Here is a 72,089-nt window from a genome sequence, read left to right as displayed (position 1 = left end):
TGGTCGTTTAAACATTTCTCGTCGTGTGTTGTACGTCGCGGACACGGCCCGTTATAAATTTGCTGTTACCAGAATGGCAATGATCAAGTCGTAATGTATTACTTAAGACTCTGTGTAATGTCATAGTAGTGTAGTACTATGGTAGTAAAGTCTTTTTGATGACTAGTACAACGTTCCGCTGGCGGGATTGTGCATATTATGGGGCTACGACAAGTTAGGCACACACACACACACACACACACACTGATGAAGTCACCTGCGCAACTTTGGTATCGAGGGCTACCGCATGACGTCACCGCGCCGCGAGATTTTGTTAAGCGCCATATTGGAAGACCAAGTACACATCTATGCAAGTACATACATTCATAAAACAAACTACACCTGAAATGTAGCCAGGGCCGGTTCTGCCCTAATCTGGACCCGGGTGCAACATCGCGCAACCCCCCCCCCCCAAAAAAAACAGTCTAAATCAGGACAACCATCACATAACTATAAACATTTTATATCAACTATTTTAACTAAATGGGCTATAATAAATAAGCCTGCAGGCAGCCACGGCGGGCTGCCTCAGAAAAGTAACCATTCAATGACACAACTGAAAGCCTGCAGCCACGGCGGGCTGCCTTAAAAAGTAACCATTTGTCCTACCTTAAAACTCGTTTTGCATTTTCTGCCTCCTTTTTTGTATTTTCGACCCTCCGTTTATTTTCTTTCCTTTTCTGAAAACCCGATTTGTGTCCAGACATTTTGTTCTGCTACCAACGAACTAACTCATCAGGTCTCGTCTCTCGAGCCCGCGATGATTCCCGTGGGAAGGGCAACAATTGATACATTTTTACAAACAGCCAATAGGGAGGTTGCAACGTTCAGGCTCTCCTTTGCTCACAGACACTCAGTAATGCACTTACTCTCTGTCTCCTGGCAGAAAGCTCCTTGGTTTGCTTGTGTCTCAATCACAGCTGGTATTCTGTAGAAAGACTTCTTTTCACCTTTCCCATCAGCTTTGTTGGAACACCCTAACACAGCATAAAAGTTTACCATTGTAGGTTTATGATGACTCAAGTGCCTCGTGGGTTTAAATTCCGCACGCTGCCATTATTTCCCCCTAATCACGAGTTTGTTGGTCTTCCAATATGGCGCAGGGTTTGTTTACTTCCGGTTTCCGGTGACGTCAGTGAAAAGGGTCTATTGGGCTTCCCCATCCAAAATGTTCACACACACACACACACACACACGCCCGTCTTGTTTTTTTTTTTTCGGGGTTTTTTTGGGGGGGGACCTTTTTTTTTTCACGCCCGCGCTCGTGCCGCCCCCCCGCGATGCCGCCCCGGGCGGCTGCCCAGTCGGCCCGCCCCCAGGACCGCCCCTGACTGTCAAGTCAGCAGTCTTTCCCATGATTGTGGTTGCGTGTACTGAACTAGACCGAGAGATACACAGTATTTATACTGTTTACTCAAACTCGAAATGAAATACTCTCATATTTTGAGATTTTTTTTGCACTGTAAGCCATAATTATCAAAATTAAAATTGAAAAATGCTTGAAACATTTTAGTTTATATGTGTCATGAGTCTAGAATACCTTTAAAATTTTCACTTTCTTAAATTACTGATGGAAAATATTGAACTTTTTCATGACATTCTAATTGTTTGTGGTGCACTAGTACATGCTCAATTTGAATTTGATGCCAGCAACATGTTTCCAAAAAAAGTTGGAATGGAGGCATGTTTACTGCTATGTTGCATCACCTCTACTTTTAACAACACTCTGTAAATGTTTGGGAACTGAGGAGACTAATTGCTATAGTTTTGAAAGAGAAATATTGTCCCGTTCTTGCCGGATATACAATCCGCTTCACTTCGCCTCAGTTCATTGTATGTTCACAGACGATGGTTTTCTGAAGTGTTCCTGAGCCTATGCAGTGATTTCCACTCAAGAAACATGTCTGTTTTTAACACAGTGTTGCCTGAGGGCCCAAAGATCCAGTGTTGGTTTTCAGCCTTGTCCCTTCAGTACAGAAACGTCTGCAGATTCTCTGAATCTTTAATGATATTATGTACTGTAGATGATGTGATGACAAAATTCTTTGCAATTTTACATTGAGGAATATTATTCTGAAATTGTTGCACTGTTTACCCACACAGTCTTTCACAGAGCAGTGGACCCCTCCCCATCTTTACTTCTGAGAGACTCCGCCTCTCTGGGATGCTCTTTAAGTACCCAGTCATGTTACTGCCCTGTTGCCAATTAACCAAATTAGCCTTTTTTTTAATGCATCACACAACTTTTCTCGTCTTTTGTTGCCCTGGTCCTCATTTTTTAATGTGCTGCTGCCACTAAATTCCAAATCAGCATATATTTTTTAAACAATTTCTCTTTCAAAATTTGATATGCCTTTGTCTTATTTTCATTGAAATATAGAGTTTCAAATATTGATTTGCAAATCATCACATTCTGTTTTTAATGACATTTTACACATCGTCCCAACTTTTTTTTGGAAACAGGGCTGCATTAAAGATACTGATAATTTCCTTTCTTTGAAATTTTCTTTCTGTTTATTTCCAGTTTTAAATTAAAAAATAAATCTCAGCTTTTCAATCTGGTCTGGATCCCACTGTATGGGTCATCCCTGTTACTTGTGCACCTTTTCCAGCCAGCCTTTTCAGCAATAACCTTCTGTGGCTTACCCTCATTGTGGAGGGTGTTGATGATTGTCTTCCTGACAACCAGGGGCGATTCTAGCATCTGATCTTTGGGGGTGCTTAGCCCCCAGAGCTGACAGAGGCACCTGGCTTGAACAACAGTGTTTCCACGTTTATTCCGCATTTAGACAGACTTAACTAGACAAGAAGACTAGACTAGCAATTCTGCAATGTTTTAACAGAAGCTGACCCAATAAACTATGATATCTACACATTTACAACCACTGACACAAACATTTACGTTATATTTTTAACAAGACCTACTACTGCATTTGTAATGTTGGAGCTATTCATTTTTGAACAGTGGTAATTGTTAATTAATGTGTTGTTGTGTATTGTGTAATAATAGTGTGTATTATTATGATTTTACATTAGTAAACGCTATGTTACATTAAATAAAATTGACTAACACACGGTGGTCTAGCACCGTAGCACTTGTACAGCTCTGCACAAAAGTATCTCGATATGGATGATAAATGTCGTTTTTATCATTCTGTTCATAGACCAGGGAACATCAATATTGCATTATGCATATTATTGTGTTGTGTTTAACAATTGTAACTCCAGTCCGTACCTTCACATCTCGCTATGCCAGTAATACTCAGGTGCTACTTCGAGTTCCTCATCGGCGTGGAATCCAGTTAAAAAGAACACCATGTCATAGCAATCACTCGCGCGGACAGGCAACCCAATCAGAGGGGACACAGGGAGGAGAGGTATTTTACTGCTCATAGACTATCACGTAACAGGTGAATTCAAGAACACACACACGCCCGCGCACACATTCATTGCGCAGTGCGCAAGGGCACTTATTTCTGAAAATTACGTCCAAAAGCAGTGTTTTTGAGGGTGCTGAGCTAGGGGGTGCTCAGCTCGTTTTGGGGGGTGCTTGAGCACCCCCAAAAATAGGCTAAACACGCCCCTGCTGACAACTGTCAAGTCTGCAGTCTTCCACATGATTGTGGTTGCATGTACTGAACTAGACCAAGACATAAATGGTATTTATACTGTTTTACTTAAATTCGAAATTAAATATTCTCATATTTTGAGATTTTTTTGAGCTGTTGGCCATAATTATCAAAACTAAAATAGGAAAATACTTGAAACATTTGTTTATGTATAAGGAGTCTAGAATATATTAAAATTTCACTTTGTTAAATAACTGATGGAAAATATTGAACTTTTTCATGATATTCTAATTGTTTAAGATGCACGAGTATATTATTATATCTCTACACACAATACCTTTCCAGAAATGTCAGAAAGGCTGTTATAATATTGAGATGCACTAAGCATTTAAGGGTTTCTGACTTTACTTCGTAAATGACACAGTATATAGATAGCCATTATTTAAATAATGACTGGAAGTGTCTAAGTGCTCATTAACTAGAAACCTCTGGCAATTAAAATAATGTCATTTCCAATTACAAAAGCAATAAACTGGAAATGTTGCTCATAGCTTATCTCAAATTCAGTGCAGGTACAGAATAGTCAGAGACAGTGTGGAACTGTGTACACTGCGGAAGTGTGTAGGCTGGAAGACAGAAGGCGGATATCAAGGAGAATCTTTCCTTCACAAGGATTCCTAGCACGTCTGTAAGACTAGCAGTGAGGGTTAGTCGATGATGATGCCAGCAGAGCTCCCATAGCAGTCAGTTTAGCACTTACTCATCTCCGTTGCCATAGCAAGATGTCCTGCACATTGATGGAAACAAAGAGAAATAGAGAAAGAAAAAAAATGCATTTACTGTAGAAGGAAAATGTGTTGGAAGAAATCATTCGGAGTTCTCTTTCAATTATCCACGCATAGATATCCTATAGCCTACTGTTTTTTGTTTTGTTTGTTTTTGTCTATGAGGTTATTATTATTATTATTATTATTATTATTATTTGATCTCCCTGCTATTATGAGATTGTAACATATTTTTATAATATACCGTGTGCCGGGCGGCACAGTGGTGTAGTGGTTAGCGCTGTTGCCTCACAGCAAGAAAGTCCAGGTTCGAGCCCCGTGGCCGGCGAGGGCCCTTCTGTGCGGAGTTTGCATGTTCTCCCCCGTGTCTGCGTGGGTTTCCTCCGGGTGCTCCGGTTTCCCCCACAGTCCAAAGACATGCAGGTTAGGTTAACTGGTGACTCTAAATTGACCGTAGGCGTGAGTGTGAATGGTTGTCTGTGTCTATGTGTCAGCCCTGTGATGACCTGGCGACTTGTCCAGGGTGTACCCCGCCTCTCGCCCATAGTCAGCTGGGATAGGCTCCAGCTTGCCTGCGACCCTGTAGGACACATAAGCGGCTACAAATAATGGATGGATGATTAACTGTATTATGAACAAATCTTCACACACAGTGTAGACATGGTATGCAATGGAGATTAGGCAGCTGACTACTGTATATCTCTTTCATTTTATTTCTTATGAATAAAATAGTAAGTTTGTTGCATTTTATTTTGTATTTGGGTGAAGTAGCTAATTGGTGTTGAAGTGGGGATATACAGTATAGTGAATGTCCACAAAGTGAGCCAGTACGGTACCTTGAACCACTGCACATGAAGTCAGTCCCTGAAGAGCTCTCCAGAGGCAAACTCACATTTCTGAGCACATGTAATATTGGTGTACAGATTTGAAAATCACATTATGATTGTGGATTGTGAATGTCAGCTGCTTTTGCACCACCACTCCACCTACAAGGCTAGAACAATTGGCTTGAATCCAACCAACCAAACAGTTTTAATTAGTGCTGTCAAGCGATTAAAATATTTAATCGCGATTAATGTCGCGACTGTCATAGTTAACTCGCGATCTCATCTCATTATCTGTAGCCGCTTTATCCTTCTACAGGGTCGCAGGCAAGCTGGAGCCTATCCCAGCTGACTACGGGCGAAAGGCGGGGTACACCCTGGACAAGTCGCCAGGTCATCACAGGGCTGACACATAGACAGAGACAACCATTCACACTCACACCTACGGTCAATTTAGAGTCACCAGTTAACCTAACCTGCATGTCTTTGGACTGTGGGGGAAACCGGAGCACCCGGAGGAAACCCACGCGGACACGGGGAGAACATGCAAACTCCACACAGAAAGGCCCTCGCCGGCCCCGGGGCTCAAACCCAGGACCTTCTTGCTGTGAGGCGACAGCGCTAACCACTACACTACCGTGCCGCCCTAACTCGCGATTAATTGCAATTTAATCACACATTTTTGTCACATGAAAAACCATTGCAATTCTCTTATCAGCATAAAAAAGTGAATGGGCTTGCTCACCGTATGAACTACGGGGGTACACGGGGGATCCGAGATCCCCTGAAACAGACATGAGATCCCTTGAAAACATGATTTGGGAAATGTTGGGGGGTCTCTAAAATATTGGCAAAATGATGTTTATTGACATAGCAATCGTGTGTAACGGGAAGCATTTGCATATCCGAAGTGAGCGCGCGATGGAGAGCTGCGCTCTGAGACAAGCGCAAGCACCCCCTCCCCCCCCAAGGGAAAATAAGGGACCCCCCCCGAAAATATCGGCATAGTTCGAACACTGGTTGTACCAATGTTTTTTTTTTTTTATTGCAGAGCATAACACGTCTTGTCACCACTGCAAAGTGGGGCTGGAGCTGCCGATGGGAAAACGAAACTTAAGCCAAGCACCGTGGCTCTTCGGGGGAGGGCAGAGGACTCTGGCTGTGCGGGGCGTGGCATCATGTCACAGAGCGTTAATCTCGCGATAAAAAAATTATCGCCGTTAAAATTGAGTCAAGTTAACGCGTTAATAACGCGACATTTTTGACAGCACTAGTTTTAATCAATGGCATTAACCAGCAAAGTACACTTGAAAATAGAGCCATTCTGTATATGTTTTGTTACTCAAAATTAAATAAGTAAACTGTAAATAAAAACAGAATTAAATAATTTTCAAATCATGGAAACCCTATATTTCATTGAAAATAGTACAAAGACAACATATCAAATGTTGAAACAGAAATTTTATTGTTTTTTGGAAAATATATGGTAATTTTGAAATTGATGTCAGCAACACATTTCAGAAAAGTTGGGACAGGGGTATGTTTAGTACTGTGATGCATCACCTCTACTTTTAACAACACTCTATAAACGTTTGGGAACTGAGAAGATCAATTGCTATAGTTTTGAATGAGAAATGTCTCATTCTTGCCTGATATACATTTTCAGTTCCTCAACAGTTCAGGGTCTCCTTTATCATATTTTGCACTTCATAATGTGCCAAATGTTTTAAAATGGGAGACAGGTCTGAACTGTAGGCAGGCCAGTTTAGCACCCAGACTCTCTTACTACAGAGCCATGCAGTTTTAATATGTGCAGAAAGAGGTTTGGCATTGTCTTGCTGAAAGAAGGAAGGCCTTCCTTGAAAAATATTTTGTCTGGATGGCAGTATATTGCTCTGAAACATTTATATATTATTCAGCATTAATGATGCCTTCCCAGGTGTACAAGATACCCATGTCATGTGCACTAATGCACCCTCATACCATCACGGATGCTGGCTTTTGAACTGTGCACTGATAAACTGGATGGTCCATCTTGTTTTTAGCCTCGAGGATGTGGTGTCCATGAATTCGACAAAGAATTTCTACTTTTGATTCGTCAGACCTTGGGACAATTTTCCACTTCGCCTCAGTCCATCATAAAAGAGCTTGGGCTCAAAAATGGTGGCCTGTTTCTGGATATTGTTTATATCTGTTTTTAACTTGCATTTGTGGATGCAGTAATGAACTGTTTTCACAGACGATGGTTTTCTGAAGTGTCCTGAGCCCATACAGTGATTTACACCACAGACATGTGTTTGCTTTTAATGCAGTGTCGCCTGAGGGCCTGAAGCTTACAGGCATCCAATATCAGTTTTCAGCCTTGTCTCTTGCATACAGAGATTTCTCCAGATTCACTGAATCTTTTAATGATATTATGTACCATAGATGATGTGATCCCCAAATTCTTTGCAATTTTACATTGAAGAACGTTATTCTTAAATTGTTGCGCTGTTTGCCCACGCAGTCTTTCACAGAGCGTTGAACCCCTCCCCATCTTTACTTCTGAGAGACTCCGCCTCTCTGGGATGCTCTTTTTATACCCAATCATGTTACTGACCGGTTGCTAATTAACCAACTAAGTGTTTTTTTGTTTGTTTGTTTGTTTGTTTTTTAGCTCATCCGGCCACAGGTCGTCATCTGTGTGCGATCACGTGTCGTCTGTTGTCATCATCCATCCACAATTTATAAAAATCATTACTCCTCCTACAGGATTGATCAAATTTTCGGTCAAACTCACGTACAATGTTCCCCACGTGGGTGTGCATAAAAGTTGTCAAGATGGTGGCAACACCTGCCATATTTATGATTTTATAGGTGTCTGAAATTTCAAACTCGCACACATCAACTGTGGCCGGTATAAGCTACAGCCTCATTGAGGCTTTTATTTTTTTCCTAGCATTACACAACTTTTTCAGTCTTTTCTTGCCCCTGTCCCAACTTTTCTGAAACATGTTGCTGACATCTAATTCAACATGAGCATATTTTTCAGAAACCAATAAATTTCTCAGTTTCAACAATTAATATGTTGTCTTTGTACTATTTTCAGTGAAATATAGGGCTTCCATGATTTGCAAAATTTCACATTCTGTTTTTATTCATGTTTTATACAGTGTCCAAACTTTTTTGGAATTGCAGTTGTACATTACCAGTGAAAAGTTTGGACACACATACTCATTCATTGGGTTTGTTTCTGTGTTCTGACTATATTCTACATTGTAAGACATGAGAACAACAGTGGTGCTTGAAAGTTTGTGAGCCCTTTAGAATTTTCTTTATTTCTGCATAAATATGACCTAAAACATCATCAAATTTTCACACAAGTCCTAAAAGTAGATAAAGAGAACCCAGTTAAACAAATGAGACACAAATATTATACTTGGTCATTTGTTTATTGAGAAAAATGATCCAATATTATTTATCTGTGAGTGGCAAAAGTATGTGAACCTCTAGGATTAGCAGTTAATTTGAAGGTGAAATTAGAGTCAGGTGTTTTCAATCAATGGGATGACAATCAGGTGTGAGTGGGCACCCTGTTTTATTTAAAGAACAGGGATCTATCAAAGTCTGATCTTCACAACACATGTTTGTGGAAGTGTATTATGGCACAAACAAAGGAGATTTCTGAGGACCTCAGAAAAAGCATTGTTGATGCTCATCAGGCTGGAAAAGGGTACAAAACCATCTCTAAAGAGTTTGGACTCCACCAATCCACAGTCAGACAGATTGTGCAGAAATGGAGGAAATTCAAGACCATTGTTACCTTCCCCAGGAGTGGTTGACCAACAAAGATCACTCAAAGAGCAAGGCGTATAATAGTCAGCGAGGTCACAAAGGACCCCAGGGTAACTTCTAAGCAACTGAAGGCCTCTCTCACATTGGCTAATGTTAATGTTCATGAGTCCACCATCAGGAGAACACTGAACAACAATGATGTGTATGGCAGGGTTGCAAGCAGAAAGCCACTCCTCTCCAAAAAGAACATTGCTGCTCGTCTGCAGTTTGCTAAAGATCACATGGACAAGCCAGAAAGCTATTAGAAAAATGTTTTATGGATGGATGAGACCAAAATAGAACTTTTTTGGGTTAAATGAGGAACATTATGTTTGGAGAAAGGAAAACACTGCATTCCAGCATAAGAACATTATCCCATCTGTGAAAAATGGTGGTGGTAGTATCATGGTTTGGGCCTGATTTGCTGCATCTGGGCCAGGATGGCTTGCCATCATTGATGGAACAATGAATTCTGAATTATACCAGTGAATTCTAAAGGAAAATGTCAAGACATCTGTCCATGAACTGAATCTTAAGAGAAGGTGGGTCATGCAGCAAGCCAATGACCCTAAGCACACAAGTCATTCTACCAAAAAATGGTTAAAGAAGAATAAAGTTAATGTTTTGGAATGGCCAAGTCAAAGTCCTGACCTTAATCCAATCAAAATGTTGTGGAAGGACCTGCAGCGAGCAGTTCATGTGAGGATATCCACCAACATCCCAGAGCTGAAGTTGTTCTGTATGGAGGAATGGGCTAAAACTCCTCCAAGCCAGTGTTCAGAACTGATCAACAGTTACTGGAAATGTTTAGTTGTAGTTATTGCTGCACAAGGGGGTCACACCATATACTGAAAGCAAAGGTTCACATACTTTTGCCACTCACAGGTATGTAATATTGGATCATTTTCCTCAATAAATAAATGACCAAGTTGTGGCAGTGGGGGCATGGTCAAGCATCGGTCTGTGACCAGAGGGTGGAGTCAGGGAAGGTGAGTGGCAGAATCACTACACCTGAGGTTGATTAATGTGTGTCTTCCCCAGTGACCGCGCCCTATTTAAGGAGAGAGCGAGAGCAGACGGGAGCTCTCTCCTCAACCAGACAACTTGTGTGTGTGTGTGCGCGCGCGTGGCTGGGAGAGTTGATTTAGACTGAAAAGTGCTAAATAAACGAGTTTTGGGACTTGAATTCTGGCCTGTCGTCTTTCTGTGCTCCTCCCACTCTTACGAACTGCCACAGTGGTGCCGAAACCGACACAGGAAAAGAACAGCCCCATGGAGTCCTCCCCCTTCGCAGACCTGGTCCACACCCTCGCCACAGCCCAGCAGAGCCAGCACCAGGTGCTAATCACCCTCTGGAAGGAGCAAGAGCACCGGTTCGAGGCCCTGGTGTTGGCACAACAGGAAGCTCGACAGGCATTCCGGCACCTCCTTGCGTCAGCGGGGTCCACCACCTCCACCACCGTGGGCCCTTCTCCCCTCACCCTAACTAAGATGGGCCCGTATGATGACCCCAAGGCCTCCCTCACGCTCTTCGGGCAGGCAGCAGAGGCCTCGGGCTGGCCGGTGGAACAGTGCGTGGCGCGCCTCCTCCCCCTGCTAACAGGCGAGGTGCAGCTGGCCGCGCTACAGCTCCCCGCTAACCACCGGCTAGCCTACACGGACCTTCGCATGGCTGTCCTCCAGCGGGTGGGGCGCACCCCCAAACAGCAGCGACAGCGCTTCCGCGCTCTTCGTCTGGAGGAAGTCGGCCGGCCGTTCGCATTTGGCCAGCAGCTCCGGGATGTCTGCTGGCGGTGGTTGAGGGCCGACAACCGCGATGCCGAGGGAATCATCAATCAGGTGGTGCTGGAGCAGTTCATTGCCCGCCTACCCGAGTGGACTGTGGAGTGGGTCCAGTGCCACCGCCCGGCGTTGCTGGATCAGGCCATTGAGTTGGCGGAGGACCATTTGGCGTCTGTTCCGATGGCAGGACAGCGGACATCCTCTTCTTCCCTCTCCTCTCTCTCTCTCTCTCTCCCTCTCCCCTCCTGTGTCTTGTCCTCGCCCCATTCCCCCACCGCAGAGGCAGGGACTGGCCCCACCCCAGCTGGCCCGTCACACCCGCAGTGCCCTCCCATTTTTCCCTTCTGTGTCTGTCTCTTCCCCCTCCCAGGTGAGTGACCCCCAGAGCGCCAGTGCAGAGAGGAAGCCCGGGCTGGTTTGCTGGCGCTGCGGGGAGTCGGGCCACCTCCAACAGCAGTGCTCGGTAATGGAAGTGAGCATGGTGGTTCAGATCCCCAATGCGCCAGGAGCCACCCTCGATCGGGCCGGAGCGTATCGCATACCGGTGAGTATCCAAGGGGATACATATCAGGTGTTGGTGAACTCTGGCTGTAATCAGACCTCAATTCACCAAAGCCTGGTGCAAGATGAGGCACTGGGGGGAGCACAGGGGGTGAAGGTGTTGTGTGTGCACGGGGATGTTCACAGCTACCCTTTAGTGTCGGTCCACATTTTTTTCAGAGGGGAAAAATTTAGAGTAAAGGCGGTGGTTAATCCTCGCCTCACCCACTCAATAATTTTGGGGATGGATTGGCTGGGATTCGGGGAGTTAATGAGCCATTTAGTGAAGAGTGGGTCCTGCCGTAGTTCAGCAGGGGGAGGTCCCGGTGTCACATTGGCGGGAGCAGCTGTCACAAAGCCGTCTACGTCATCTCCGCGTCAGAGTGAGGAGCCACAGGCTCCTCCTCCCTCTCTCGGGGAATCCCTCGCGGATTTTCCATTAGAGCAATCACAAGACGAGACTCTGCGACATGCGTTTGACCAAGTGAGAGTAATCGACGGTCAAACGCTCCAGCCAAACGCCACCCCGTCCTTCCCCTATTTTTCTATTATGAAGGATAGGTTATACCGAGTGACGCAAGACACTCAGACTAAAGAGCAAGTCACACAGCTTTTGATTCCAAAGAGCCGCTCGGAATTGCTATTCCAGGTGGCTCACTTTAATCCCATGGCTGGACATGTAGGGCAGGATACAACACTAGCCCGTCTAATGGCCCGGTTCTATTGGCCAGGGATTCGCGGCGATGTCTGTAGGTGGTGTATGGCATGCCGCGAATGCCAGTTAGTAAATCCAGCGGCCATTCCAAAAGCGCCTTTGCGCCCTCTCCCATTAATCGAGACCCCGTTCGAAAGAATTGGGATGGATCTCGTCGGGCCATTAGATCGGTCAACATGAGGGTACTGCTTTATTTTAGTTCTGGTGGACTATGCAACGGGATACCCGGAAGCAGTGCCTCTTCACAATATCTCAGTACACAGTATTGCGGAAGCGATCTTCCGCATCATCTCCCAAGTTGAAATCCCGAAAGAAATTCTGACTGACCAAGGCATCTCGTTTATGTCACATACACTGAATGAACTGTATGGGTTATTAGGTATTAAGCCGATCCGCACCAGCGTGTATCACCCACAAATGGACGGTTTAGTTGAACGGTTCAATCGCACCCTCAAAAATATAATTATAAAATTTGTAAGTGAGGACACACGTAATTGGGATAAATGGCTCGAACCCTTGTTATTTGCAGTGCAAGAGGTCCCCCAAGCCTCCACGGGGTTCTCCCCGTTCGAATTGTTATATGGGCGTGTTACACCTGTTGGCTCAAGGCAAGTGCAACATAAAGGGAGACCACACCAAGTAGTATGTTCAATATATCGATATTTATTTAAATAATGAAAGAATATCAGTAATATGTAAAATAAAAGTGTAATGTGTTATGGTCTGTGTGCAAATGAATTTAGCCAAACCAAAATGAAGGAGGAATCTCCCTCTTGCCTTCTTGGGGTACCTTTTATAGGCCAAGCCCCCATTATCTACAATCCTCCACACCTGGACCAGTCACCTGTTGATTGCACATTAAGCAACACACGGACCAGGGTGGAGCTAAAGACACCCCAAAACAGACAAGGTCATGACAGGCATAAGCCACGTGGCATTCTAGATGTGCTGCGAGAAAATTGGGAGGAGGGACCTTCACCAAGTAAAAATGAAATTCAATACGTTATTGACCTGCACGCAAAACTCCACACACTCACACACCTAACCCAGGAGAATTTGCGGCAGGCCCAAGAACGGCAAACCCGCCTGTACAACAGGAGTACGCGCCTTAGGGAGTTCGTACCGGGAGATAAAGTACTCATACTGTTGCCCACATCGAGCTCCAAATTGATCCCCAAGTGGCAAGGACCCTTTGAGGTCACATGGCGAGTCGGGGACGTCGACTACAAGGTGAGGCGAACGGACAGGGGTGGGGCGCTACAGATTTACCACCTCAATCTGCTCAAACTCTGGAATGAGGAGGTCCCTGTGGCGTTGGTGTTGGTGGTTCCGGAGAAGGCGGAGCTGGGGCCGGAGGTTCAAAAGGGAGCATTGGCATCGCGTACCTCTCCGGTCCCCTGTGGAGACCACCTCTCCCCGACCCAACTCGCAGAAGTTGCCCAGTTGCAGACCGAGTTTTTGGACATGTTCTCACCCCTGCCCGGCCGCACCGACCTCATAGAGCACCACATTGAGATGCCCCCGGGGGTGGTAGTGTGTAGCCGCCCTTACAGGCTACCCGAACACAAGAAAAAAGTGGTTCAGGAAGAACTTGAGGCCATGCTCAAAATGGGCATCGTCGAGGAGTCACACAGTGACTGGAGCAGCCCGGTGGTCTTGGTACCCAAGGCCAACGGGTCGGTCTGGTTCTGTGTAGACTATTGAGGTATTTCACCTGACGTCACAGGGTCACATGACGCCCCGGTGTCCGCCATTTTGCACGGCAAGCTACATACTAATGCTGCAGACAGAGAGGGAGAACCAGCTTGGAAAAAAACGTGTTACAGGTACCTAGAATAGATTAATTTGTCAGTAAGCACTCTATAAATAACCATGGTGTTTGCTTGTTGTGCTGTGGGCTGCCACAACAGACAGGGACAGCGTGCAGGATGCTCCTTTTACCGGTTTCCTACTGACCCAGACAAGAGGGCCAAATGGATTGCAGCTGTGAAAAGACAGGATTGGGAGCCAACAGAGTACTCCAGACTTTGCAGTGATCATTTAATTTCAGGTTAGTTTATAAGTCAATGCAATTTTGATAAAATATATAGCAAAAAGTAAATGGGTCAGTGTTTGTTTACCCATCTGAGCAGTGAAACAAGGCAGTGTTAATTTGTCTAGGGTTGCATGTAGCAGACATTTTGTTCTCCTGTTTGTCATGTATTATTTTCCTTTTGATGAATAAAAAGTTTATAAATACTACTTATATCATGTCATAGCCGGAGCTCGCTAGCGCGCCGGGGAGCTCGCTAGCACGCTCGCTGGCACGCCGGGGGAGCTCGCTGGCGTGCCGGGGAGCTCGCTGGCGCGCCGGGGGAGCTCGCTGGCGCGCTCGCTAGCTCCCCCGGCACGCCAGCGAGCTCACTAGCGCGCTCGCTAGCTCCCCCGGCACGCCAGCGAGCTCGCTAGCGCGATCCGGCTATGACATGATATAAGTAGTATTTATAAACTTTATTCATCAAAAGGAAAATATTATATTCAATATTCTATTCTAATCGCCCAAACCTGTGTATGGCGATGGGTCAGTGAACAATCCTGGTGGAAGCAGGTAAACGTCGTTCTCTAAGCCTGCTAACCTCAATTTTTGCAAATACCTCTCCCTCTGCTCACCCTGTAAATGCCCTACGTCGCTGGATAGTGAAGGTGTTTTCTGCATCTCGCTCCTTTTTCTTTTGTTTTTCGTTTGTCGCCTTCCTCACATTCAAACTGATTCGAGCCGTGCCGTCCAAAATGGCAGCATCACATGACTTGGTCACGTGGGTGAAATACATCAATAGAAAAGTCAACGCGGTGTCTAAATTCGATGCGTACCCAATGCCTCGTATTGATGAGTTGCTCGATCGACTAGGCATGGCTCACTTTTACTTGACACTGGATTTGACAAAGGGTTATTGGCAGATCCCCTTGACTCCATTATCCCGAGAAAAAACGGCCTTTTCCACACCGTTTGGCTTACAACAGTTTGTCACACTTCCTTTTGGGCTGTTTGGGGTACCCGCTATGTTCCAGCGGCTGATGGATAGGGTCCTCCACCCCCATGCCACCTATGCAGCCACGTACCTCGACGACATCATTATTTATAGTAATGACTGGCCGAGGCACCTACAACACCTGAGGGCCGTCCTTAGGTTGCTGAGGCGGGCGTGTCTCACAGCCAACCCGAAGAAGTGTGCGATTGGGCGGGTGGAAGTACGGTATCTGGGCTTCCACTTGGGCAACGGGCAGGTGCATCCCCAAATTAACAAGACAGCAGCAATTGCGGCCTGCCCGAGGCCAAAGACCAAAAAGGGGGTGAGACAGTTCCTGGGGCTGGCTGGCTACTATCGTAGGTTTATACCTAATTATTCGGACGTCACCAGCCCGCTGACTGATCTCACTAAATAGGGGGCACCAGATCCAGTCCAGTGGATGGAGCAATGCCAGCAGGCTTTCTCTGAGGTGAAGGCTGCACTGTGTGGGGGGCCACTGTTACACTCCCCTGACTTTTCTCTCCCTTTTATGTTACAGACGGATGTGTTGGACAGAGGGCTGGGGGCCATTTTGTCCCAGGAGGGGGAGGGGGAGGACCGCCCAGTGCTGTACATCAGCAGAAAGCTGTCGGTTTGTGAGGGGCGCTACAGCACCATTGAAAAGGAGTGCCTCGCAATCAAGTGGGCAGTCCTCGCCCTCTACTACTACCTGCTGGGATGCCCTTTCACCCTCTGTTCGGACCACACGCCCCTCCAGTGGCTCCACTGCATGAAGGATGCCAACGCACGGATCACCCGTTGGTATCTGGCACTCCAACCCTTTAACTTCAAGGTGATCCACAAGCTGGGGGCGCAGATGGTCGTGCCGGACTTCCTCTCCCGTCAAGGGGGGGGCTCGGCTGCAGGCCGGGCGGCTGCCCGGCCTGAGTCGGGTGGTGGGGGTATGTGGCAGTGAAGGCGTGGTCAAGCGTCGGTCTGTGACCGGAGGGCGGAGTCAGGGAAGGTGAGTGGCAGAATCACTACACCTGAGGTCGATTAACATGTGTTTGTGTGTCTTCCCCAGTGACCGCGCCCTATTTAAGGAGAGAGCGAGAGCAGAGGGGAGCTCTCTCCCCAACCAGACAACTTGTGTGAGTGTGTGTGCACGTGGCTGGGAGAGTTGATTTAGACTGAAAAGTGCTAAATAAATGAGTTTTGGAACTTGAATTCTGGCCTGCCATCTTTCTGTGCTCCTCCCACTCTTACGAACTGCCACACAAGTATAATATTTTTTCTCATTTGTTTAACTGGTTCTCTTTATCTACTTTTAGGACTTGTCTGAAAATCTGATGTTGTTTTAGGTCATATTTATGCAGAAATATATAAAATTCTAAAGGGTTCACAAACTTTCAAGCACCACTATATGAAGTAACATATGAAACATATATGGAATTATGTTTAGATTAGATTAGATTAGATAAAACTTTATTGATCCCTTTGGGAGGGTTCCTTCAGAGAAATTAAGATTCCAGCAGCATCATTACAGATAAACAATGAAAAGAAATAGAGAAAAACTTCGAGATAAATTAAAATAAATTAAGGCCCACTTTACACGGGGACGGTCTGAAACAAAAACGCAAAAGTCCGTTTTCGTTCTCACTTTTTTCCGCGTCTACACGACCGTTTTCAAGGAGGAAATCTGCATCTATACGGTGACGCATAAATTTGTGGAATTCAATTGGATGTGCATGCCAGGCGGCTAGGTGGTGCTGTGAAAGACCTCCGCTATGTCTGCATGCATGCGCAACGTCTTCCGTCTTGTCTGATCTGCACATCTGCGCCGAAAAACTTTGACTACTCTGGCTATGGTAAGTAAGAAAGTAAGTAAAAAAGTAAGAGCATACTATACCCGCCTCTGTTCATTAACGGTATATGTGCAGATTCTGTATAGATGTTCGAAGGACTCCTGGACGTTTATTAAAGCTGCCAGAGCAGCTTGAAGGTCCGTTGGATCGATGTAATCAGACATGCTCTTACTTTTTTACTTACTTTCTTACTTCCCGGGCTGGCATGTACAGTATATGACATATGTATGATGTAAACGCGTACCCGACGTGAGCAGATCCGAGCAGAGTTTCGCGTATTGGGTAGTTTAGACGGATATGCAACGGGGGCTGTTTTTAACTTATCCACTCTGGAAGGCGTTTTAAATTTTTTCCGTTTTTCAGCCTCGGAAACGCTGTCCCCGTGTAGACGAAAGGCACTTCCGATAAAATATTTAGTCGTTTTTACCCGACAGTGTCCTCGTGTAAACGGGCCCTAAGTATTTACATATACAAATATAAAAAGAATAAGATATGGGGAAGAGAGGAAGGGGGAGAGAGAGGAGGGGAAAAAAGGGGGAAGGGGGGCAGCAAGAGAGATATTGCACTTTATATTGCACATTATATTGCACATTGTCCGGTATTGCTTATTGTTAGGCTAGGCTACTGCTCCTTCTCTTCCTCTGTCCTCCTGTTACCCCTCCCCAGAGAGGAGTTGTACAGTCTGATGGCATGAGGGACAAAGGAGTTTTTGAGTCTGTTCATCCTGCACTTGGGAACGAGCATTCTGTCACTGAACAGGCTCCTCTGGTTGCTGATGACTGTGTGCAGAGGGTGACTGGCATCGTCCATGATGTTCAATAGTTTGTCCATAGTCCTCTTCTCTGCCACCGTCACCAGAGAGTCCAGCTTCATGCCGACCACAGAGCCAGCCCACCTGATCAGTTTGTCCAGTCTGGATGTGTCCTTCTTGGATGTGCTGCCCCCCCAACATACCACGGTGTAAAACAGGACACTGGCAACCACAGACTGATAGAACATCCACAGGAGTTTCCTGCAGATGTTAAAGGACCGCAGCCTCCTAAGGATGTATAGCCTGCTCTGTCCCTTCCTGTATAAGCGATTGGTGTTGCAAGTCCAGTCCAGCTTGCTGTCCAGCCACAGCCCGAGGTACTTGTAGGAATCCACAGCCTCCACCTCGACTCCCTCGATCAGAACTGGTCATGACCTTGGTCTGGACCTCCCAAAGTCAATGACCAGCTCCTTGGTCTTCGAGGTGTTGAGCTGCAGATGGTTCCTGTTGCACCACACAGCAAAGTCCCTCACCAGGCTCCTATACGCCTCCTCTCTGTCGTCACTGATACACCCAATGATGGCTGAGTCATCAGCAAACTTCTGAATGTGACACAGCTCCGAGTTGTAGCAGAAGTCCGCGGTGTACAGGGTGAAGAGAAGAGGGGCCAGCACCATGCCCTGGGGTGCTCTGGTGCTGCTAATCACAGTGTCAGACGTGATGTCCTTCAGCCTGATGTACTGCGGCCTGTCAGTGAGGTAGCTGGAGATCCAGGTGACCAGGCAGGGGTTCACTCGCATCCTGTTCAGTTTGTCCTGAAGCAATAGGGGCTGGATAGTGTTGAAGGCACTCGAGAAGTCCAAGAAGAGGATCCTCACTGTGCCATTTCCCTTATCCAGATGTTTACCCAGTTTTTATCTCATCTCATTATCTCTAGCCGCTTTATCCTTCTACAGGGTCACAGGCAAGCTGGAGCCTATCCCAGCTGACTACGGGCGAAAGGCGGGGTACACCCTGGACAAGTCACCAGGTCATCACAGGGCTGACACATAGACACAGACAACCATTCACACTCACATTCACACCTATGGTCAATTTAGAGTCACCAGTTAACCTAACCTGCATGTCTTTGGACTGTGGGGGAAACCGGAGCACCCAGAGGAAACCCACGCAGGCACGGGGAGAACATGCAAACTCCACACAGAAAGGCCCTCGCCGGCCATGGGGCTCGAACCCGGACCTTCTTGCTGTGAGGCGACAGCGCTAACCACTACACCACCGTGCCACCCCCCAGTTTTTATGTGGTAAACAAAAAAGTGCTAAAGAAAAACAAAATATGCTTCATGTTGTAGATTCTTCAAAGTAGCCCTCGTTTACCTTGATGAAGCTTTGCACACTATTGGCTTTATTTTAACCAGCTTCATGAGGTAGTCACCTGGAGTGCTTTTCAGTTAACAGGTGTGACTTGTCACAAGCTGCCAAGTATGTACTTGTGTACCCCTGGCGTATCTGTAATTTGACATCTCCATAATGTGAGAAGAAGAAATATGGCTGTATAACAGCAGCTTTTATTGCAGATGTGTTTATACTTTTGTGGGTACCCACAATGATATAAATATCTGACATTATTGTGGAGACATGTAGCTGATCTACATGAGGAAAAGTGTTATGAAGGAAAACTGAAAGAGCCTAAATATTCCTTCTGGTTACTTTTATTTTATGAACTACTGTATATCAGTGAAAGGTCCCTAGGATTTTGTGTGTGTGTGTGTGTGTGTGTGTGTGTGTGTGTGTGTGTGTGTGTGTGTGTGTGTGTGTGTGTGAGAGAGAGAGAGAGAGAGAGAGAGAGAGAGTGAGTGAGTGAGTGAGAGAGAAGGAGCAAGAAATTAATTAAACTTTTAAATGAAAATTAAAAAAACCCTCTTCCATTACTAAGTACTACTTTATGTGGATGTTTGGTAGTTTTTACTGTGCAGTGTTTGGTTTAATTCCGAATATCTTTATTTCCTTAACTCGGGCTCTTAAGAATGCCTTTGAAATCAATCCTAGACAAACAGCTTACCTGTTATGTTCAGTCTAATCCCAGGATTTTATTCAGTCTTGTCCATTCTCATCAGGAAAATAGCTTCTCAAGGTTATGTGTAGGCAGCAAAGCTATCAACATGACTTCAGATTTGTCCTTAGGATAATGATGCTTTGCCAGTAGACGAGCACTGAGAACATTTTATTAACATTAAATTGCATAATAAATTTGGTCCTTGACCTTCACTCAATTGTCCCTTCTCAAGCTGTAATCAGCTTTATAAATTTAAAACGTCCATTTTTTTTTTAAAACACAGTGAAAGCATGACCTCTGAATCTGTAATTTATTTATGACACTAAAATGGATTTGGAAGTTATTATAATTTTTAAAAAATATTTTTTACTTTTTTCCTGGATATCAAAATGTGAAGTGTTCAAATATTCATTCAAGTGAGTACATTTTAATGAATCTAATCTAATTTTTACAGTGGATATAAAAAGTTTACACACCTTGTTAAAATGATAGGTTTTTCTGATGTAAAAATTAGACCACAATAAATAATTTCAAAACTTTTCCCACCTTTAATGTGACCTATAACCTGTACAATTCAACTGAAAATCAAACATCTGTTAGGGGGGGAAAACATTTTAAAAAATGTACAATAAGCTGGTTGCATAAGTGTGCACACCCTTAAACTAATACTTTGTTGAAGCACCTTTTTGATTAAATTAAAGCATTCAGTCTTTTTGGGTCGGAGTCTATCAGCCTGCCACATCTAGACTTGGCAATATTTGCCCACTCTTCCTTGCAAAAGCGCTCCAAATCTGTCAGATTGCGAGGGCATCTCTTGTGCACAGCCCTCTTCAGGTCACCCCACAGATTTTCAATTGGATTTAGGTCTGGGCTCTAGCTGGGCCATTCCATAACTTTAATTTTCTTCTGGTGAAGCCATTCTTTTGTTGATTTTGATTAATCAGAGTTATTTTAATTGATGGCAGGTGTGAACCCAAAAAGACTGAATGCTGTAATTAAATCAAAAGGTGCTTCAACAAAGTATTAGTTTAAGGGTCTGCACACTTATGCAACCAGCTTATTGTACATTTTTTATTTTTTGTGTTTTTCTCCCAAACAGATTTGTTTGTTTGTACAGGTTATAGGTCACATTAAAGGTGGGAAAAGTTTTGAAATTATTTATCATGGTCACATTCTTTTACATCAGAAAAACCTACAATTTTAATGGGGAGTGTACACTTTTTATATCCACTGTATCTGAAATAGTAGTTGGACATTGAGTATTATTGGGACCTCATAACTCTATAAAATGTAAATAACCTTTAAATAAAATGAGATAACATAAAGAACCTATTTAAGATGCTTGCTTGTTTTGCTGGAACTTTTTTGCAATTTTGGAAAAATATTTGGAAAGATTTTGAAGAATTTTTCTTTTAGACCATTCTAAAATCGCAGAGCTTTAGGTGTTCACAGTGCATCTGAACTTAATGTTCAGTTTACTAATGGTGTAGCTCATCACACATGGAACCAGCTACTAAATGCACTCTGTTTAAAGCACAAATTACACTTTTAAAGCTGATCTAAAGTGGTAATAATGATTGTCCCCAGAGCTGTCTAAAAGCCTGGGACTAAAAAGGAATTTCCAAGTTTATTAATGAACATGATGTATTAAATAATTGAAGTTTTCTTGAAATACATGCTATCCTGTCAGTATAAGAAAATGGTATGTAGGACATCAATGTGGCTAATGCAACCCCACTTCCCAAACAGCTGGGACGCTGTGTAAAACATAAATAAAAACAGAATGCACTGATTACCAAATCCATTTTGACCTATATCTAATTGAACACAACACAATTACAAGCTATTTAATGCTCAAACTGAAATTTTATTGTTTTTTGTAAATATACACTCATTTTGAATTTGATGTCAGCAACATGTTCCAAAAAAGTTGGGACAGAGGCATGTTTACCACAGTATTACATCACCTTTTCTTTAACAACACTCAGTAAGCTTTTGGGAACTGAGGACACTAATTGTTAAAGTTTTGAATGTGAAATTCTTTCCCATTACTGCCTGATACTTGATATTTTACTTCATTTGCTCAATAGCCCCCGATCTCCATTATCATATTTTGTACTTCAAAATACGCCACACATTTTCAGTGGGAGGCAGGCCAGTTTAGCACCTGCACTCTTTTACTCTTAAGCCATGCTGTTGTAACATGTGGCTTGGCATTGTTTTGCTGGAAAAAGCAGGAACATGTCTAAAAAAGACTCCATCTGGATGGCAGTATATGTTGCTCCGAAACGTGTATGTACCTTTCAGCATTAATTGTGCCTTCACAGATGTGCAAATTACCCATGCCATGGGCACTAACACACCCCCATACCATTACAGATGCTGAATTCGGGCCCAGAAAATTCGGTGGCGTTTTTGGATGTTGTTGATATATGGCTTTTGCTTTGCATGGTAGATGCAGTGATGAACTGTGTTGACTGACAACAGTTTTCCAAAGTAATATCCTTTATACAGTCATGGTAGTTTTTAATGCAGTGCTGTCTGAGGGATCAAAGGTTACAGGCATTCAGTGTTGTTTTTTTGGCCTTGCCCCTTACATGCAGAGATTTCTCTGGATTCTCTGAAATTTTGTTGATATTATGGATTATCAATGATGAAATCCCTAAAATCCTTGCAATTGTATATTCAGAAACATTGTTCTTAAACTGTAGGACTATTTGCCCCACAATTTTTCATAAAGTAGTGAACCTCACCCCATCCTTGCTTGTGAACAACTGAGCCTTTCCAGTTACCGATTAACCTGTTTACCTGTAGAATGTTTCAAACAGTTTTTTTTTTGAGCATTCACAATTTTTTTTTTTTTGCTCCTGACCCACCATTTTTGGAACTTGTTGCAGGCATCAAATTCAGAACAAGTGTATATTTATTTGGAATATACAAAAAAAAAAAAAAGGTGTCTTAGCTTGAACAATAAATATCTTGTATTTGTATTGTCTCATCTCATTATCTCTAGCCACTTTATCCTTCTACAGGGTCACAGGCAAGCTGGAGCCTATCCCAGCTGACTACGGGAGAAAGGCGGGGTACACCCTGGACAAGTCGCCAGGTCATCACAGGGCTGACACATAGACAACCATTCACACTCACTTTAGAGTCACAAGTTAACCTAACCTGCATGTCTTTGGACTGTGGGGGAAACTGGAGCACCTGGAGGAAACCCACGCGGACAACATGCAAACTCCACACAGAAAGGCCCTCGCCGGCCCCGGGGCTCGAACCCAGGACCTTCTTGCTGTGAGGCGACAGTGCTAACCACTACACCACCTATTTGTATTGTATGCAACTGAAATATAGGTCAAAATGGATTTTCAAATCCTTGCATTCTGTTTTTGTTTACATTTGACACAGCGTCCCACATATTTTGGAATCAGGCTCGCATTAGTCATTTTCTCATACATTAAAGTATCTATGAGAAGGAATAAAAACATGCTGGCAGTTCAAAAGTTGCCCACTATTGTGGAGAATAAAAATGTTGTAAGGTGGACAAAATCTGTACAAAAACACCCACTGTTAATTGCACAACATTTTCCCCCACCATTTCCCACCTTTGTTTTTGCACCAACTTCTCACTTTGCGCACCCTTAAATACATATGTATTATGGAGAAAAGTGTGTTGTGGCATGCCAAATGTTAATTTGTTTCAGCTTTTATGGCACTTTCATACATAAAGAATGAAAATGTCTTCAAACAAAACAGATCCAAACATTTGGCCCAGAGTCTTCAAAAAAAGTGTCAGTGGCACTAATTACACACACACACACACACACACACACACACACACACACACACACACACACACAATAAGCTTAATTTGATTGTGTATTGTCCAAGAGGTGAGACAAATGGCTTACTTACACTAAAACATGCATTATTCTCAGCTCTTGCACAGCAACCAAATCATTACACCTGCATGGTAGCATAGTCAAATTGACGTCATGAAAACCCACACACTAGCACAACCTCCAGAAGAGAAAACACTGGCAGATGGTGGGTTTCTGTATGCTGCCTCATTCAAGCTAAGGATGGGTTTCTCCTATCCCATGATCTCTCACACAGAGAGAGACACATTCAGCTGATACTGGCAACCACTGCTTTGACATATGGAGTGAACAGAGAAAACCCCGCTTCTTTGCGAAGCGTTAACAAGATGACAAATCCTCCCTTCTCTACTGAAGGTCAGGCTCACTGTGTGGGAGATGACAGCTTAATTCTATTAAAACCTTCCTCCTTCTCATCAGCCAATTGTCCAAAGTCCAACACACTGGTGGCAGTGTAATTCATTTAAGAACCTCTGTGACTTGCCATTAAATAATCATTGTCACATTCTGTATGTGCGTTCATTACTTTTGCAACAAAATTATATTATAATTATTATTCAGAGACAAACCAAAGCAGCATCAAGAAAGATGTCCATTACTAAATGCACCCTCAAATGCCGACAGAATACAAATAAGAGATGCACTATGCGGTTTTTGGTTGGGACTAGAGGTGTGTATTGTGGAAGGAATCTCACAAAGTGCAACAAAAAGTTAGGTTTGTTTTTAATTTCACATGATGCAGGCATGAGTTTGAAGGGCGTGAATAAAACAACATTCATCAACATGATATGAATAGGATGAATGCTATTCAGGGTTGTTGTTTTTTTTTCTTTTTTGCCCATCTTCAGTGGTTTGCTCCAGTAACCAGACCTGTACAGTACTTTATGGAACTCTAAAATAAAACACTTTTTTTGCCATATTTCTATACAAACAGGCCTGCAATTCACAAATTATTACACAAAACAATAAATATTTCATTAATTTAAAAATATTAAAAGTTGGGCAGCACGGTGGTGTAGTGGTTAGCTCTGTCGCCTCACAGCAAGAAGGTCCGGGTTCGAGCCCCATGGCCGGCGAGGGCCTTTCTGTGCGGAGTTTGCATGTTCTCCCTGTGTCCGCGTGGGTTTCCTCTGGGTGCTCCGGTTTCCCCCACAGTCCAAAGACATGCAGGTTAGGTTAACTGGTGACTCTAAATTGACCGTAGGTGTGAATGTGAGTGTGAATGGTTGTCTGTGTCTATGTGTCAGCCCTGTGATGACCTGGCGACTTGTCCAGGGTGTACCCTGCCTTTCGCCCGTAGTCAGCTGGGATAGGCTCCAGCTTGCCTGCGACCCTGTAGAACAGGATAAAGCGGCTAGAGATAATGAGATGAGATGAGAGGTCCCTCATTTGCCTCGCAGAAGCATCATGAATGCATCCCAGCATAACAGAATTTTCTGACATGCCCTGTGTCCGAAAACAAATCCCTACTCACAATATAGGGCACTATATAGTGGGGACGCTATTTTGTAGTGCTGTCCGAAACCTTAGTGAGGATTATTTACACCCTATATAGTGCACTCAAAGTATCCCACAATGCATCACGAAAAGTAGTGTACAACCAATGGTCACTAACCAAAGCAATATATCCCATCATGCATTGCAGTCACGCTGAAAGAAATCAAATTAAAAGTCTCAAATTTGATTTAATAAAAGGCAGCGGCAAAGAAGAAAGTATTCAGCCTTGATTAAAAAAACTGAAAGATGCAGGTACTTTGTATTTATTAATGTGGGAAATATGCTCAGTATAATATGTATTTATCACAAAAATACATGCATGTATTTATTATTTTTGAAAACCCACTGGCCAGATGATCTGGCACATTTTAATTGTGTGACAGTAATGACGTAAATTCCAGCATGACAGACTAGTGTCTGAAAGTGTTTTTTCATTTTACCAGTGAGCTCACGATATAGTCTTCTATATAGTAATTCCCTATATAGGGAGTAGTGAACGAGTGAGCGATTTTGGACACAGGGTTGGTGTTCTGTAAACATTTAAAATCTTTCTGGCATGTAACTGATGTAAAAAAAAAACAAAGGAAATCTGATAAAATATTGTTATGTAGATATTGATGTCAACTATAATCAGTAGATAGTTAGCTAGCTTACTTAGTCACATTAGATTTAGAAATCTTACCAAAGTTCCACAGGGTGTCCTTTTGAGACCAAGTATGAACTTAGTAACTGAGGTTGAAGAAATATACAAGTTCAGGTGTGGATTAGATGTACAGTGGTGCTTGAAAGTTTGTGAACCCTTTAGAATTTTCTATATTTCTGCATAAATATGACCTAAAACACCATCAGATTTTCACACAAGTCCTAAAAGTAGATAAAGAGAACCCAGTTAAACAAATGAGACAAAAATATTACACTTGGTCATTTATTTATTGAAGAAAATGATCCAGTATTACATATCTGTGAGTGGCAAAAGTATGTGAACCTCTAGGATTAGCAGTTAATTTGAAGGTTAAATTAGAGTCAAGTGTTTTCAGTCAATGGGATGACAATCAGGTGTGAGTGGGCACCCTGTTTTATTTCAAGAACAGGGATCTATCAAAGTCTGATCTTCACAACACATGTTTGTGGAAGTGTATCATGGCACAAACAAAGGAGATTTCTGAGGACCTCAGAAAAAGCATTGTTGATGCTCATCAGGCTGGAAAAGGTTACAAAAGCATCTCTAAAGAGTTTAGACTCCACCAATCCACAGTCAGACAGATTGTGTACAAATGGAGGAAATTAAAGACCATTGTTACCCTCCCCAGGAGTGGTCGACCAACAAAGATCACTCCAAGCGCAAGGCGTGTAATAGTCAGCGAGGTCACAAAGGACCCCAGGGTAACTTCTAAGCAACTAATCAGGCCTATAGAGATCTTGCAGTCACGTGACCGGAAAGTACACAGACGCCATCTTGTCGGGCAACAACACAGCTGAATACTGCTGCACTTGTGTACAGAATGGATCACTTTCAACCGACGGACTACACGGCTCATTTTTCTAATGCACAGATAATTAGATATATGTCTAAAATAAACGGTCTACAGATTTGTGACCCTTATGGGTTACCGGACGGAGTTTTCACGACCGTGTCAGTGGATCTTGAACTGCCGGAGGTGGAATACCCAGACGTGTATAATTACCTAATCAACTTTCCTTCGCTGTTCAGTGGTGAAGCACTGCGTGCTTATAAATCTCTGGAGAGTTATCTCTACAGAAATTCAGGACGGTGTAATTCATCATACACATTATCTGTAAAAACCATGCACAATGTTCACTTCATACATACTAGATTTTCATAAATTTGTATGAGGATAATGCAAAAAGCGCCACTTTCAGGAGTAAATCATACATGGCATATATATTTATTTATAAGTCCTTATAAGGATTGATCCTTATATTTATAAGGATTGACTACGAAGACAGTGGTAAATTCTTATAAGTTCTTTACTGTTTTTTTTCGTACCACACCGCTAAAGACCCAATCCACCCCCCCGCCCCAACCCTCTTTTCTCAGGCTCCCACTTCCCGGAATTTTTTTATTAGAGCAAGTCATAAACTTATGCTGCAAATAACCACATGGATATACTGAAAGAAATACATGACGAACCTGAGATGAAATGGTCACTGCACAGGTGCCAGTGTTTGCTCCTTCCAGTCGGTACCCATGCCTTGTTCTTGTTGTTTGGATCAGCCCGGCCGATAGCAGCAATCCATTTGGCGCACCTGTCAGGGTCCCGTGGCAGCCTATGAAACTTTCTTCCTGTTTTCTGACCTCTCCTGTTGTGGCATTTATATGCCATGCAAGTATCCGGCATTGTGGCACGGTAATTTTTGAATATTTTGGCAAAAAAAAAATGAAAGTCAGCGTCGGAAAGGCGGCGGAAATATGGCGCTTGACCGCCAAGATGGCGTTTGTCTACAATCTGGAGCGGATGTGACGTCACATGCAAGTGCTCCATGAGTCCACTATCAGGAGAACACTGAACAACAATGGTGTGCATGGCAGGGTTGCAAGGAGAAAGCCACTGCTCTCCAAAAAGAACATTGCTGCTCATCTGCAGTTTGCTAAAGATCACATGGACAAGCCAGAAGGCTATTGGAAAAATGTTTTGTGGACGGATGAGGCCAAAATAGAACTTTTTGGTTTAAATGAGAAGTGTTATGTTTGGAGAAAGGAAAACACTGCATTCCAGCATAAGAACCTTAAACCATCTGTGAAACATGGTAGTTGTAGTATCATGGTTTGGGCCTGTTTTGCTGCATCTGTGCCAGGATGACTTGCCATCATTGATGGAACAGTGAATTCTGAACTATATGAGTGAATTCTAAAGGAAAATGTCAGGACATCTGTCCATGAACTGAATCTCAAGAGAAGGTGGGTCATGCAGCAAGACAACGACCCTAAGCACACAAGTCGTTCTACCAAAGAATGGTTAAAGAAGAATAAAGTTCATGTTTTGGAATGGCTGAGTCAAAGTCCTGACCTTCATCCAATTGAAATGTTGTGGAAGGACCTGAAGCGAGCAGTTCATGTGAGGAAACCCACCAACATTCCAGAGTTGAAGCTGTTCTGTATGGAGGAATGGGCTAAAATTTCTCCAAGCTGGTTTGCAAGACTGATCAACAGTTACCGGAAATTTTTAGTTGCAGTTATTGCTGCACAAGGGGGTCACACTAGATACTGAAAACAAAGGTTCACATACTTTTGCCACTCACAGATATGTAATATTGGATCATTTTCCTCAATAAATAAATGACCAAGTATACTATTTTTGTCTGATTTGTTTAACTGGGTTCTCTTTATCTACTTTTAGGACTTGTGTGAAAATCTGATGATGTTTTAGGTCATATATATGCAGAAATATAGAAAATTCTAAAGGGTTCAAAAACTTTCAAGCACCACTGTATATTGTGTAAATTTGCTGCTATTTGTAAGGAATATGTGAATGAATATTCATTATATTTCAGCAGCCTTTTCTCGAGGAGCATAGTTGTAGGGTTCACATACACAAGACACAAGATTTTGGTCTTGAGGTCATCCATCTAGCAAAGTATGACAAAAACATTTATTTAAACAATTTTGTGCATTGTCATTCCTTATAGCAGGCCAGCTGTGTTGTATTTCTTGAGCAGACATGGATGCATAAGTGGCTTCAGTTATTATCTCATCTTATCTCATTATCTCTAGCCGCTTTATCCTGTTCTACAGGGTCGCAGGCAAGCTGGAGCCTATCCCAGCTGACTACGGGCAAAAGGCGGGGTACACCCTGGACAAGTCGCCAGGTCATCACAGGGCTGACACATAGACACAGACAACCATTCACACTCACATTCACACCTACGGTCAATTTAGAGTCACCAGTTAACCTAACCTGCATGTCTTTGGACTGTGGGGGAAACCGGAGCACCCGGAGGAAACCCACACGGACACGGGGAGAACATGCAAACTCCACACAGAAAGGCCCTCACCGGCCATGGGGCTCGAACCCGGACCTTCTTGCTGTGAGGCAACAGCGCTAACCACTACACCACCGTGCCGCCGCTTCAGTTATTATAATAAACAATAACCAGGCAGACAATTCCAAGACAGTAATCAGAACTCATATCCTCAATACAGGCAAAGATCAGGTGATCTGCAAACAGTGAACAGGTGTGTGTAGTTAAAAGTTCGGTGGACTTGATCATGAAAGCTGTTGGGATTTGTAGACTGTAGCCGCCATATTTGTGTGAGGTGTTGAATTCTGTGAAATGGAGTCTGGAGCAGGCTCCAGTGTAGATGTGACCGTTTCATACATAGAGCTATAAAATCTACACTCCCCTATTTTATTTTTTTAAAGGCTTTTGTGATGTATAAAACCAAGATTAAATCATGTCGCATACATTGCTGCAAACAAAATTCAAATGAAAAGCAAATATAGATGTTTTACAAAAAAACAGAAGAGAAAATTTACAGTAACCTGTTTACACAACACCTCTTAATGGATACTTCATTAAAAGTACCTTTTGCTTCTAATACAGCACTCTGTCTTTTTGGGTAAATTAGAACATCTTGATGTGGCAATTTTATCCCAGTCTGCATTGCAAAAATGCTCCAGCTTTATTATTGCTATAAATTGCCAGATCTATAAATTGCAAGGGGATCTCCAATCCACAGCATTATTCAAATCATTCTACAGATTATAGATTTAGATCTGGGCTCTGACTAAGCCATTCCAAAACACTGATCATCTTCTGAAGCTATTCCTTTGTTCACTTGTTCACGTTTGTTCACACAAACATGGTTGTTACTGTACTGGAAGATGAAATTACTCTTCATCTTTAGCTGTCTAACAGAGGCTATCCATGATTCCCTCTATCTCGAATACAGCCCCAATCCCAGCTGAAGAAATAGCCCCATAGCATGATGCTGCCACCTTTCAGAAATGCAGGCAACAGATGGATGGAAATGCGTGAGAAAGTTTATTCAGCAAATTGGTGAACAGATTCATATCATAAATGAAGCTCAAAGTAAAAAGTTTAGCAAAAGGTCAGGCAAGGCATAAACAGGTTATCAAAAGCAGATCAAAAGGCAAAGTCCAGAATACACAAATGAAGTCAAAACCAGAGAAACAATGCAGTACTAGAAAGGCTTGGTAAAGTTAGGCAATAGAACACTGAGCATTTACTCTGCACCACACATATATGGACTCTCAGAACACATTTCCTTGGCTTGGCTTTGCGAATGAAGATTCAGGGTCAGGTCTGTCCACGATGGCTGCAGGTATGCTGATGGCTGACGATGCCTATCTGGGACAGGCAGGCTCGGCTGTAGTAGCTGCAGATGAATGACTGATCATTGTTTAGAGTGGAGGGCACCTTGTTTTTCCTCCTGCTTTTCTTCCAGGCTGGTTGTACGTGCTCACTCGAAGGCTGCGACTGCCCCATGGGTGATACTGCACCAGCCCACCCGGTCAGCAGCAAGAGAGGACCAGGTGCGAGTGTCAATGTAGCACATGGTCAGAGAGGCCTTGAGGAGGTCCTTGTACCTCTTCTATGGGGCTCCTCTGTTGCGTTGCACAGTGGACAGTTTGCCATAAAGTGATATCTTAGGCAGGTGGTGGTCTTCCATCCTGGACATATGCCCAGCCCAATGCAGCTGAGCTTTGAGGGTCATGGCCTTGATACTGGAGATCTCTGCCTGCTGGAGGACCTCCACATTTGTGACAAAGTTGCTCCAGTGAATGTGACTTTGTCACAAATGTGGAGGTCCTCCAGCAGGCAGAGATCTCCAGTATATATACTTGAGCTGTGATTATGGTAAACGTAGAACAGATGTTGCGCTAATCAGAATTCCCGAGGCGGAGGGCAGTGAGGTGCACGTTGGTTATGGTGATCCGTGACGGCCATGTTTGAAGGCTGCTGTGAACTCTGGGAGTTGGAATCTTGAGCAGGTGCAGACATGACACCACCACCATGCTTCACTGTGTGTATGCTGTTTTTTGGGTGATACGTTGACTTGTTTTTGCACCAAACATATCTTTTAGAATCATGCCCAAAAAGTTCTACCTCTGATATGTGGTTTGGGGTCATTTATGCAGGTTTGGATTTTTTTTTTTTTTCATGAGAAAGGGTTTCCATCTAACCACCCATCCCAAAAGCCAACACATATCAGGAATATGAGAGATTGGTGTGATGTGCAGGAAGTGAACAGTACTTGCCAGATATTCCTGCAGCTCCTTTAATATTTCTGTAGATCTCTTCACAGCCTCCTTGCTATGTTTTTATCTTGTCCTTTCATCTATTTTAGAGAGATGTTCTGTTCTGTGGTGTCCCATTTCCTCCACTTCTTGACAGTCTTCCATGGTACATATAATGTTTTGGAAATTCTGTTTGTACCCTTCTCCTGATCTCCTTTGTAAGTTATTTGTGGACCATGGCTTCAGCAGTCAAATGAAACCAAAGAAAATCCTACAGAAAGAGCTGATCTTTATTTGGGATTAATCAGAATCACTTTGTTGATGGCATGTGGATGATAATTACTTTTGAATATGAGTTTGAATGTGATTAGTTAATTCTGAGCACAGTCACATGATCCGTTACAGAAGGTTGTGCACACTTACAGTTTGCATCCAGGATATTGTAAGGTATTGTTTTCTTTTTTCTTACATTTATATTTGTTTTTCACTTGAATTTTGTTGGTTGCTATATCACAATAAAGGTGGGAAAATATCTGATATGATTATCTTGGTTTCAATTCTACATGACAAAAACCTAAAATTTTGAAAAGGGTGTGTGTTTTGACCTTTAACACTCACTGTAGAAGAAAAGCCTTTTCCCTCCTCTATTAGCACAACACTTTCTACGATCTGAATTATCTAAAGTAATCCAGGCTAGCTTTTGTGCTATTTAATTGATACACTGAGCTGCTTTTCACCTTCTTTTTTGGCATGGTTAAAAATACCCATGTCTGTTTAGGCTGTATCTGAATGCTGTACGTGCCACATTTCCTCAGATTGTAATACTAAACTGTGACATGTTGGAAAGAATTAAACGTTTATATCCATTACAGTTTTATGAGCACCGGTGCACATCCCAAATCTAAATTAGTGTGAAAAAGTTTGGCCAAGGAACCTTTATTATCCCTTTATTAAATAATGGTTCCTTCTGAATAATATGAAATGTAATGAATGGGAGTCATATTCGGGTGGATGTGGTTCAAAATTTCCTTTTTAATGGCCAGGTGTCTATAGCAGAGGTTCAATCAGTGACTATTGGGTTTAACATAGATAAAGACATCTGCTTCAAAACAGACATCCACAGTATAAACCAGACACCTCTAGAAATTGACTGGGATCAGGAGCACAAAGGAACAGGGTACTTGACAAACTTGGAACCCCACCTAGGCTAGGGTCATGGTAAATCTGGAGCCAGGAACATGGGGTGCAAGGTGGGAATACACAATAGAGAAGATGCCAGTGCATTACAGCGCACCACACACACACACACACACACACACACACACACACACACACACACACACACACACACCTACAAACACACCTAGGGAGTTGGAGTAGGCAATGTATTTACCGCCATGTTTATGTCTGTCTGTGTGTGTGTGTGTATGCGCGCATGCATGCACATTCATCATTAGCCTTACTGGTTGGAAATGGACAAACCATGTGGGTTCCTTGAAGAGCCTTCTTCATAACCTGCTCACTGACACAGTATGAATGGATTCAACTAGGCTTTACAAACAATAAATGACATATGAATTTCCAAGAGTATTATTAGTATTAGTATTTCAGATGAGATAATAATAATAATAATAATAATAATAATAATAATAATAAAAATAAAACAGGCCTATGATTTATAGGCCTATTTTCAAACTACCTGTTCTTTCAAAAATCCTTGAGAAGATAGTTTATAGTCAATTAATGGCCTTTCTGGAAGAACATAATATCCATCCATCCATTATCTGTAACCGCTTATCCTGTTCTACAAGCTGGAGCCTATCCCAGCTGACTATGGGCGAGAGGCGGGGTACACCCTGGACAAGTTGCCAGGTCATCGCAGGGCTGACACATAGAGACAAACAACCATTCACACCTATGGTCAATTTAGAGCCACCAATTAGCCTAACCTGCGTGTCTTTGGACTGTGGGGGAAACCGGAGCACCCGGAGAAAACCCACGCAGACACGGGGAGAACATGCAAACTCCACACAGAAAGGCCCTCGCCGGCCACTGGGCTCGAACCCAGGACCTTCTTGCTGTGAGGCGACAGTGCTAACCACTACACCACCGTGCCGCCAGAAGATATTCTAAAGGTTTTCCAATCCGGTTTTAAAATCTTACACAGCATGGAACCAGCTCTTTTAAGAGTTTTTAACATTTTTTTTTTAGCTACTGACTCCGGTGATGGTGTTGTTCTTGTTCTTTTTTATTTAACTGCTGCATTTGACACAGTGGATCATAAAAATTTTATTTTCTCGTTTGGAGTAATGGGTGGGCATCACGGGCATAGCTTTGGAGTGGATCCTACTTGGCAGAGTAAACTTTGTGTCAGCCTCAGGGATTTTGTATCCTCCTTCGCTCGTCTTTCATGTGGGGTCCCATAGGGGTCAGTTTTAGGCCCCCTTCTCTTTTCTCTTTATCTGCTCCCGCTCTGTTCTATTCATAGGAGGCATGGCATTAAATTCCACTGTTATGCGGATGACAGTCAGATCTATGTCCCTCTTAAAAGGAATGATGAATACCCTGTCACACCATTGCTCAAGTATCTTGATGACATAAAGCCTGGATGGCTCTTAACTTTTTTTTATTTTAATGAAAGACAGAGGTGATGGTATTTGGTGGCACCACTGGGACCCCCCGTAGATGTGGGGTCCTTGGCCAATTATATTAAGCCAACCATCACCAACCTAGGGGTTAAAGTGGACGCTGATCTTAAAGGAGATACGCAGAGCCTTTATTTTAAAATAAATTTCTGAGTGGGTAGTATCTCCATCCTTGACTCTTGTATGCTGCATAAATGGGAATAAAAAATATATATTTTGGAGAGTTAAAATTGACCACAAAGTTGGCATTTGAGCTGCCCCACTGAGCCAGCCAGCCCTGAGCGGGTGACGTCACAGCGGTAACCGGTTTTAAGGCCGAGGCCTTTTACAGCTATAGACCAAAGTCATAGAAATAAAAATTTATGGTGAAAGTAAGAAATACCATTACCGACTTGCTCAACTAAGACTGATTTGACTTCATTGATTGCGGGTTGACTCTCATTAAAACAGGATAGGTGTTATAACTTATGCAACATGCATGTACATGCATGCATTTTCACTGATAAAACGTAAAAGGCTAATTAAATAATCAGATGAACTGAGACAATCACATTCTGAAGCAAATTAAATAATCTTATACCGGTAACTTAAACACACAATACAAGTTACATGTATTAATCTAAATGCAGGAAAACAACTTTTTTTTTTTATCCAAATAAGAGTCGGAGCTTACCCGTTTGTGTTCTCACTTCTTGAAGACCAAATGTTTTTGAAACAATCTGACTTTCAGTTGTTCGCTCAGTTCTCCGTTCATTCACTTCTTCCATGTAAGGGCGAGATGGCAGCAATATCCAGTTTAGAAATCAGACAGCTGGTCCACTCATTCACTTTTCTTCATACTGTGTAGTCCGCCATTACTGCTCAGCTCAGGCAATTACTAAAACTCGGGACGGAACAGGATGTCACCGGTTTTAGCAACAACTGCGGGGAGGTCACTGCCCGAGCAATATGTCCCATCCTCTTCCATCCCGGGTTTTAGCAACAACCCTCGGCTCACTCCAGGATGACTGGTGCAACTGAACTCACTTTCCTTTTAAAAGAAAAATAAATAAAATAAATAAATACTTTTCTTGTAGTTTTCTTTTCCTTTAATTGTTGGTACTGCACCCTCTTTCAGTACGGGCTTATAGCCAACGCTTCTCAACAGATCAGAGGTCTCGTACGAGTCTTCAGTAAAATGTGCAGAGCAGAGGAGAGACCACTTTGTAGGCGCCCAATGTGCCCATGAACAACTCGCAAAGCGTGTCCAAATCTTTGCAGTTTGAACATTCTTGGGCCATGAATGCAACGTAAATCCACCTTCTGTCGTGTTGCTGCACCCACCAGCAACACATATACGTGTCATGGCGATAAATTGGCTCAAAATGGAGGATTGGAGTTGCAGTCAGCTCTGTGTTTTAGTATAGCAGAAATGGTGATGAGACCGATAGACTTCCTGCTGTGACATTACGGACGTCAAGGTCATTCGCTCAGACCGCTACCTATATTTAACCTTCCTGTGACCCCAAAGGAATTTGCCACTGTTATTGGTGACATACCTAATGGAGTGGTAATGTTACTAAAAAAACAGCAAGCATTTTGCCAAATTTGAACCCCTGCACTTCAGCTGTGGGGCAGGTTTGTTTTTCACATAGGACTAGTAAGAATAACAGAGAGATCAGAGCATTGTTCCAAAGAGACATTGTAACAACACCATATGTGGTTTCTTACTGGACCGGACTAGTTGGGGACATCGCTTGGAAAAGGGTCTGGACATTACCAATGAAATACCTTCTCATAAATAAAGTACGTGAAGTCACATACAAACTTATTCATAGGTACTATCCCTCCAAGAGCTTCATCAGAAGAATGAAAAAAGATCTCAATGATGCATGTCCTTTCTGTGAAGGATCCCCAGAAACATCTGTGCATCTGTTTTGGTTTTGTCCACACTCTACTAAGTTCTGGACAGATCTGTTATCATTGCTATGTACCAGATTTAAATGGAATTTTGAATTTTCTTTTAAACATGTTTTGTTTGGTTTCTTCTTGCAAAATTTTTCATTCACAAATGTAAATATACCAACAGCAAGCCACTCCTTTCCATTTTTATGAATGATATAAATACCTACCATAAAACATTACGATCTTCAACAAACCCCAAAGCCATTAAAACAATTATCCTCCTATCTGTGACGAATCTCAGTCATCCAGGTACATAGTAATCTGTGGTTGGTTGAAGAGAGCAACTGGACTTGTTTGAAGATTCTTGAAAACATTTCGCCTCTCATCCTAAAGGCTTCCTCAGTTCTGTCTGACTAATAGGGAGTACCCAGTATTTATCCTCTCATGGATCATCATAGAATCCGAATCAGAATGCTGATGGCTGCATTGTAGGTGGCTGATCAAAGATGTCATAGACACCCACCTCTGTTCAATGATGGTCGTTCCACGTTGACAAAAATGAACGATCCTCTCTGGCTAAGATGTCTGCCAGTTTTCTGGAAGTCCTCTCATAGGGATCTCATCCCAAAGTGCGTAGAAACATATCTGTGATGAATCTCAGTCATCAACGTTTTCAAGAATCTTCAAAAAAGTCCAGTTGCTCTCTACAACCAACCACAGAATTCTCCTCCTAGGCTCTTTCCACCTTTGTGACTAAAAGCTTATGTTTATTTTATGTATGTCTTTTTTATTTTTTTTCCTTTTGTTGTTTTACTCTTACTTTTCTTTCTTTTAGGTTTTGGACGCATTTGTTTTTTTTATCAGAATCCTGGTGTTTGGAAAAGAATGTTGATTGTACTCTTTCTGTACAAATGTATGTGTGATAACACTCAATAAATCACTTAAAAAATAATAATAATAAAAAAAAAGACCGCTACCTATATAAATCACTTTAATCGTAAAATTTACTATATTAGATTTATTATTAATGCTTAAAACTATTCCTGTGCCATTCTTGAGGTCTCAAGGCATTTATAAACGAAATTGAGGCCATGGCTCTGCATATATGCTTTAAGCTCGACAGTCAGATCAGGGCAGTCATCAAATCGGGCTTTTTCCAGTTGAGGCAGCTGGCCAAAATAAAGCCAATTCTTTCTCGGCAGCACTTTGAGACAGTAATCCATGCCTTTGTCACCACTCGGCTGGATTACTGCAATGCACTCTATATGAGGGTGAGTGGGTCCTCCATCGCCCGTCTCCAGATGGTACAAAATGCTGCCGCTCATCTTTTAATTGGCACGTAAATATGAGCATATTTCCCCCATTTTAGCCTCCCTCCACTGGTAACCCATACAGTTTAGGATTTATTTTAAAATTCTTTTATTTGCTTTTAAATCCCTCAATGGTCTTGCCCCACCCTACTTCTCTGAGATGCTACATCACTATACTCCCACTCGCTCTCTCAGGTCAACGGACCAGCTGCTCCTGAGTGTGTCTAAAACTAAGCGTAAGCTGAGAGGGTACTGTGCTTTTGCTATTGCAGCTCCTAAACTGTGGAACAATCTGCCTTTGCACATTAGACAGGCCTCTTCTAGGACTGTTTTTAAATCTCTTCTTAAAACCCATCTCTTCTCCTTGGCTTTTAACACCACATGAGACGTTGACTTTACTTTATCTGATTTGTTTTTATTATATGGCTGTTGTTTTTATTCTTCTTTTATGACTGACTTAATTTCTTTTATTTATTATGTCTTTTATTTATTTTACTGTACAGCACTTTGGTCCATTGCGGTTGTAAAGTGCTTTAAAAATAAAGTTGGATGGATGGATAATAATAATAATAATAATAATAATAATAATAATAATTTACCTGTCTGTATTATTTATTTTTTGTTTGTTTGCTTGTTTGTTTGTTTGTTTGTTTTGCCTCCAATTAAAAAACAAGTAAGAAGTCAGTCATTCACTATACATAGTTATACAGCACACAAGTATTTTGGAACCTTGTAAGGAAACTCATGGCATGTGTTTGAAAGTTCTAAACAGTGAAATTGTTTGAGCTCATTTTGCCTGTTGGTTGATTTTGAAGTCAGTCTCACTGCCTACTGTGATTGGAATAAATGGCAATTCATTACCATAAGTGTTTACCAGATGTGTACAATATGACACACGATAAAGAGATTGGATCATCAGTCACAGAACTGTAACACCACCCATGATTTTTCTACATTTACTTTATGACAAGCAAGCAAGCAAGCTCCTGATTGCATTTCATTGGAATCCATTTTGTGTTACCAGAGTTTTTGAAGACATTACCCATTTGGATAAGGGAGGTAGGAAGCTTGCAAATCTTATTTAGAATGACTGAGGTAGAGTTTATATGTAGGGGTAACTGCTGCGAGACTAAATGTCTGATCTTGTGGGTTGTTGTTTTTTTTTGGACACAGCTTGTAATTCATCCATCCATCAATTATCTGTAGCCACTTATCCTGTTTGAGAGGGTCGCAGGCAAGCTGGAGCCTATCCCAGCTGACTATAGGTGAGAGGCAGGGTACACCCTGGACAAGTCGCCAAGTTATTGCAGAGCTGACACAGAGACAAACAACCATTCACACTCACACCTATGGTTAATTTAGAGCCACCAATTAACCTAACCTGCATGTCTTTGGACTGTGGGGGAAACCAGTGCACCCGGAGGAAACCCAAGCAGACACGGGGAGAACAGCAGCCAGCGAGGGTCACAGAGACCCTCACTGGCTGCTGGGCTCGAACCCAGGACCTTCTTGCTGTGAAGCAACAGTGCTAACCACTACATCACCATGCCGTCCTTGCTTGTAATTCAGTGGTTCCATTTTATTTTTATTAAGTAAAACACACTAAATGTCTTAAAGTAATGATGATGTCGTTTCTCTTTACATAGTTGAGCGGTTCTTGACATAATATGGATTACTACAGTTGTAGTGTGAAATGGGGCTATTTACTATATTTTTATTATTTACTATTTACTGTTTGATCTCAAATGCATTAAGAAGGCAAGAAATTGCACTAATTAATTTTTGATGAGGCACAGCTGTTAATTGAAAAGCATTCCAGGTGACTACCTCATGAAGCTGGTTAAAATAATGCCAGTAGTGTGTAAAGTTTCATCAAGGTAAACACTGGCTACTTTGAAAAATCTAAAATATTGAACATTTTGTTCTTTTAACACATTTTTTTTGTTTACCACATAATTCCTATATTATTTTACAGTTTTGATGCCTTCAGTATTGTTCTACAAATGAGTAGATGGGTCCAAACATTAGACTGGTACTGTATATTAAATTACATTCCTCAAAGTAGGGCAGTGTTTATGGCTGATGATAAAACCTGAATTCCCCCCCCCCCCCCCCACAATATAGGTGAAAATTAGAGAAAAAATTATATTTGAATAAACTACTGAGGGATAAGAGCTCCATTTAGCAGTTCATTTTTAAATCATATAGTAGTCTCCCAAACTGATAGTTAAATTATAAACATTATTTTATATCATATTGGAAAATATGCAGATGTAAGCAGACATTATACAGTGGTGTTTGAAAGTTTGTGAACCCTTTAGAATTTTCTATATTTCTGCATAAATATGACCTAAAACATCATCAGATTTTCACACAAGTCCTAAAAGTAGATAAAGAGAACCCAGTTAAACAAATGAGACAAAATATTATACTTGGTCATTTATTTATTGAGGAAAATAATCCAATATTACATATCTGTGAGTGTCAAAAGTATGTGAACCTTTGTTTTCAGTATCTGGTGTGACTCCCTTGTGCAGCAATAACTGCAATTAAACATTTCCGGTAACTGTTGATCAGTCCTGCACACCGGCTTGGAGGAATTTTAGCCCATTCCTCCGTACAGAACAGCTTCAAATCTGGGATGTTGATGGGTTTCCTCACATGAACTGCTCACTTCAGATCCTTCCACAACATTTCGATTGGATTAAGGTCAGGACTTTGACTTGGCCATTCCAAAACATTCACTTTATTCTTCTTTAATCATTCTTTGGTAGAACGACTTGTGTGCTTAGGGTCGTTGCCTTGCTGCATGACCCACCTTCTCTTGAGATTCAGTTCATGGACAGATGTCCTGACATTTTCCTTTCGAATTCACTGGTATAATTCAGAATTCATTGTTCCATCAATGATGGCAAGCCGTCCTGGCCCAGATGCAGCAAAATGGGCCCAAACCATGATACTACCACCACCATGTTTCACAGATGGGATAGGGTTCTTATGCTGGACGCAATGTTTTCCTTTCTCCAAACGTAACGCTTCTCATTTAAACCAAAAAGTTATATTTTGGTCTCATCCGTCCACAAAACATTTTTCCAATAGCCTTCTGGCTTGTCCACATGATCTTTAGCAAACTGAAGACGAGCAGCAATGTTCTTTTTGGAGAGCAGTGGCTTTCTCCTTGCAACCCTGCCATGCACACCATTGTTGTTCAGTGTTCTCCTGATGCTGGACTCATGAATATTAACATTAGCCAATGTGAGAGAGGCCGTCAGTTGCTTAGAAGTTACCCTGGGGTCCTTTGTGACCTCGCCAACTGTTACACGCCTTGCTCTTGGAGTGATCTTTGTTGGTCGACCACTCCTGGGGAGGGTAACAATGGTCTTGAATTTCCTCCATTTGTACACAATCTGTCTGATTATGGATTGGTGGAGTCCAGACTCTTTAGAGATGGTTTTGTAACCTTTTCCAGCCTGATGAGCATCAACAACGCTTTCTTTGAGGTCCTCAGAAATCTCCTTTGTTTGTGCCATGATACACTTCCACAAACATGTGTTGTGAAGATCAGACTTTGATAGATCCCTGTTCTTTAAATAAAACAGGGTGCCCACTCACACCTGATTGTCATCCCATTAATTGAAAACACCTGACTCTAATTTCACCTTCAAATTCACTGCTAATCCTAGAGGTTCACATACTTTTGCCACTCACAGATATGTAGTATTGGATCATTTTCCTCAATAAATAAATGACCAAGTATAATATTTTTGCCTCATTTGTTTAACTGGGTTCTCTTTATCTACCTTTAGGACTTGTGTGAAAATCTGATGATGTTTTAGGTCATATTTATGCAGAAATATAGAAAATTCTAAAGGGTTCACAGTCTTTCAAGCACCACTGTACACCATAAACTAATATAATGATGCTGTGTTTTATATCACAAATTTTTTATACTCTTTTCCACTAATTCCAACTTTTATTAAATATGACTTTCTGCAAATTTTAAATCAGCTGTTGCTCAACCTCCTTTTGATCTGTCATTCAGAGGTAAAAGACTATACTTACTTTGATGCTAGTTAGTAAGGTCACTTTATTTCCTTGGAGAGAGAGAGATGAGAGGCACGGGGAGAACATGCAAACTCCACACAGAAAGGCCCTCGCCAGCCATGGGGCTCGAACCCAGACCTTCTTGCTGTGAGGCGACAGCGCTAACCACTACACCACCGTGCTGCCCACAGGCGCTGACCATTCATGTTCATTTTCCCAACACCAAATCTTCCCAGACAGTCAGGCCAATTTTCATGGTCTGAGCCAACCCGAGCATTCATGTCAACCAATCCTCTCATTCTCAGGTATACCTATTGATAAGGGTTTCAAGTTGACAGTAGAATGAGTCTTTCAAAGTCTCATCAGCATTCAGTGTTTGGGCATAAGCTGAAATAACCAGAATCTTGTTTGGTGTTGAAGCACACATAAGAGATTCTGTCACTTATCATCGCTGGAGATTGTATGCATTGTATAAGACTGTTGTGGATAGCAAAACCTGTCCCATAGAGTCTTGGTTTGTCTGCGGGTCTCTCAAACCAGAAGAAAGAATAGTTTTGTTCTCTAATAGAGCCAGAACTTGCCAGCCTTGTCTCCTGAAGCCCAGCAATATGAACTTTCCAGCGTGATAACTCTGTATCAATTATAGCAGTTTTCCTTGCATCAGTCTGGTCATTATCCAAGTCACAGTCGGTGGACATTGCAGTAGTCATTGTCCAAACATTCCATGTGGAGAATAATACACAATTTTTCTTAGATGAGGCAATTAGACAAAGACGGACCACCCCATCTGTCAGTGCCATAGTGGTGACCAATAGTACCTTACTGGTTAGGGGCTGCCTAACTTCAGCGGGCGGTAACTATCATGGGATTAAATAACCCCTCCCACTTTGAAAGAAATTCCTGGCACCAGAGAATATCACCATAACTCTTAGCTTATAACCGGTAACTACTTCTTTCTGGGTTTTTGTTTCCTGCAGTAGAAGTGACTACAGTCGCAGCTTTCCTCTGCAAATACTGGATTAAGCGAGATTGGTGGGAAGGTCACTGCCAGGACTAGAAAGCTACTTTGGGCAGTCCTAGTCGCTTATCAAGGGCTTCTCTTGCCCAGAACCTCTCTGCATCAGAGGAAAGGCTCAGCCAATACATCTGAGAGAGATTTTGGGTGCAGGGGCTGCCATCAGGGTCAGTGGTACTGTACATCGGATCAAGTCAAGTTTATTTGTATAGCGCTTTTAACAATAAACATTGTCGCAAAGCAGCTTTACAGAATTTGAACGACTTAAAACATGAGCTAATTTTATCCCTAATCCATCCCCAATGAGCAAGCCTGCGGCGACGGTGGCAAGGAAAAACTCCCTCAGACGACATGAGGAAGAAACCTCGAGAGGAACCAGACTCAAAAGGGAACCCATCCTCATTTGGGCAACAACAGACAGCATGACTATAACATTAACAGTTTTAACATGAAGACAGTTTCATTGATGTTGTAACTCTTCATTTGATGGAAACTTGAGTGCAAAACTGTTCATGACAACTGCAGTCCTAAAGTTAGGAAGTCAACTGTAGTCCTCAGCCATAAAAGCATTACTGTAAGATCCCAGAGCGTCCTCCAGGTGTAACTTTCAACTGTCCTCATGGGGCCGTCCTTCACAGGAGCGATGCGATAAGACTCCAACCAGACACAGGGCACCAGGATGGATCAAGCAGGTCTGAGGGGCAGAAGAGGTCAGCATCTCGATCCCAGGACCGACGTGTAACTCAGAGGGACAGGTTGGGGGGGAGAAAACACAGGTTGTTAGGTATGCCCTAAAAATGACACAAGTATTAAGTCTGTGTGGTAGGCTCGCAGAGACAAGAGTCTTGACATCAGGCATAATACACAACAATGGCATGTTAATATGGTTAAAAAAATATCATGACCTGCTCTGGCTGGATGCTTGATTGGGTGATGGGAGCACACTCCTCAGCAATGATGGGATGCAGATGGGACCCTTAGGGGTGGCCAAGACAATTCAGTTACATTTCACCAGGTCTGGGACATGCGACAGAATGTCTGACGGCCGATTCCCTGCAGGCTACGATAGCCAGTTGAGGTCTCCACCAAAAGATTTCCTGTTGACTCCATGTAAGTCAGGCCACATCCACACGACAACGGCAACGTGATGTTATTTAAAAAAATATCGCCTCCAAATGGGCAACGATCAGTAGAATATCAGGTCCATATGGCAATGCAATGCTTGCTGAAAACGATGCAATACACATGCTACACCACTACGTGCGCTGTAACGGTCCCATCCAAGACACCAGAAAAATACAAGAAAAAAATCTTGGCATGGACGCATGCGCACAAACCCCTTCTTCTTCCGTTCACACAACAAGAAGAAGAAAATGGCTGCGACCACCCTAGAAAAAACCAACCCTCTTGTTTGGACTGATAACGAGGTGGAGTTACTCCTGCGAGTGACTCTGAACTACAAAACCACAAAATATCAGGAGAATGTGGACTGGGAAACATGCCAGGCCAAGTATGGCGATATTACGCTCGCCTTTCGGCAGCAATACACCACCAGGGAAATGGCTGCCGGGAAGGACTTTCCTCACGACCCCAGCAGCATCTCAAAGGCCCAGATTGCTGCAAAGCTGAAGGGTATTAGAAACAAATACCGGCATGCCGTCGACTCTGGGCGTCGGAGTGGCCACGGATGTGTGGTTTTTGTATTCTTTGAACTGTGCGAAGAGATCTGGGGTGGTTCGCCTGGAACCGACAGCATCCCATCGGGCATCGAGAGTGCTGATTTGGTGGAAAGATTGGTGGAAGATTCGGCCTCCTCCTCCTCGACATCTGATTCTCCCTGGTCGTCTGTCGAGCTAGAGGTTTCTTCGGCTTCCACCGTGTCCAATCCGTCTGCTGCAGAGGTCAACCGGCGGAGAAATTTGCTTCAGGTAAGCAAGCACATGGTTTCATGATTTCAATCTTGAAGGCCTACTTGCTGTGAGTTATATGTTATGCTACTTCAAAGCTGGCATGGTGTAACGTTCGGTATACTCATGTTGCTTTAGGGTGTTGCAAGTGGATAAAGGACGGCCAAGGCACTGTTCTTCTTCCATAAAAAGCTTTTACTCAGTATAGCTAGTTCATTTTTAACTTTTAAAAAGCCAACATGTTTCGGCCTCACCCCAGGCCTTCTTCAGGGCTTAAAAATACAAACTGCTTTAGGGTGGTGTTGTGGAGTGTTTGCTACTGGTGATGCATTCTAAAATGTATAAACTTTTTGTTTTTTAAGGCAAAACTAGAAAGCCACAGAGGGGACAGGCTGAGGAGGAAGGCCCCAATGAATGCAGCCGTGCAGGAGGATCTCCAGATTAAGAGGAGAATGCTGCAGCTCATGGAGGAGTAGGAGAAGCGTGCCAATGAGAACCTGGAGCGGACGAACAACAATATTGAACTCATCACGAACACTATTAAGAATGGGTTTGAACTGCTACAGACACTTGTGCTCCAGCAACAGCCACAAGCCCCTGCTCCACATCTGTATAGGCCATACATGCCAGCGCCCCATGCAGCACCACCTTACCTGCACACACCGCATCATCATGCAGATGCATACACACCATTACCCACCACTACAAGCAACACACCATCACACACCACCCCATCACACAGCGCTCAACGTACACACACTGCTCCAGGTTTCTCATACAGAAGGGCACTGCTGCAAGAGGATGACGTGGACACATAAAGTGCCTCATTGTGCCTGCTAGTTTAATTTTATTTGTTATGTAGTTTTATTAGTGTGCATAGTTTTATAATTTTTTTTCTTATTGTGTGAACATTTCTTAAAGCATTTTTATTTAATTCATATAACTTTTTTAAATTGCGTGTGAACATTTCTTAAAGCATTTTTATTTAATTCATATAACTTTTTAAATTGTGTGTGAACATTTCTTAAAGAATTTTTATTTAATTCATATTACTTTTTAAATTGTGTGAACATTTCTTAAAGCATTTTTATTTAATTCATATAACTTTTTAAATTGTGTGAACATTTTGAAAATCAGTCTTATCCAATAAAAAAGAAATTCAAGAAATGGTTCAGTTACTTGTTTATTTAAAAGAGAAGCAGTATACAAAAGTGAATGCAATGCAGTGGTTATTACAGTCTGTTGAAGGGTCCTCTGACTCTTTTCCCCTCTGCCTCCATTATAGTCAGGTAACTGTTGCTTTGTGTGGAAGGCTGTACTTTCTGTTTATCAAAGCAGGTGTAAATTGTCTGTCTGGCAGGTAAGTCAGGTTGATGTGTAAACAATTTCACAATATTCTTATCCAATAGAAAGCAGGCAAGAAATGGTTTGAGTCACTTGTCTATGTACAACACCCGCACAGTTTACTAAATATCCACAGTATACTAAATAAATCCACACTAAAGAATTCTATACACAAAAGTGATTGGTTCATTAAAAAAGCAGTGAACAGAAGTTACAGTGGTACATACAAAAAAACTGTTCAAGGGTCAAGGAACTTTGTAATCACTCTTCTGACCCTTCTCCCCTCTGTCTCATTACAGTCAGTCAGGTAACTGTTGCTTTGTGTGGAAGGCTGTACTTCCTGGTCACATTGTACAGCACTCTCCACACAGTGTTCGTCCATGGTCTCACTGTTTTCTTCACAGTAGTTGTGGAGAGCAAAGCAGGCATAAATTACATAGGGCAAGTCACTGAGGTTAATGTCCATTGCTCTTCTCAGGGATGCAAATCTGGCCTTCAGCCGACCAAAAGCACACTCAATGACCATGCGTGCCCTACACAAACATAACCCAAAGTACTGCTCTTGTGGCGTGGAACCACCGTTTGAATATTCCTTCATCAGGAAAGGTAGTAGTGGATAGGCTGGGTCACCCAGGAGAAATATGGGGATGGGTTCCTCATCATCCACTATCTGCTTTTTCAATGCTGGAATCTTGCCGGTTTTAAAGTAGGTGCTGATCTTTGAATTAGCAAACACTCGTGCATCGTGCGTACTGCCAGGCCACTTTATAACTACATCCATAAATCTGTACTTGTAGTCACACACTGCTTGTACATTTAATGAATGTTTACCCTTTCTGTTGATGTAGTCCATGGCGTGGGATGATGGCTGCTTGATTTCAATGTGGGTCCCGTCGACCGCTCCCAAACACTGTGGCATGCCATGTACACAGTGAAAGCCAGACACAAGCTCCTCTGCCTCGGGTTCTGTGAAGGGCAGCTTGATATATTTCGGACCGAGGTGGAGAGCGATGGCTTTGCATGTCTGCCTTACGATGATGGAGACAGCCTGCCGCGACAGGCCAAAGGAGTTAGCCGTCTTCCGTAGCCTTCCCTCGTCGCTCAGGTAGTACAGCGTGCAAGCGACCTTCTTTAATGGTCCAATCGCTTCTCTCATGTTGGTTGTTTGGCCTTCAATATGAGGACGAAGTTCTTCGCTCAGGGCCACAAGTGAAGCTCTGGACATCCGAAAGTTCTCTCTCCACTCTGCGTCCACGACAACACCATTCACGAAGTTGTCCCACCAGCTACTGGTTCTTCCCGGTCTCACCCAAAATCTTCTTCTTTTGGCCCGTCTAGTTACACGTCGTGGTGGGTTTAAAAGAATCTGACGCGTGTGGCCGTGTAAGCGTCTCCGCCGCTCGCCTAGTCGCTGCAACTCCTCTAAATTTTGTCTCAATAATGCGAATAAACTTAGCAGCGTCTGCAGCACTGAAAATACTACTACTATGGGGGCCGCCATTGTTGTTGTTATGAATGAGGCGCACGAGAGTCATGTGGCTGGTCATGTGGCTGTGACGTCATCGTAAACAAATCCATTCTACTCATTCAGATGACTTCGCAATGGCAACATTGCCAGATCTTTCCACTCTAGAACCCGTTCTCAAAAAGATTGCGTTTTGGGCACCCAAAACGCCGGTGCCGTGTGGACGCCAGGCCTAAACGATAAGCAATTGTATCGGAGTCACCTGAATCCGTTGCCGTGTGGACAGGCCCTCAGAGGGACAGATTTGGGGGGAGGGGGGGAGAGAGAGGGAAAGAAAACACAGGTTGTTAGGTATGCCCAATGTCACCTGAATAAGTAGGAACAGTATACATATTGCACTGAATACAAGCAGGGACTCCAGCAACTAACTATGACAGCATAACTAAAAGGGGAGAGCCAGAAGGTAACACGGACATGAGGGAGCCCCGGGACATAAAGCAGCCAGCCACTACACCGTCAACAAACTCGAGTGAGCAAGCGAGTGGGGACTGACGGCATCCATACATCCCAGTTTACCAAAACAATCTATGTCTGAGGACCCTCCAGATCTACACCTTTACCTCATAAACACCATTAACAAAAGGCTTGACTAAACAGATATGTTTTCAGCCTAGAGTTAAACACTGAGACTGTGTCTGATTCCCGAACATTACTTGGAAGGCTGTTCCATAACTGTGGGGCTTTGTAAGAAAAGGCTCTGCCCCCTGATGTAGCCTTCACTATATGAGGTACCAGCAGATAGCCTGCACCTTTTGATCTAAGTAGGCGTGGCAGGTCATAGAGGAGCAGAAGTTCACTCAGGTACTGTGGTGCAAGACCATTTAGTGCTTTAAAGGTCAATAGTAGTATTTTATAATCAATACGAAATTTGATTGGGAGCCAATGCAGTGTGGATAAGACAGGCGTGATGTGGTCATATTTTCTACTGTAGTTCTAGTAAGGACTCTTGCTGCTGCATTTTGAACTAACTGGAGCTTGTTTATGCACTTATTGGAACATCCAGACAGTAAGGCATTACAATAATCCAACCTGGAGGTAACAAAAGCATGAACTAGTTTTTCCGCGTCATGTAGTGACACTAAATTTCTTATCTTAGCAATATTTCTGAGATGAAAGAAAGCTATCCAGGTAATGTTATCAATGTGAGTTTCGAATGAAAGACTGGGGTCAATAAATCACCCCGAGGTCTTTTACTGCTGCACGTGAAGAAACAGAAAGGCCATCCAGAGTCACTGTGTAATCAGAAAACTTACTTCTAGTTGTATGTGGTCCTAGTACAAGTACTTCAGTCTTGTCAGAGTAAAGCAGAAGGAAATTAATAAGCATCCAGTGTCTAATGTCCTTAACACATTCTTCAATTCTGTAAAGCTGGTGTCTCTCATCAGGTTTTGCAGAAACATACAATTGTGTGTCATCAGCATAACAGTGGAAACTAATACAATGTTTATGAATAATATCACCCAGAGGTAACATATATAGAGAAAAAAGCAGTGGACCCAAGACGGAACCTTGTGGAACACCAAACTTTACCTCAGTACGTCTAGAAATATCACCATTTATATCAACATCCTGATAATGATCAGTTAAATAAGAGCTGAGCCAGGAGAGGGCCGTTCCCTTAATTCCCAGAATATTTTTTGTCTATCCAGAAGAATGGAATGATCAGTGGTATCAAATGCTGCACTAAGGTCAAGCAACACAAGCAGCGAGACACAGCCCTGATCAGACGCCAACAGTAGGTCATTTACTACTTTAACCAAAGCTGTTTCTGTGCTGTGATTAGGTCTAAATTCTGACTGATACAGTTCATGGATGTTATTCCTATGTAAATATGAGCATGACTACAATAGGACCCCAGCTCCATTTTTGCATGTTGGCTGTTGGCATACAAGGAGCTCCTACGCCCTTTAACAGGTCTTGTTTTTAATCCTGCTGGGTGACATGCCACCCTCCTCACCAGCCTTTGGCCGGTGAGGGAGCTGGTTTAGATGCCGACCACCCATCCAAGCGGCAGGTTGTACTGGGTTACAGTGTTACCAGTAGCAGAGTCAAAGACTCTGCTACTGGTAACACTGTTACCTCATTAACACTGCTACCTGACATTATATGAGCTATCACTAGCTCACATATTCTCATCTCATCTCATTATCTCTAGCCGCTTTATCCTTCTACAGGGTCGCAGGCAAGCTGGAGCCTATCCCAGCTGACTACGGGCGAAAGGCGGGGTACACCCTGGACAAGTCGCCAGGTCATCACAGGGCTGACACATAGACACAGACAACCATTCACACTCACATTCACACCTACGGTCAATTTAGAGTCACCAGTTAACCTAACCTGCATGTCTTTGGACTGTGGGGGAAACCGGAGCACCCGGAGGAAACCCACGCGGACACGGGGAGAACATGCAAACTCCGCACAGAAAGGCCCTCGCCGGCCCCGGGGCTCGAACCCAGGACCTTCTTGCTGTGAGGCGACAGCGCTAACCACTACACCACCGTGCCGCCTAGCTCACATATTCTGTGATGCAGAATTCTTTTTTGACTCCTACCATTTTACAGCATATCAGAATAATCTCAGAACACTTGATGTAGCTCTCTAACAGCACCTTTCCACCAAATAAATAAATAAATAAATAAATCTCTTTACTTACACACTCCATTTTTAGCATTTTAGCATACTTCTGTCTGACCTTTTCCAAGCATCAGTTGAACACCACACCGGTAAAAAGTGTTGCTCTGATAATTACTAAGATTAGGATTTCAACACGATATGCCAGCACCCAACCAGGAAGTTCTCCCTGAAGCCTCATTAACACTAAGCTCCTCCAGCTAACACAGGATATGATCTCAGTGTTTACAGGGATGCAGGAGAGGAAGTATGAGTCATCAGAGCAGATGATTACATGTAGATTCATGCAGCGTACACACTCTTGATGATTGCGTGTGGATGTTTCAGGTGATGTAGAGTTGATTGGAGATTTAGTTCTCCAACTATTCCTGTTCAATATTTTTGGGAACAAATTATATGTTTGTTTTTTACTGTAAGAAATGTTGCTTGACCCTTGGGACAATGTAAAACAATAATTAACATCCTGATCATTACAGAAACAGTGTTTGGTCAAGTGTAAAGACTAGTAAGTAGGACGACAAAGTATAATTAATTATACTCAATAATTTAGTATGATTAATTTAAAAAGACAGTTTTTGATTATTGCAGCATGATCATGGCAAATGTCTCTGTTGTATTTCTTTTGATAGTTATAGTGCTCCAATTCAAACATGTCATATATTCATTATTATGGTAATACTTAAAAAATATGGTTCCTAAATAAATGCTTAAAGGGGCTAGCCCTTTACTTCACCCCTTCCTAGAGTCCAGTTTGTTGTTTTTGTTTTGAAATCACATGACCATTACCTGCTAGTAGCACAGCAAAACCTCTGTGCAGAAAATTCACTACTAGTGATCCATTCGAAAGCCACTCTTGAACCAGTGAAAACATCAGAAGCATCTTACCCAGGTTAAGGAGAGAAAGAACTGGACTGTTGCTCAAACTGGACTGTTGTCCAAAGTCATCTGTTTAGATGAAAGTAAATTTTACCTATTCAAGGTTCGAGAGTCTGGAGGAAGTGTGGAGAGGCACAGAATCCAAGGTGTTTGAAGTCCAGTGTGAAGTTTCCGCAGTCTGTGATGATTTGGGGTGCCATGTCATCTGCTGGTGTTGGTCCACTGTATTTTATCAAGTGCATAGTCAACGCAGACATCTACCAGGAGATTTTAGAGCACTTCATGCTTCCATCTGCTGACAAGCTTTATGGAATTGCCGATTTCCTTTTCCAGCAGGACTCAGCACCTGCCCACAGTGTCAAAACTACTACCAAATGGTTTGCTGACCATGATATTACTGTGCCTGACTGGCCAGCCAACTCTCCTGACCTGAACCCCATAGAGAATCTATATGGTATTGTCAAGAGGAAGATGAGAAACACCTGACCCAAAAATAAAGACGAGATGAAGGTCGCTATCAAAGTAACCTGTAGTAGATAATAGAATTATTGTTTAAAAGATTAAAAAATATTTTAATCTTTTTTAAACTGATTATATAAATTGTATTAAGTTCCAGAACATCTAATTTTGAGTTGATATTAAGCAACTTTTTTTAATTATAGTGGCGTTTGCATAGCTTCATTGAACATAAAAAGTTAAGTAAACATAACAAGAATAATTCCTTCCTAAGAAGTTAAAGTATTTTATTTTAAAGATAATAAAATATTTAAGTTACCTATGCTTAATTTTTATTTGTACCGTGAAAACAAAATACCTTGTAAAATATACTTGAACAGGAATGTTTCTCTAACTTCCAAAATTAAGTTAGTGTCACTTAAAGGTCATGGGCAATGGTTTTCAATTTATGCACATTTGAAACTTTATATGTTAAAAAAACCCCTGTAATTTTCTTCTGGTCCCAAGAAGTATTGTTAATAAGTAATAATTAAAATAAGTTAGCGTGGATCGTGGCGAATTTCTGCTCGGCGATTTTCGTGACCACTCGGCATGTGACATCATTCAAGACAAACAAACCGCTTGAGCTGAGTCCACTTCCATTTACTTGCATTGCCGTTCGGCTTGAGTGCAGACATGCGTTCAGGAATTTCCAAAGAAAAACCATGCCTTATTGTTGTGCAGTCAACTGGAACAATAGGACCGGTTCAGGAAGAAGTGTTTACCTTTTACTGAGAGAGGAGAAGTGGCAGAGAGAGTGGATTTCTTTTTTTCCGGAAGAGGAGAAGCGGTGGAGCGAGAGGATTGACTTTTTCCGAAAAAGGAGAAGAGGCGGAGCAAGTGGGTTGGCTTTTTCCGAAAAAGGAGAAGAGGCGGAGCGAGAGGATTGACTTTTTCCGAAAAAGGAGAAGAGGCGGACCAAGTGGGTTGGCTTTTTCTGAAAGAGGAGAAGAGGTGGAGCAAGAGGGTTGGCTTTTTATGAAAAAGGAGAAGAGGCGGAGCAAGTGGGTTGGCTTTTTTCCGAAAAAGGAGAAGAGGCGGAGCGAGAGGATTGACTTTTTCCGAAAAAGGAGAAGAGGCGGACCAAGTGGGTTGGCTTTTTCTGAAAGAGGAGAAGAGGTGGAGCAAGAGGGTTGGCTTTTTCTGAAAAAGGAGAAGAGGTGGAGCAAGTGGGTTGGCTTTTTCCGAAAAAGGAGAAGAGGCAGAGAGAGTGGATTGTGCGCATGAAGCCAGAGGGTTGTTTTTTTTCCGGAAGAGGAGACGAGGCGGAGAGAGTGGATTGTGCGCGTGAAACAAAATCAATTAGTCAAAGAAGAAACAGACCAGCAACGCTCAAGCAAAAAGGAGAAGATTGGAGGTAAACATTTTTACTTTTGCTTGCAATTGACAAGTCAAGAATCCTGAGGGATCCTGTACAATCATTGTGGAAATGAGACAAAGGGATATTTCCTCGCTTAGAGTAGGCTATAAATAGTATAATGCCGTGGATGGCAGGCTAATGTGGCCTACCGGTGCACTGTCAAGTAATCGTTACCTATATCCACTAGGGAGGGCGGTTTAATTATTCTTCAAAAGGGATCTTATTTAGTATTACGATGAAAGTAAGAATTTATCATAACTACCAGGATAAATCGTTTGGGCGTGAGTCTTGTTGAGGTCCGGGGTCACTGCGATCAGAGTCGGCCGAGTCGCTGTCCGATTCCGAGGCCGCACGGTCAAACCAGTGAGCCACATTCACCGATTGCTTCACAATGGCCATAGGTTCATACATATATGGTTTCACCTCTCGATATTCAATTTGGAGAGTTCCTACTTCAAAATCGCTATCGCTTTCAGACATTTTACACAGCCTCTCACGACCAAAGTCCGTACATGTGTGCTCGGTTCGCAAGTAAACACAGAACTGCTCCCAGTCTGTTTGCCTTGAATGATGTCACGACGACGGTCCCCTGGAGGTGAAAGTGCGTATAAGTGAGATGTAAACAAACCTTCGGAAATTGGGCAAAACAGTATATTTTAAACGTTTTATTCAATTTTAGGATGCAAATTAGACACTAGGAAGATTGAATTCGCTTTTTGGGTCGTTCTTCTAGACAATAAAGTTGATATTCTATGTTTCACCTCCGACCATTGCCTATGACCTTTAAGATTACTCTTAAAAGCTACTTAATCAAGAATCCTTCTTTTACTTAAAAAGTTAAGTTACTTTTACTTAAAATTTTTTGATGTATTCGGAGCTATGACGACCCATGCTGCTATTTCATTGGCTGCAACAGAGCGATGGTCATCAGTGGTGCCAGTCAGGTAGCCTCACGCGAAAGCAGAGGTCCATGTGCTGTGGTGCTGAAAGCGGCAACGCATCTGGCTCGTAATGGCCCGAAACTGTATAAATTTGTCATTCTGAATTTGACCACTGTTCTATTTTATAAGCTTAAGAGACAACAATGCCATTGCCACCAAAAAAGAAATGAGACATTAGAAGTTATTTCACCACCGCGACAGTAAGTATAGTGCGCCCAGAAGTTTGATATTTAGCTGTGTCACGCAACACAATTATTGCAGCGTTCAGTGAAGGCTTAGCTAAGTGTTATATTTCCTCCTCCCCTCCCGTGTCTTTTTGGAGTGCTAGTTTTATCTGTCTGTAGTAGCCAACAGAATAAAGCCCTGGCAGATACATGCAATAAACACGGGAAGTCATGGAAAGATGCTGATAGCTCCCGTTTTAATTAGTTAGTTAGTGCTAGTGTAGCCTGGTGGCTATAAAGCTTGCCAGTTGTTGTCGCTAATTAATGAAAACTCTGTGCATGAAATTAGACAACAGAAGACAGATGCAAGCCTTGTGCAGGTTAAGAATCTGTGCTTTTGTCACTATAGTTTTCTTTTTGTCCAGTTTGAACTCAGTCATAGCATAATTTCTTTTCACCTGAGCTTTACATCATGGCAACATGTAGGCTATATTCTAGTCCTCATGTTTGTTAAAAATGGGTTCATGAATCTTTTTCATGAACATTTTGTTTGATTGCATAGGACACAAAGAAGTGTAGTGCCAACCAGGAGGTGGTTTCGACAGAGGAAGCAGAACCTACAGGTGGTCAGGTGAGGTGTAAAGTTAAGAACAGGCATAAGTAGGTCAGCAATGACACTGAATGTGATACTGTATATGTTGAATAGGGTAGCCAAAAGTTAATTCACATTGGTCTGAAATAAATAGAGCTCTGAGACACAGCTCCCAAGATATGTCTACTAATTATATGTTCTTTTTCACATAGGATGTTCATACATCCAGTGAAGGGGCAGGACAGATAGAAGGAGAGGTGGCTGGAGCTTCAGTGCTCCAGGTGAGGTTTTGGTTCTCTGATGTGACATGGAATATACTAACAAATGATCTTAGTAAACATATGTTATTTTGCCAGTTACTTTGAACTCAGTCATGAAATAATTTATTTTCTATAGCCTGAGCTAAATGCATAATGACAACATGTAGGCTATATTCCAGTCCTCATGTTTGTTAAAAATGGGTTCATGAATCTTTTTCATGAGCATTTTGTTTGATTACATAGGACACAAAGAAGTGTAGTGCCAGTGGAAAAGGAATAAGTAAAGTGTTCTTGAACTGTTCCGCTGAGTATGAGTGTGGTTGTGTACACGTGATGTATGATCAAGTTATGGGTGGATGGGGGGGGGAGTAAGTTGTAATGACCCTACCAAAGCTTAGACCAAACCTACGCCCTTGTTCCTCCCTCAAACTTTCCCCTGGGTTCACTGCGACCCTGCGGTACGGCTGCGAGCTACCAAACCGCGTGATCTGTGCGTGTCCCAAACACTTATGGCGGGTTGTGAATGAGGCTTAAGCAACCATTTATTCATCGATGGACCAAAGTGTATGCCATCAAGCACTCTTTCCTTTCACTCAGTACTTGGAACAGCAATATAACTGCAAGGTCCTTTTGTCACTTTTAATATCACAAGTCCAAGAATAGCTGCTATCCATGATGAAGAAGTATGTGCCAGAAAAGACTGGAATGTTAGCTTTTATTAGAAAATTTATAATTCTATGATTAAAAACTTAACATTTTTTAAAAGCTTGTAATTGAGAAAGATGCACATGTTATAAAGCTATACAATATTCCAAATGATGCACCTTTACTGGAGGCACAGACATGTATACAGTGTACAAAATGTACAGCATTTGTGTCATACACTACAATTTCCTCTCTCAGAAAATAACTGAGTGAAAAAAAGATTGGAAATGTGTTGGGAGAGAGAATGAATGCTGCAAAAAAAAAGGCAAGTGGTGAGTAAAAAAGGTAGCAATGTCAGTGAAGATGAATAGCCTTTTGGAAGTCTGTGCCTCTCCAGGGCTGCTTACCCTTTTAGCATGCATTGAGCAGCATAGTAGCTTGAACAAGAGATTGGAGAAATGTGATTCTATTTGGTTTCCTCCACATCCTCCCACACCGTCCTTGTTAGAAGGCCCAGGGGTGAAATAGTCATCAATATGAAAAATGGTCACAGCAGTTTCAGTAAACACTCATTCACTTGCATTGCCGGAATAAACTGCTGTGTAGCAATGTAACCATGACGTTTTAAAGAGATGGTATTGCCTGGTGCATCTGCCAGATATGATAATCCACAGTTTTTGACATTTCAAGGTAGGTTGCATTCATAGGCTACCTAAACCTAAATGATATCCCAAATTTAGAATTTGTCTAAAATGTCACTTTGCATTTAATAAAGGCGCACACAGAAGCGCCTAGCTTGAGGTTACTACGAGATATTTAAGAAATATTATATCAAATAGACCAGAACAGACTTTACAAATATTTGGTAAAAAACAAACAAAAAAAAACCTTCATGTTACAAAAAATGATTTTATTTCTTCTGCTTTCCTGCAAATAAAAGCATAATTCAAATATACAGCTTGCGAACTTTGGATAAAATTGATGTTTAATTTACAGAAAACAGTCAGTCAATGACTTTCAAAAACAGTGCAGGTTTAGTTACAGTTCACTTGACATGATACACTAGAGAAAATTCACCCCACAGACTACTATGTATCTGAGTAACCACTTCCATGCAACACGTCCATGTCCAATCTATTTGCAGCTTGTGAATTTAACACAGAATGGCATACAGCGAGGTCCAAAAGTCTGAGAGCACTAGTGAAAGTGTTTCTATTGTGCATTAATTTCCAATTTAATACAGCAATTTTCATTACAAATTATATTATTGACAGCAACTTGAGTGAAAAGTAGAATATTTTAAATATTTTCAGAATTGTAGTATTTGGTACATCATGGGGTACATTTGTGTAAAACATTATGATTCATTTTAGATCAAATCCCATCAGAGTGTCATCTGAACACATGCTTCAATTAGAAGAGATTCTCTCTTCTCTTCGGCTGTCCGATCTCGTAAGACCATCATTTTGGGTGTGCCCAGGAATGGGAATGGGAGTGACTGTACAGGCCTATCCGGGACTTGCAGACCTTGTTGCACACTTCGCATGTGAACTGGGTGTTGGGGTTTGAGGTTTTCACCTCCAGCCTCTTCCTCGCCCTCTTTGTAGCCACAGTCAGGCCCTTCCTTCTGTCAGCCTCCAAGGTGCCCTTCTGGATGGTGAGGTGGCAAGCGGCTCGGTCTCTAGCTTGCCGCTCCCAGTCCTCCACAGGAATGTTGCAAGAAGTTAGGTCTCTTTTGCACACATCTCTGAATCTCAGTGCTGGGCACCCAACTCGCCTGGCACCAGTGACACCAGCCTCAGTCCACTCCTTGTGAAGCTCTCCCAAGTTCATGAATCGACTTTTCTTGACAATCCTCTCAAGGCTGCAGTCATCCTTGTTGCTTGGGCATCTTTTCCAGCCAGCCTTTTCAGCAACGACCTACGTCTTACCCTCCTTGTGGAGGGTGTTGATGATCATATTCTGGACAACTGTCAAGTCAGCAGTCTTCCCAATGATTGTGGTTGTGTGTACTGAACTAGACCGAGAGATACACAGTATTTATACTGTTTTACTCAAACTTGAAATGAAATGCCCTCATGTTTTGAGATTTTTTTTTGTGTTGTAAGCCATAATTATCAAAATTAAAATTGAAAAATGCTTGAAACATTTTAGTTTATGTATGAGTCTAGAATACCTTTTAAAATTTTCACTTTCTTAAATAACTGATGGAAAATATTGATCTTTTTCATGACATTCTAATTGTTTGTGGTGCACTAGTACATGCTTATTTTAAATTTGATGCCAGCAAGAGGTTTCTAAAAAAGTTGGGACAGGGGCATGTTTACCACTATGTTGCATCACCTCTACTTTTAACAACACTCTGTAAATGTTTGGGAACTGAGGAGACTAATTGCTATAGTTTTGAAAGAGAAATATTTTCCCATTCTTGCCTGATATACAGTCCGCTTCACTTCGCCTCAGTTCATTGTATGTTCACAGACGATGGTTTTCTGAAGTGTTCCTGAGCCTATGCAGTGATTTCCACTCAAGAAACGTCTGTTTTTAACACAGTGTTGCCTGAGGGCCCGAAGATCCAGTGTTGGTTTTCAGCCTTGTCCCTTCAGTACAGAAACGTCTGCAGATTCTCTGAATCTTTAATGATATTATGTACTGTAGATGATGTGATGACCAAATTCTTTGCAATTTTACATTGAGGAATATTATTCTGAAATTGTTGCACTGTTTACCCACACAGTCTTTCACAGAGCAGTGGACCCCTCCCCATCTTTACTTCTGAGAGACTCCGCCTCTCTGGGATGCTCTTTAAATACCCAGTCATGTTACTGCCCTGTTGCCAGTTAACCAAATTAGCCTTTTTTTTTTAACACATCACACAACTTTTACAGTCTTTTGTTGCCCTGGTCCTGATTTTTTAATGTGCTGCTGCCAATAAATTCCAAATCAGCATATATTTTTTACACAATTTCTGTTTCAAAATTTGATATGTTATGTGTCTTTGTCCTATTTTCAGTGAAATACAGGGTTTCAAACATTGATTTGCAAATCATCACATTCTGTTTTTAATGACATTTTACACATCATCCCAACTTTTTTGGAAACAGGGTTGCATTAAAGATGTTGATAATTTCCATCCATCCATCCATTATCTGTAGCCACTTATCCTCTGTAGGGTCACAGGCAAGCTGGAGTCTATCCCAGTGAGAGGCGGGGTACACCCTGGATAAGTCACCAGGTTACTGCAGGGCTGCCACATAGACACAAACAACCATTCACACTCACATTCACACCTACAGTCAATTTAGAGCCACCAATTAACCTAACCTGTATGTCTTTGGACTGTGGGGGAAACCAGAGCACCCGGAGGAAACCCACGCAGACACAGGGAAAACATGCAAACTCCACACAGAAAGGCCCCTGTCGGCCACTGGGCTCAAACCCAGGACCTTCTTGGTGTGAGGCAACAGTGCTAACCATGTTGATAATTTTCTTTCTTTGAAATTTTCTTTCTGTTTATTTCCAGTTTTAAATAAAAAAATAAATCTCGGATTTTCAATGTGGTCTCAGACTTCTGGATCCCACTGTATGGGTTAAAGATATGGCACATTTTATGTCAGAATCTATAAATTCATTGACAGTTATTAAACTTTATTAAAACCATGAAACTGAATTGGAGAATAAATATTTTTATTTCCAGAGATTTTGGGGGTTGGATTAAAAATGTCAACATGATGCAATTCTCTTTAGATTTGTTAAATTCTCACACATTTTGGTAAGGTTTTATATTCGTCTCAGGTGCAAATTATATACAATTGTTTCAAATTATTATTTGTGAAAACTACAGCCAGTATTTGCAAAATAATTAATTATGTGACATTTGTTTTAGGCAAAATGATGTACTCCCAGGCAGCACGGTGGTGTAGTGGTTAGCGCTGTCACCTCACAGCAAGAAGGTCCGGGTTCGTGGCCGGCGAGGGCCTTTCTGTGTGGAGTTTGCATGTTCCTGGGACAGAACACCGGGGAACCAAGACCACCGGGCTGCTCCAGTCACTGTGGGACTCCTCGACGATGCCCATTTCGAGCATGGCCTCGAGTTCTTCCCGAACCACCTTTTTCTTGTGTTCGGGCAGTCTGTAAGGGCGGCTGCACACTACTACCCCCGGGGGCATCTCAATGTGGTGTTCTATGAGGTGGGTGCGGCTGGGCAGGGGCGAGAACACGTCAGAAAATTCCGTTTGCAACTGGGTTAAGTGCGTGAGGGTGTGGAGTTTGGCGCGCAGGTCAATAACGTACTGAATTTCATTTCTACTTGTTGAAGGTCCCTCCTCCCAATTTTCATGCAGCACATCTAGAATGCCATTCGGCTTACGCCCATATGATAATTCGAACAGGGAGAACCCCGTGGAGGCTTGTGGGACCTCTCGCACTGCGAATAACAGGGGCTCGAGCCATTTATCCCAGTTGCGTGCGTCCTTGCTTACAAATTTTTTAATTATGTTTTTGAGGGTGCGGTTGAACCGTTCGACTAGGCCATCCGTTTGTGGGTGATAAACGCTGGTGTGGATTGGATTAATTCCCAGTAACCCATACAGTTCGCGCAGTGTGCGTGACAAACGTAGTGCCTTGATTAGTCAGAATCTCTTTGGGGATTCCGACTTGGGAGATGACGCAGAAGAGCACTTCCGCAATACTACGTGCTGAGATATTGCGAAGAGGCACTGCTTCCGGATATCGCGTTGCATAGTCCACCAGAACTAAAATAAAGCGATATCCTCGTGTTGACCGATCTAATGGCCCGACGAGATCCATCCCAATTCTTTCGAACAGGGTCTCGATTAATGGCAGAGGGCGCAAAGGCGCTTTTGGAATGGCCGCTGGATTTACTATCTGGCATTCGCGGCATGCCGTACACCACCTACGGACATCGCCGCAAATCCCTGGCCATTATTTGGGCTAGTGCCTTATCCCGACCTAAGTGTCCGGCCATGGGATTGAAGTGAGCCACCTGGAATATAGATTCCCGGTGGCTCTTTGGGATCAAAAGCTGAGTTATCGGTTCTTTAGTCTGAGTGTCCTGCATCACTCAGTATAGATAGTTTTCACATGACATCACAGAGTCGGGGATTCCCTGGTGGCAGCCATCTTGGAGGGCTAGCTTACCGTACGGGTCACTGAGCACCCATTGTAGCGCGCGAGTTACATTCATTTATATATTATTTACATTTATAGTTACATTACTACTATTTAAAGCTAGCAATGGTGCAAACTTGTTGTATTCACGGCTGTCGCAATAGGTCAGATGATGAAGTCAAGCGGAGCTTTTATGGAATTCCCACTGTACGGGAGCACGAAGGCGAGCAAACAACTCAGCATACAAAGGAGAAATCTATGACTTGCGAGAATCAACCGCAAGGATTATCAGCCTTCCAAACACAAGAAAGTCTGCTCCGATCATTTTATAAGTGGTAAGTTGTTTAAATAAACAATCAATTGTGTTTAAGTTTGTTTTTGGAAACCAAAACATCATGTGAACAGTCTCTGGAGAATGCCTAACTGGAACCGCTGAGTGTACGTTTACATTGTAATGTTTACATTGTAATGTCTGAGCGGTGTGCAGGACTGCGCAAATGTGCGCAGCTTCCCGATTTAAACTGTTTTTTTCTCATCCTTATACTTCCTGTTTCATGGACTGTAACGGATTTGCTTATTTAGTAATTTTAATACAGAATTTACTTTGAAATTATAATCAGACACTCCAACGCCCCCCCCCCCCCCCCAAAAAAAAAAAAATCAGATCTGCGCGATTCAGGCGGCATCCGCCAAAAGGCGCGCTGTGAATATATAAAGTTGTATATATCAGACAGCCTTTAAAGTTTGATGAAGTCAGTTTCAGGCTTTGGAGCAGGCTTTGGCAGTTTCAGGCTTTGGCAGCCCTGCATAGTCACTTGAAAATGCATCTTTGTCCACTTCGTAGGGGTCAATTCCCCCAATCAAGGCCAGTTTGGCTGCATACCGTGAGATGTGTATCTATATACTTCTGTTTGCTTGATTTTGCCGACATTGATCTTTATTTTAGAAAACTGACTATATAACTTCATAAATTCGTCCGAGATAATGTAGCCAGTAGTGGCGATGGTCCGTTTTGTTTGCCCACCAAGATGGCGGCTGGGGGGCGTTCCCCGGAATGCCGTGACGTCAGTGAAAACTATCTATAATCTATCCTTAAAAATGGAGAAATAGGGGAAGGACGGGGTGGCATTTGGCTGGAGTGTTTGACCATCGATTACTCTCACTTGGTCAAACGCATGCTGCAGAGTCTCGTCTCGCGACTGCTCCAACAGGAAATCCATGAGGGATTCCTCGAGAGAGGGAGGAGGAGCCTGCTGCTCCTCACTCTGACGCGGTGATGACGTGGACGGGTCTGTGACAGCTGCTCCCGCCAAAGCCACACCGAAACCTCCCCCTGCTAAATTATGGCAGGACCCACTCTTCACTAAGTGTGCCATTAATTCCCTGAATCCTGGCCAATCAGTCCCCAAAATTATCAAGTGGGTAAGGTGAGGATTAACCACCGCCTGTACTCTAAATTTCTCCCCTCGAAATAGAATGTGGACCGACACTATAGGGTAGTTGTGAACATCCCCGTGCACACACAACACCTTCACCAACTGCGCTTTCCCCAATGCCTCGTCTTGCACCAGGCTTTGGTGGATTGAGGTCTGATTACAGCCGGAGTCCACCAAAGCCTGATACGTATCCCCTTGAATACTCACCGGTATGCAATATGCTCTGTCCCGATCGAGGGCGATCCCTGGCGCATCGGGGATCTGGACCACCGTGCCCACCTCCATCACCGAGCACTGATGCTGGAGGTGCCCCGGTTCCCCGCAGCGCCAGCATACCGGTCCAGGCTCTCTCTCTGCACCGGTGTTCCAGAGATCACTCACCTGAGGGGGGGAAGACACAGACATGGAAGTAGGAAACGGTAGGACATCGCGGGTGCGGCGGGCCGGCTGGGGTGGAGCCGGCCCCCGCCTCCGTGGTGGGGGAATGGGGCGAGGACGAGGAACAGAAGGGGGGAGAGAGAGAGAGGGGGGAGAAGGGGAGACACGCTGTTCTGCCGTCGGAATGGCCACCATATGGTCCTCCGCCAGCTAGATGGCCTGATCTAGCGACGCCGGGCGGTGGCACTGGACCCACTCCGCGGTTCCTTCCGGAAGTCGAGCAATGAATTGCTCCAGTGCCACCAGATCGATGATTCTCTTGGCGTCGCGGTTGTCGGCCCTCAGCCACCACCGGCAGGTGTCCCGGAGTTGCTGGCCAAACGCGAATGGCCGGCCGACCTTCTCCAGGCACAGCGCGTGGAAGCGCTGCCGCTGCTGCTCCGGGGTGTGACCCACGCGCTGGAGGACGGCTCTGTGGAGGTCCGTGTAGACCAGCTGGCTGTCAGCAGGGAGCTGTAGCACAGCCAGCTGTGCCTCTCCCGTTAGCAGGGGGAGGAGGCGCACTGCGCGCTGTTCCACCGGCCAACCCCACACACTGTTCCACCGGCCAACCCCACACACTGTTCCACCGGCCAACCCCACACACTGTTCCACCGGCCAACCCCACACACTGTTCCACCGGCCAACCCCACACACTGTTCCACCGGCCAACCCCACACGCTGTTCCACCGGCCAACCCCGCATGCTGTTCCACCGGCCAACCCCGCGCCTTGTTCCACCGGTCAACCCCGCGCCTTGTTCCACCGGTCAACCCCGCGCCTCGTTCCACCGGCCAACCCCGCGCCTCGGCTGCCTGATCGAAAAGAGCGAGGAAGGCTTCGGGGTCGTCCTGCGGACCCATCTTCTTTAGAGTGAGGTGGGGAGGGTCCGCGACGGTGGTGATTGGGGCCCCCGCCGACGCAAGCAGGTGCCGGAATGCCTGGCAATCTTCCTGTTGCGCCAGCACCAGGGCTTTGAAGCGTTGTTCTTGCTCCTTCCGGAGGGCGATCAGCACCTGGTGCTGGCTCTGTTGGGCTGTGGTGAGGGCATGGACCAGGTCCTGGAAGGGGGAGGAGTCCATGTGGCCATTCCCTTCTGCACTGCTCCGGGTTTCGGCACCACTGTTGTATTATACCAGGTGGGGGGAGCACAGAAGTACAGCAGGCCAGAACTGAGTTCTCAATAACTCTTTTATTGTCAGCTGTTCAGCTTCCGCATGTTCACTCATACACACACACACATGTTCTGGTCAGGAGAGCCCCCTTCCTCTGCTCTCCCTCTCCTCTTATAGGGCGTGGTCACTGGGGAAGGCACACAAACACAGGTTAATTCCCGTCAGGTGCAGTGATTCTGCCACTTACCTTCCCTGACTCCGCCACTTACCTTCCCTGACTCCGCCCTCCCTTCACAGACAGATGCTTGACCACACCCCCGCTGCCACAATGGCCTTGTCCCAACTTTTTTGAGATGTGGTGTTGTCATGAAATTTAAAATCACCTAATTTTTTCTCTTTAAATGATACATTTTCTCAGTTTAAAGAATTGATATGTCATCTATGTTCTATTCTGAATAAAATATGGAATTTTGAAACTTCCACATCATTACATTCCATTTTTATTTACAATTTGTACTTTGTCCCAACTTTTTTGGAATCGGGGTTGTAGTATAGACATTTAGCTTTGAATGTATTTTGAATTAATCCCTATTGCCTAAAAGTGGAGCTCCCGATGAGTGTAAAATGTGTTAGTAATTAATCCCACGTTATGTTTTAAAAAGCAAATTAAAAATAAGCATTGGATAAAAACCCATCTATCTTATGTAAATAAAGATACAAATCTCGTTGTCCTGTGATCAAGTGTTGTCCAGTGCTCCGTGCTGCGCATCCCTCTGCTAGAAACTTACACTGGGCTTCAAGCTGTCACTAGCCTATATTTAGACCATATAAACTATTGTGGCACATTGCATGTCTATACCTGTATTTAGACACACACGTTTACATAAACACACGCACACACAGAGTTTCTATATATAATTGGCAGCTTTCCAATTTATGAGTTCTCCATCTGGTGCTGCTCCTCTCACATCATGCTACACATAGGCTATCATGGTCTGTATATAGTCCATTTCCAATGGCTTGCATGCCATATATGTTTCCAAACCGGGTTTATCCATGAAACAATTCAAATCAAATCAAATCAAATCAAGTTTATTTGTACAGCGCTTTTAACAATAAACATTGTCGCAAAGCAGCTTTACAGAATTTGAACGACTTAAAACATGAGCTAATTTTATCCCTAATCTATCCCCAATGAGCAAGCCTGTGGCGACGGTGGCAAGGAAAAACTCCCTCAGACGACATGAGGAAGAAACCTCGAGAGGAACCAGACTCAAAAGGGAACCCATCCTCATTTGGGCAACAACAGACAGCCTGACTATAATATTAACAGTTTTAACAGGTATAACCCTCAACTGTCCTCATGGGGCCGTCCTTCACAGGAGTGGGGCGATAAAACTCCGACCAGACACAGGGCACCAGGATGGATCAAGCAGGTCCGAGGGGCAGAAGAGGCCAGCATCTCAATCCCAGGATCAACATGTAACTCAGAGGGACAGATGGGGGGGGAGAGAAAGAAAACACGTTGTTAGGTATGCCCTAAAAATGACAAGTATTAAATCTGTGTGGTAGGCTCGCAGAGACGAGAGTCTTTACATCAGGCATGACGCACAATGGCATGTTAATATGGTAAAAAATATATCATGACCTGCTCTGGCTGGATGCTTGATTGGGTGATGGGAGCACACTCCTCAGCAATGATGAGATGCAGATGGGACCCTTAGGCCTGGCCAAGACAATTCAGTTACATTTCACCGAGTCTGGGACATGCGACAGAACGTCTGACGGCCGATTCCCTGCAGGCTACGATAGCCAGTCGAGGTCCCCACCGTCTCCACCAAAAGATTTCCTGTTGACTCCATGTAACTCAGAGGGACAGATTTGGGGTGGAGGGGGGGGGGGGGGGGGGAAGAGAAAGAAAACACAGGTGGTTAGGTATGCCCAATGTCACCTGAATAAGTAGGAACAGTATACATATTGCACCGAGTACAAGCAGGGACTCCGGCAACTAACTATGACAGCATAAATAAAAGGAGAGAGCCAGAAGGTAACACAGGCATGAGGGAGCCCCGGGACATAAAGCAGCCAGCCACTGCACCGTCAACAAACTCGAGTGAGCAAGCGAGTGGGGACTGACAGCATCCATACATCCCAGTTTACCAAAACACTCTATGTCTGAGGACCCTCCAGATCTACTCCTTTACCTCATAAACACCATTAACAAAAGGCTTGACTAAACAGATATGTTTTCAGCCTAGACTTAAATGCTGAGACTGTGTCTGATTCCCGAACATTACTTGGAAGGCTGTTCCATAACAGTGGGGCTTTGTAAGAAAAGGCTCTGCCCCCTGATGTAGCCTTCACTATACGAGGTACCAGCAGATAGCCTGCACCTTTTGATCTAAGTAGGCGTGGCGGGTCATAGAGGAGCAGAAGTTCACTCAGGTACTGTGGTGCGAGACCATTTAGTGCTTTAAAGGTCAATAGTAGTATTTTATAATCAATACGAAATTTGATTGGGAGCCAATGCAGTGTGGATAAGACAGGCGTGATGTGGTCATATTTTCTAGTTCTAGTAAGGACTCTTGCTGCGGCATTTTGAACTAACTGGAGCTTGTTTATGCACTTATTGGAACATCCAGACAGTAAGGCATTACAATAATCCAACTTGGAGGTAACAAAAGCATGGACTAGTTTTTCTGCATCATGCAATGACATTAAATTTCTTATCTTTGCAATATTTCTGAGATGAAAGAAAGCTATCCGGGTGATGTTATCAATGTGAGTTTCGAATGAAAGACTGGGGTCAATAATCACTCCGAGGTCTTTTACTGCTGCACGTGAAGAAACAGAAAGGCCATCCAGAGTTACTGTGTAATCAGAAAACTTACTTCTAGCTTTATGTGGTCCTAGCACAAGTACTTCAGTCTTGTCAGAGTTAAGCAGAAGGAAATTTATAAGCATCCAGTGTCTAATGTCCTTAACACATTCCTCAATTTTATTAAGCTGGTGTCTCTCATCAGGTTTTGCAGAGACATACAACTGTGTGTCATCAGCATAACAGTGGAAACTAATACAATGTTTACGAATAATATCGCCCAAAGGTAACATATATAGAGAAAAAAGCAGTGGACCCAAGACAGAACCTTGTGGAACACCAAACTTTACCTCGGTACGTCTAGAAATATCACCATTTATATCGACATACTGATAACGATCAGTTAGATAAGACCTGAGCCAGGAGAGGGCCATTCCCTTAACTCCCACAACATTTTCTAGTCTATCCAGAAGAATGGAATGATCAATGGTATCAAATGCTGCACTAAGGTCAAGCAACACAAGTAGCGAGACACAGCCCTGATCAGACGCCAACAGTAGGTCGTTTACTACTTTAACCAGTGCTGTCTCTGTGCTATGATGAGGTCTAAATCCTGACTGATACATTTCATGGATGTTATTCCTATGTAAATATGAGCATAACTGCTGTGCCACAGCTTTTTCAAGGATCTTGGAGATAAAGGGGAGGTTTGATATTGGCCGATAATTGGACAGCTGACAGGGATCAAGGTCAGGTTTTTTAATCAGGGGTTTGATAACTGCTAGTTTAAAGGATTTGGGTACATAGCCAATCATAAGAGAAGAATTTATTATTTTTAGAAGCGGTTCAATTACTCCAGGCATTATCTGTTTGAATAGATGTGTTGGTAAGGGATCTAGTATGCAAGTTGAGGCTTTAGATGTAGAGATTAATGAGAGTAATTCAGTTTCTTTTAGGGGAGTAAAACATTCTAACTGATGATCTGATACAGTTATATTGTTAACTACAAGTTCACTTTCATTGTCTAACCTTAAATTAGTAGTTTGAATTTTTTGTCGGATATTCTCAATTTTGTCATTAAAAAAATTCATGAAGTCGTTGCTACTACATACTGCAGGTGTGTATGTGTCTATAGTGGACTTATTTCTGGTTAATTTTGCTACAGTATTAAATAGGAATCTAGGATTATTTTTGTTATCTTCTATTAGGGAGGAGAGATATGTTGATCTCGCAGCACTAAGAGCTTTTTTATACTTCAGGAAGCTCTCCTTCCACGCCAATTTGAACACTACCAATTTTGTTTGACGCCATTTACGTTCCAATTTTCGAGTGGTCTGTTTTAATGTGCGAGTGTCATCATTATACCAGGGTGCTAATTTTTTGTCTCTGACCATTTTCCTTTTTAGAGGAGCTACATTATCTAAAGTATGGCGGAATGTTGACTCTAAGCATTCAGTTGCCTGATCGAGTTCTGCAGGGGCTGACAGTGACCCAATCAAAGTTGACAGCTCTGGGAGATCATTTATAAAGCTCTGTGCAGTAGTTGACGTGAAAGTACGTTTAATACAGTAGCGTGGTGAGGTGCATATATTATTACTCAGACATATTTTGAATGAGATGAGACAATGATCTGAGATAACTTCAGACTGTGGAAGTATGACTATATTGTCTACGTTTAATCTGAATGTTAGTATTAGATCAAGGGTGTGACCACCATTATGGGTCGGTCCTATGACATTCTGCTTAATCCCGACTGAATCTAAGATGGACACAAACGCTGTTTTTAAAGGGTCTTCTGGGTTATCAAAGTGAATATTAAAATCTCCGACAACTAAAGCTTTGTCTAAGGAAATAACCAAATCTGAGATAAAATCTGCAAATTCAGAAAGAAACTCAGAATATGGCCCCGGGGGCCTGTAAATAATAAGCAATGGAATTAACTGGGTAGACTTATTTTTTGAGGCTACATACATTATATGAGTATGAAGAACTTCAAATGTATTAAATTTATAACCAGGTTTGTGTGTTACACCTAGATAATCGTTATAAATAACCGCGACGCCTCCTCCTCTGCCAGTTAGACGAGGCTGGTGTATATAACTGTATCCAGGAGGACTCGCTTCATTTAATGCTATATATTCATTTGGCTTAATCCATGTTTCTGTTAAACACAGTACATTAAACTCCTGATCAGTAATGAGTTCATTAACCATTAGCGCTTTAGATGTAAGAGATCTAATATTTAATAGCCCCACCTTTAGATCAAAGGTGCTGGCAGCAGCTGTACAGTCAGTCTGATCTAATTTTATATTGATTAGGTTACTGGAACAAACTCTCTGAAAATTTCTACCTTTTTGTTGAGCTCGGGGAACAGACACAGTCTCGATGTAGTGGGCCCTGAGTGACGACTCTGTGCAGCTAGCAGACAGTCGGTTTAGCCTGTTCGTCTGCTCCCTGGCCTTGGCTCTGGATTGTCAGAAATTAACTAGGCCTGTTCTGAGACTATGACCTATGCTGCAGGAAATGAGAGCAGCACCTTCCTGAGTGGGATGGATACCGTCCCGCCCTAACAGGCCAGCAGTGCCCTCAAAATTAGCCCAATTATCTATAAAGCCCACACTGTTTTCAGAGCACCACCTGGACAGCCAGCAGTTCAGCGACCATAACCTGCTGTAAGCTACATCGCCACGCCGCATTGGGATGGGGCCAGAGCATACTACAGCATCGGACATCGCCTTCGCTAATTTAAACACCTCTACAAAGTTACTCTTAGTAACCTCAGACTGACGAAGGCGTATATCATTAGCTCCTGCATGGATAACTATCTTTGAGAACCTATGCTTGCCTAGGACCCTAAGATTACCTGCTATGTCCGGCGCCCTGGCTCCCGGTATACACCTGACTAAAGCTGCTGGTGCCCCTAAAGGCTGAGCTAATTTCACATGCCGTATGATAGAGTCCCCTATAACCAGAGCTCTTTCAGGTTTCTCAGTGGGTGCATCACTAAGGAGAGCAAACCTGTTCGACACGTGACGCGGAGAGGAGTGGTGCTCCCGTGGGCGAGCCTCAGCGGTAGCTTTGGCTCTACGCTTATGCCGCCGAGCCGTCACCCATTCGCCCCGCTGTAAGGGCTCTAATGCCGGAGTTGGGGGATTGCTAACTCCACCTAGGGCGTCCAGACTTTCCCTAACAGAAACTACACTGTTCTCACGCTCACTAACCTGCTCTAAAGCCTGGACACGCGCTTCTAGCACTGAAATCTTCTCCGTCAGAGAGCTAACTAATCTGCACTTATCACAAGTAAAGCTAATAGAGCTATCGCTAGTGACGGAGGAAGAATGACTAAACATCCTGCACTCAGCACACTGAACAGGCTGAAGGTGTGCCATGATGAAAAGATTCACGTACCTTAAATGAAGATCTGTTGATATTAAAGCAGATCAGATGGCCTCCGCTTGTGGAGGAGAAAAAAAGAAAGCTTCCGGTCTCGGGGTTCTTCCGATGACTGTGTCTGCATTATAACGCATAAAAGTTTGTGCTCTTTACAACAAACACATTCAATGTCAATTTTCTGCTTGGCACATTTTCCACATCATCACCAGATAGCTGCCAAATCCTTTTTCCTGCCATCCTGACTTTGCACTTGCAAAGCACCACCAATTTCATCATTAGAATCATCTGATGATTCACTACTGAAATCATTTGCCAGATGCGGATAGTCCTTTTTCTGAGATTCATACAGATATCTGGTTTCTCCACTGTCCATACTGACTTGAAGATGACTCTTTTTCATCTGATTAATCCAGGCTAACAGGTATGTTTACATTGACTTCACTTACATACATGTCAACCCCTCACGGCTCTCACCTGTAAAGAAATCCATAATTTCCATACCAAATCCATAGTAATATTTCATGCATAATAAAAATGTATCAGATCTTACCTAATATATGCACTGGTTTATTTCTGTACATCCATATGTACTGTTAACACTCAATTAAACAACAGTCAGTGTTTTCTTAACCCTATATCAGTTCAACAAAATTTAGTGTCTCTTCTCACATAATCCAATAATTTGGGGTTCACTTGGCACATTGTTCAGCAATGTTCCTGATTGCTTTTGCGTGAAGAAATTAATTGACGGCTGTCTCTTTTTCTGGTTTGCATTCTTCACATGCATTTGAGATTTCATGTGTTCCCTCACATCGTAAATTCCAGAGGCAAACACTTTCACGTCTCTACAACAAATTGTGCAGTTGACATACTCAGCACCCATTTTGGAAGCGATAATTATTCCATTGAATGTTTCTGTCCATTCCGGAAGAAAGCGACCTCCAGTTTTAGATGTTTTGAGTTTTTTCTTCGGTGGTGCAGACATCCCAGATAGCAAAAGGGCGTTGATTCGACGGGGAATCATCGGCATGTTCTTCGACCATACGCCGTCGAATCATCGTGGATCACCGGCATTGATTCAACACCGCTTTGCTCATACGAGTTTGCATTGAAACGACGTTGAAAAGTGGATGGTGGCCGACAGAGAATAGACCCCCTTTCACCCTTTATTCAACTACGGATTTCGGTCGATTTATAGTTTAATTTTCGGTGATGATTCATCCAACTTTACTTCCTGTTTTATGTACAACAGGAAGGCTACAAATTAAGCAAAACAGGCTAAATTAAACTAGCTAACAATAAAGCATCGGGGCTCTTGCCTAGGATGAACACACACATGCATACTTCAACCATGAAAGTGAAACTTAATTTATATCAATGTGCGTAGGCTACGTCCTGTTTTATGTACAACAGGATATAAAAATGCATGCAACAATGCACCTCTCCTAATGTTTGTCAAGCTATCTAATGAGGCATAACTTTTAACATTTATAAGGAACAGAACATACTCCCCGATAGCAGAGGGTCGTTGAAACGACGTAGAGTTTTGGTCAGAATGGTCGGTTTCCGTCGTACGTCAGAAAATCAACGTTGAAACGGCGCCGTGAAACGTCGATTTCTCCGCCGTCTGAGAGGGTCGATTTATCACCGTTGAATCACCGTGGGTAAAGGTTGATCTGTCGACCGTCAGAGAAGGTTGAATATACGACGTTGAACCATCGTCACTTTTGCCGGCCAGTTTTCAACATTGGTAGGATGACAACTAATTGAACAAGTTCTTAGAAACATTTTATGATTTATTTATAATTTATAATTGTGGCCTATATTCCTCCTGCGGCGCAGACACCTGTACATGGAAACAGAAAAACATAACCAAAATTAATTTGATGCAGCATTGATAAAGAAAGTCAGCAGTATGGGTTTCTAAATGCCACCCTACCTCACGTCTCCTCATCCCTCCCTCTCTCTCTGGCCCATACTTAAGCCACTTCTTGATTGCATCACTAAAAGTAGCGTGTGTGCTCCCTGGCAGCTGCTTTTGTAGAGCATCTGAAAGAAAAAGAACAAAACAACATTGAGACTTTGCATGGTGATAATTGTTAAAGTTTGAGTTGTTAAGACTATGCACGTCACACTCTAGTGGTAGGTGGCAAGTAATGGTACTAGTACAGAAAATATATGTAAAAATCAGAAACCAGAATCTTGTGACAATTTAAACGGGATTAAAAAAAAAAAAACATTTTAATTTCCCCATTGACACAAAGCGGAAATAGAAATGCCACTACCGGACCGTTCGTCACTCAGTCAGCCTCCCTGGACTTGCACACCTGCTTTTTCTGAGTAAGGCGCCCGGTGAGTTTCTTAATCCTTTTTAATCCTTTGCATCTTTCACAATATGTTTGTTGTTGTCGTTATAATCGTAATGTTACAGTTAGTGAAGGAGTTATCAAAGAACGTTTAGAAGTAGTGTGCAAGTACTTGCGACAGCTTACTATTTTACCCTCTTTTACAGCTTTGTGCACATGCATAACCTACCAAACAGGACATCATGGATCTTGGTGTCCTTAAACGCAGTTTTTTCCCCCTTTCCAGCCCAGTTAAATTGGCTGGCCAAGCTGTTGACCAGGGGGCGTATTACAGAAAAAATCCTAACCGCTCATCCTAACTTAAGATAGGAACTCAAAGATAGGAAAAATCCTAACTTCCTATTACAGAAACAATTCCTAAGTTGCTGTCCATTTCCTATCTTATCTTTGGCCTCCTATCATATCTTAAGTTCGGAAATCCTAACTGTTCTGTCAGAGTGATTTTTTTCGATTGG

General features: G+C 43.0%; 1 protein-coding gene across 1 annotated transcript; it reads right to left on the bottom strand.

Moving 5' to 3' along the window:
• Positions 1–45,709: 45,709 nt before the first annotated feature.
• Positions 45,710–46,972, bottom strand: LOC132865765 (putative nuclease HARBI1). The gene has a single exon (XM_060898280.1). It carries the CDS (start codon positions 46,970–46,972, stop codon positions 45,710–45,712), a length of 1,263 nt encoding a protein of 420 aa, XP_060754263.1.
• Positions 46,973–72,089: the final 25,117 nt, after the last annotated feature.

Source organism: Neoarius graeffei, chromosome 18, assembly GCF_027579695.1.
Source record: "Neoarius graeffei isolate fNeoGra1 chromosome 18, fNeoGra1.pri, whole genome shotgun sequence".
In the NCBI taxonomy this organism is placed as follows: domain Eukaryota; kingdom Metazoa; phylum Chordata; class Actinopteri; order Siluriformes; family Ariidae; genus Neoarius; species Neoarius graeffei.
This window is presented reverse-complemented; position numbering and strand designations above follow the sequence as displayed.

Coding starts and splice junctions, on each gene's coding strand:
- LOC132865765 (XM_060898280.1), bottom strand. CDS start 46,972: ATGGCGGCCCCCATAGTAGTAGTATTTTCAGTGCTGCAGACGCTGCTA.